General features: G+C 34.7%; 6 protein-coding genes across 8 annotated transcripts; 4 read left to right on the top strand and 2 right to left on the bottom strand.

Annotated features, from left to right (window-relative positions):
• The first annotated feature begins 7,175 nt into the window (after positions 1-7,175).
• LOC102614361 (pentatricopeptide repeat-containing protein At3g25210, mitochondrial) lies at positions 7,176-9,113 on the top strand. The gene has a single exon (XM_006484741.4). The coding sequence runs from the start codon at positions 7,342-7,344 to the stop codon at positions 8,506-8,508; it is 1,167 nt and encodes a 388-aa protein (XP_006484804.1). The 5' UTR covers positions 7,176-7,341; the 3' UTR covers positions 8,509-9,113.
• A 413-nt stretch (positions 9,114-9,526) lies between these two features.
• On the top strand, positions 9,527-11,832 carry LOC102614652 (peptidyl-prolyl cis-trans isomerase FKBP15-1). Its single transcript, XM_006484742.4, has 6 exons — positions 9,527-9,662; positions 9,840-9,889; positions 10,107-10,169; positions 10,435-10,525; positions 10,652-10,756; positions 11,550-11,832. Exons 1-6 carry the CDS (start codon positions 9,596-9,598, stop codon positions 11,633-11,635), a joined length of 462 nt encoding a protein of 153 aa, XP_006484805.1. The 5' UTR covers positions 9,527-9,595; the 3' UTR covers positions 11,636-11,832.
• A 2,596-nt stretch (positions 11,833-14,428) lies between these two features.
• On the top strand, positions 14,429-18,274 carry LOC102614954 (peptidyl-prolyl cis-trans isomerase FKBP62). Of its 2 annotated transcripts, none has more exons than XR_008054166.1 (13): positions 14,429-14,779; positions 14,879-14,965; positions 15,405-15,665; positions 15,762-15,836; positions 15,929-16,009; positions 16,100-16,294; positions 16,371-16,463; positions 16,555-16,730; positions 16,843-16,965; positions 17,064-17,210; positions 17,288-17,415; positions 17,620-17,933; positions 18,041-18,274. XR_008054166.1 is itself a non-coding variant. In XM_052439787.1 (13 exons), exons 1-13 carry the CDS (start codon positions 14,599-14,601, stop codon positions 18,089-18,091), a joined length of 1,719 nt encoding a protein of 572 aa, XP_052295747.1. In that variant the 5' UTR covers positions 14,430-14,598; the 3' UTR covers positions 18,092-18,274. The 2 variants fall into 2 exon arrangements, 1 of the variants encoding a protein (XP_052295747.1); XM_052439787.1 differs by having other exon boundaries at positions 14,430-14,779; positions 17,620-17,740.
• A 30,714-nt stretch (positions 18,275-48,988) lies between these two features.
• Positions 48,989-51,543, top strand: LOC102615250 (40S ribosomal protein S8). Its single transcript, XM_006484744.4, has 5 exons — positions 48,989-49,152; positions 49,274-49,346; positions 50,263-50,593; positions 50,972-51,150; positions 51,241-51,543. Exons 1-5 carry the CDS (start codon positions 49,149-49,151, stop codon positions 51,323-51,325), a joined length of 672 nt encoding a protein of 223 aa, XP_006484807.1. The 5' UTR covers positions 48,989-49,148; the 3' UTR covers positions 51,326-51,543.
• A 465-nt stretch (positions 51,544-52,008) lies between these two features.
• LOC102607757 (probable xyloglucan glycosyltransferase 6) lies at positions 52,009-57,106 on the bottom strand. Its single transcript, XM_006484803.4, has 5 exons — positions 55,819-57,106; positions 55,002-55,310; positions 54,000-54,290; positions 53,805-53,918; positions 52,009-53,090 (listed from the first exon to the last, which is right to left on the bottom strand). Exons 1-5 carry the CDS (start codon positions 56,554-56,556, stop codon positions 52,461-52,463), a joined length of 2,082 nt encoding a protein of 693 aa, XP_006484866.1. The 5' UTR covers positions 56,557-57,106; the 3' UTR covers positions 52,009-52,460.
• A 3,842-nt stretch (positions 57,107-60,948) lies between these two features.
• On the bottom strand, positions 60,949-64,058 carry LOC102615527 (transcription factor bHLH62). Of its 2 annotated transcripts, XM_015532152.3 has the most exons (8): positions 62,756-64,044; positions 62,442-62,657; positions 62,261-62,326; positions 62,087-62,155; positions 61,922-61,993; positions 61,611-61,832; positions 61,427-61,526; positions 60,949-61,336 (listed from the first exon to the last, which is right to left on the bottom strand). In XM_015532152.3, the coding sequence occupies exons 1-8, from the start codon at positions 63,632-63,634 to the stop codon at positions 61,299-61,301; spliced, it is 1,662 nt and encodes a 553-aa protein (XP_015387638.1). In that variant the 5' UTR covers positions 63,635-64,044; the 3' UTR covers positions 60,949-61,298. The 2 variants fall into 2 exon arrangements, with proteins under 2 accessions (XP_015387638.1, XP_015387639.1); XM_015532153.2 differs by lacking the exon at positions 61,611-61,832 and having other exon boundaries at positions 62,756-64,058.
• Positions 64,059-71,435: the final 7,377 nt, after the last annotated feature.

The following is a 71,435-nucleotide window of genomic DNA, read 5'->3' as shown; positions in this document are numbered from 1 at the left end:
TTGCCAAATTTCATAATCTAGTACTGTAGCAATGGAGAGCAAAATCCTGATGGATTTAAGCATAGCAACCGAAGAAAATGTTTCCTCGTAATCGATTCACTTTTTCTGAGTAAACCATTTGGCTACTAATCTTGCTTTAAATGTTTCCACCCTTCTGTCTACTCCTCTTTTTCTCTTGTAGATCCACTTGCATTCTATAGGTTTTACCCCTTTTGGTGCCTTTACAAGTTCTCAGACTTTATTGGAATACATGGATTCCCTTTCTTGATTCATGACATTTTTCCAAAATTCAACATCTCTATCTATTAGAGCTTCGTTGTAGCTAGTGGGATCTTGTACATGTTCATATGAGATAGCCGTATAAATTTCTCTCAATAACATGTATCTCGCAGGTAATCTAGTTACCCTCCCACTACGACGAGGTTCTAAGGTAGCGTTTACATTTTAGATTGGAGTGAGAATCCTAAGAAGTGAGAATCCTGAGATTAGGAGTGTGGAATGAGAGTGGGAGTAGGTTATTTACTTACACTGGAGTGGGAGTATGGAATTATCTTGGATTGGGGGGTAAATGGTATTAAATTACAGTTTTACCCTTATTTAAAGAATTATAATTTTTAATTACAAAATTAATAAAAAATACATTTGAAAAATAATTTTAATTATGTAGATCATAATTTTTTATTAATTTTAATTTGAATTATATAAATAAAAAATTATTAATAATAGCAATACAAATGAAACATTATCATTGATAATATAGTACAAAATTAATATTTCCTTAGAATAATATTTATTATTATAAATTAAATAAATATAATAATATTATATTTTCAAATAAAGATAGAATATAGTAATATTATTAATTCTCTATGAGTATAATAATATTATTTTTAAGTAATTTTAACTTAGAATCAATGTAAATTTTTATTTTTAACTAAATATAATAATATTATGTTTAAATATGTTTAATATTATTATTTTAATAAATTTAATTTATAAAATAACATACTAATATTATTTAAATAAATATAATATTATTTATTTTATTAAATTTAATAAAAATAAGTATGTTTATTATTTTTTTAATAAATGTAATTTATAATATAATATTATTATTTAAATAAATATGATATTATTTATTTTATTTTAAATATAAGGGTAGAAAGGGAAAAGGGGGAGTGAATTCCCACTCCCACCTCCCCCCATGGGAGTGGGAATCCCACTCCCCACTCTAAAATTAGGTGGGGCCCACGGAGTGAAATTTCCACTTCCCCCTTAAAAATTGCAAGTAAACATTGGAGTGGGAGGAATCCACACTCCTCACTCCCACTCCAGAAAGTAAACACTACATAAAAGTGATGGTTGTTCAAGGATAATCCTGTGTTGATCAGTTGGTTGTTGTTGTTCTTCCTATTCTGTAACAGGTGTTGAAAGCTGAGCATCAATTTGATCACCTGATAGTTCTTCAAGTATTTTCTTACTCTTAGGTTTGAAGTTATTCATATAGTCTTTCTCGAGAGAAGTGAAATGTGTGCTCACGATCACTTTCCTATCTTGAGCACTATAAAATAAATCTCCCCTTGTTCCTTTGGGATACCCCACAAACATACAAACCTCAGAACGTGAATCCATTTTGCCTGCATTTGGTTTCAGCACATGTGCTGGTGATCCCAAAATACGGACATGTCGTAAACTTAGTCTGCGGCCTGACCATAATTCTATTAGGATTTTAGGCACTGACTTAGATGGAACTAAGTTCAAGACGTAAATTGCAATTTCCAGTGCTAGTCCCCAAAAAGAGATTGGTAATGATGAATAACTAAGCATATATCTCACCATATCTAAAAGAGTTCTATTTTTTCTTTCAGCTACCCCATTTTGTTGTAGTGTTCCTGGGGCAGTCAACTGAGATATAATCTCATTTTCAACCAGATACTCTTTGAAATCTCCTAAGAGAAATTTACCACCTCAATCAGATCAAAGTTTCTTTATATTCTTATTCAATTGCTTTTCTGTCTCAGCCCTATACTCTTTGAATTTCTCAAGTGCTTCAGACTTATGATGCATCAAATAAACATAACCATATCTCGATTAATCATCAGTGAAAGTGATGAAATACTTATAACCTCCTCGAGCTTGTACATTGATTGATCCACATACATCTATATGTACTAATTCAAGTGGTACTGTTGCACGTACTTCTTTGGCCGAGAATGACCTTTTGGTCATTTTTCCTTCTAAACAGGATTCACAGAATGACAATGATTCATTTTCTAATGGACCCAAGAGCTCATCTTTGATCATTTTCTGTATCCTATTTTGGTTTATATGATCCAAACGTAAATGCCAGAAGTAACATTAGTTGGAAAAAATATTTATTTTCTTAGATAAATGTGTATACTCATCATTATCGATCACTGTGTCATGCATAAAATGAATCATTGGACGTAAATGATATAAATTATATTCCAATGTACTAGAACAAATAAGTTTCTTATTATAAAAAATAGAAACATAAGATCCAAAATTTACAGTGTACCCTTGTTTTGACAAACAAGCTACTGAAATTAAATTCCTCTTAATATCTAGAACATAAAGACAATTATTAAAAATTAAAGTCTCATTATTAAAAGATAATAAAACAGATCCAGTCTTCACTGCTGACACGAACTGTCATGTCCCTAACTGCAGCTTGACAATTCCTTCACTTATTTTCCTAGTTTCCTAAAACCAATAAAGTGAATTACAAATATGATTAGTTGCTCCTAAATCCAACACCCAAGTTTCAATAGGATTCTGAACTAAACATGCATCAATTACAAAAAGATTTCTCATACCTGATTTCACAATCTTAGAGCAATCCTTTTTCCAGTGACCTTTCTATCCACACTTGAAGCATTTGCCTTTTGGCTTGCCATCTTGCTTGGTAGATGGTCTCTTTTTCCCAGCTTTCTTTTTATCTTTGCCTTTCGGCTCAGGTCTAGAAGAGGAACCTTTTTCAACAATATTTTTGCTTCCCAAGGATTTCTCAGCATGATAGATCTCTTCAACAGAATGAAGTTCGTTCATCAATTCAGTTAAGGTCATGTTTTTTTGTTCATGTTATAATTGACCTTAAACTCCTTGAATGTTTCTGGCAGAGATTCTAGCACCTTGTCAATCTTTGAGTTATCATCGATTTGTGCTCCCTGAATCTCAGCCTCATTCAAATAGTCCATCATTTTGAGGACATGATCACGAACTTTTGTGCCCTTCCCTATTTTACTGTTCATAATTCCTTTCAGCGCTGCTTGTCTCGCGGAGAAAGTACTCTGCCCGAATATTTGTTGGAGACTATCGATTATTTCAGTGGCAATCTCCAAGTTTTGATGTTTGGTCTGTAAAATATTAGAAATCGAGGCTAAAATATAGCATTTTGCCATTTCATTAGCCTTTTGTCATTTCTCATAAAGCCTCCTCTGATTTTTATGAGCATCTTCCGCTGGAACTGGAGGGCACGACTGGGTTAAAACATATTTTTAATTTTCAGCAGTGAGGACAATAAATAGATTTCTTTTCCAATCTATATAGTTATCTCTAGTGAGTTTGTTTTGACTCAGAATAATAGTAAGTAGGCTCAGGGAAGACATTTTCTGAAAAATAAAACATTCATGCATGAATAATTTAAAATAATATTCACAATAAATGACAAAAATGCATAAAACCATAAATGCATTTTAATTTACTATAACGATAATCTAGTACCGCTTTGACAAGTTATCCGTTGGGGAAGTCATGTCTATACTTACTAGACCCAATTACCCATTAGATTATTTACTTTCAATCTACGGTTTTTTCATATCAATAGTCACTGTTGAGGTGAACAATTGATTGAAAAATATTTTAATTTTATCTTTAAAGAAGTTCATTAAATAAAATATCTAATAGATATACCCTCCAAAGAGAGCATCACCATATTATGAAGTCAAGGTATATATATAATTTTATTTTTGAACTAACAATAGAGCTCATGGGAAAATTATCTTGAATTTTCCCTCTCCCACTCAATATTTTAAAATTGGTTTTTCCTTTTTAAAACATACATTAATTATATTGTTAATTGCATGCTTCCTATAATATTATCTAGATGATATCCAATATTATTAAGCATATGCAAATTTCAAACAATATAATGAGATTCATAATTAATGAATGACATGTATCATTATACATAGAGTAACACTACCTATTCTATATGACATGTTATCATCCATAACATAACATATAGAAAAATAATTAAATAATCTTAATTCATAGCTTTCCTAAAATGAAAAAAATACATTAACCCTAAGCCTAATCTTCATTGGGCTTCTTGTCAATGGCAATCTTCCATAGGCTTGTCTTTATTAATGGATTAGGAGAAATTAAGCTTTTAAATTTATTATTGGTCCCATTTTAATTTTGAAAGGAAATAAATAAATAATTTTTTTAAATAAAATTTTTTGACCAAAAAATAAATTTAATGTGTTCAATTTCATTTATGTATTTTAATCCATTAAGCCCAATTTCAATTGGGCCTAAAACTATGATTCATTAAGTCCAAAACTATTTTTGGACTTAAATACAAAAAATTAAAAATGTGACTGCCCAAAGGAAGCAATTATGGAACTATAGGGATCTCAATGATAAAAACCATTGAAACCCTAAATCCATCTTTTTCTCCCCTTTTCTTCTCCAACCGCCATCACCAGAAAGACAGCCACCGCTCAGAATTTCCAGCCATCTCCCGCGCCGATTTGATCCCCGCCACCTCACTGGAAAGCTCCCAAACTCACGCACACAACTTGCTGGCCACGTTACTTGCCGCTGCAACTGCTGGCAGCGTTGCTTGCAGCACGCAGCTGGCCACGCGGGCCGCGCATGCTGCTGCACGTGCAGCTCAGCGCGCTGCTGGCCACGCTGGCCGTGCGCGCTGGTTGGTTGCCACTGTAAATTTCCAGCAATTCCTTTGATCAGTCGTCCCATGATTATTCTTCAGCGATTTAGAAATTTCCTAGGCCAATTTTGGCTTACAAATTTTCTATAACAGTAAAATAAATCAAGAGGGAAACATGGTGATAAAAGACCACCCCTCTTGTTACAAATTCAAAGAAAAAATACAGTAGAGAATCTAACCATAAATTAAGACAAACCATAAGTATGTTTTATTCATATATTAAACAAATAATATATATCTGAATAAAATGTGACACTCTAATACATAAATATCAAGATTGATTTCATACGAAATTCTTATATATTAATATGAGATGGCTCTGATACCAATTGTTGGAGAAAAATCAGTTTTTAAAATTTTATAAAAACTTTTAGGATCGCTCTCATACAATATATAAGAATTTGTAATCTAGAAATCGTATACTAAAAATTCAATTTGGCTTTTTCCGCTGAAGTGATTTAGGCTCCCATATCACGATCTATCACCACCACTCCTGTTAGATCACGATCCATCACCATCACTCATGTTAGATCACGATCCGCCACCAAATAATCTTCCAGTCTATGACTCAAGTTTAATCTGCACTTGACGTGTGAGCGCCTTTGTCACCACTAAAACAACTAGCACGAGAACATTTTTCTCTCAACAATAGAGAGAAAAATCTTTTTCTCTGATCTGTATAAAGTTAATGTTCTCTTTCTTTTAGAAGAAAATAAACTCTTTTATATTTCTCTCTAGTGGAAACCATAGGCTCCATTTTTATATAATTTAATTCTATTAAATCAAGTTTGATTTAAATTAAAAATAATAAACCAAAAGTAACGTTACTTCTTTCTTGTCATAGGGGCCCACCTTGTAAAATAACATAAGATCCCTTAGACACAAGTACATTACATGTAGCCTTCCACTAAATAATATATTTAGGCTTTTAACCCAAATACCTAGTTATCTTGCTTATTAATCCAGTAGTGGCGCAATCAATTAAATGAGCTAACTCGGGGATCATTTGGGAACATACAATAGTAGCTATAATAATTAGGCATGTAATTAAACTAGCTCAATTATTTAATTCCAAATCTACTTCACTAAAAGATTGGAACTTACCTCCATAATTGTATGCTCGAATAATAATTCATCACAAGCCACATCGATTTCTTTATTGCATAATCCTTTGTATCACATCGTTAATTAAATCAATATCTCAACTGTCCAATCGATTTAATTACATCTTATTCCTTGATACTTATTGGTTTTCTCTAATGATCATTTTCAACATACTAAATATGTTGACACACTCTGGCCAGAGAATTCTATGATCAAGTGCCGAAAACCCATCAATAGATATGTTGTATAAATTTTATATTGTTAATCTATATCTCCAATACTCATAAATGCTCCCCCCAAGATACCGAGTAATCTTAACCACAATTGTGTCGTGCCCTTGGTAACTCATATGGAATAACAATTACAATAATGAAATCATAACTAACTCAAGATTAAGATTAAAGTAAAATCAATGCCTATGAGATTTAATAAATCTGAAAGTCATTTCAAGGTTAATTAAATCTCATATAGTCATATGTGATCATATTCAATGTAGTCGTACTACATCAATAAATTCATACATAATTAAGATAAATCATTCAATGAATTATTACAGTCTATACCTAAATAAAGTGCCCAACTTTATTTATCAACTGCGAACTAAATTTATTTAATCATAAGATAACTTGTATTTATGTCTTCTGTGAATCTACATGATGATAACATAAATACATATAATATGATTAAATCGACTTTAATCAAAATATTAATGTAATTAAGATATTTGAATAAAATACCTCATTTATTTTATTAATTAAAAATTATTTATTACAATTAAATAAACACATATGCTTTTAAAGAGCATATTTTCCCAACACCATTACCCACCAAGTCTTTTTGCTGTCAAGATGGGTGATGGTCGGGCGATAGTTTACAGCTTAATCATCATCCATTAGAAAAAAAAAAGAAAAGAAATTTGTTAAATTCATTTTAATAGAACCTTATTAAAATGAATTAATCAGATTTTAATTATTATAGGTTTACTTTAAATGCACAAATATTGCCGTGATGAGGTCCGGTGAAAAATGAGCTTAACTAAGTTTTAATGTCTCGTAAAAAATGGGCCTGGACCCGATAAATTTGGGCAGGGGCCCATAAAGTCCTTCGCCGAAGTGAGTCGTGTTGAGTCGTTTCACACACTTTCAGTCTTTCACTTGCAGGCAGTAGCAGAGACCAGAGAAGCATCGAACAACAAACTGCGAAATATTGTTGCTCAAAGCGCATCGCTTCACCATTTACCTTTGTCGCCCTTGCCTGTGATAATGCCTGTCACCTTCCTTCGCCTTCTCACCACGGCTCTCAAAAACTCCAAATTCCCCTCTATCGCGCCTCTCACCTCTCTCCACGTACCCGCAATCCCCTCCACTCCCTCCGCCCACCCGTCACTCTACCAACCCCACCGCCTCAGCTCCAACCCACCCACTCCGAACCCAAACCCCCAAACCCGAACCCGAACCCCACTCGAAAAGCAATTCGAAACCTGGATCCAACACCTCAAACCCGGCTTCACCCCGTCCGACGTCGTTTCCGCCTTGCAGGCCCAATCAGACCCCGATCTCGCCCTCGACATCTTCCGATGGACGTCCCAGCAGCACGGATACAGGCACAACCACGAAAGTTACTGCGCCATAATCCACATTCTAATCAACGGCAGGCGCTACCGCAACGTGGAGACCCTCCTCGAAGAAGTCCTCGCCGGCAACTGTGAGATGTCTGTTCCTTTGTATAACTCGATAATTAAATTCTGCTGCGGCCGCAAGCTTCTGTTTAATCGCGCTTTTGATGCTTACAAAAAAATGCTGAAATCACACAACTGTAAGCCCACACTTGAGACATTCACTTTGTTATTAAATGCATTGCTTAGGAGATTCAACAAGTTGAATGTTTGTTATGTTTATTTACATTCGGTTAGGTCTCTAACGAAGCAAATGAAATCTTTAGGAGTTATACCCGATACATATGCCTTGAATATGATTATTAAGGCTTATTCTAAGTGTCTTCAGGTTGATGAAGCTATTAGGGTTTTTCGTGAAATGGGGTTGTATGGATGTGAGCCGAATGCTTTTACTTATAGTTATATTGCTAGAGGATTGTGTGAGAAGGGGAGAGTGGAGCAGGGTTTTGGGTTTTATAAGGAGATGAAGGAGAAGGGACTCGTGCCGAGTGGAAGTTGCTATATGATTTTGATATGTAGTCTTGCTCTAGAGAGGAGGTTTGAGGATGCTCTTGAGGTTCTGTTTGATATGTTGGGTAATTCAATGGGGCCGGATATGCTGACATATAAGACTTTGTTGGAAGGGTTGTGTAGGGAAGGGAGGGAGAGTGAGGCTTTCGACTTGCTTGAGGAGTTTCGAAAGAGGGATGTGGTGATGGGTGATAGAAACTACAAGACATTGTTGAATGGATTGCATTTTCAAAATCAAGAGTAGATTACACATGCAATTTTCCTTTCTTTGGAGTTATGTAATTTTGATGTCAATTTCAACAGCGAATCAAGTTTGCAACAGCCAGTAAACGACAGTAGGTTTCCAGTCTGGCCTGTTCGTAATGACTTATGAATTCTGGATATTAAGTCTTGATATGGCTCTATCTGGATTTTCCTAAGATTGATTCACATCTTGTTGTGATGTGAATTTCCATGATTATTCTATTCTAGACCATATCTCTACTTTGTGCTTTATAAAATTTTATGCATTTTGGTCTGGAGGCTTGAAGAGAAGAGAATCTTCGATGTGCTACTTGATGCAGGCTGTCAAGTTTATCGCTTGAAATTGCTAAATGGGTTTTCACTGTTGGTTATGAATGCTGGCACATATTGCAGGCAAAGGGTCCAACAGATTCGCCATATCTCATTCTTTATTCTGAAGAGTACAAGAGTGGAAGTGGTGTGCTTCGCTATATGAGGCATGTTGATTGTTGTGACTGTCTCACACAGTGAATGGAAGATGTTGACGGTAATGTAACCTGATAAATATGTTGAAGAATGTATTTCTAAACTAGCTTCTATCAATGAATGCACATCCTTTCTCTGTCTGATCCTAATATAAGGACAATTCTTTGGGTTCCAGTTAAATCGTGGTAAACACATCAGTGTTTTTTTTTTAACTTTATGTACGTATATGTACATACATAAATCTGCAAAGGCTCTCCTTTTCAATTTCTCAATTATACATACACAGTTGATGAAAAAGCAAGACTTCGGTGGAAACAGTGATGAAAACTAGCATTTACAACTAGCATTTACTTCCAGCTCGAATTGGATCACATATAGTAGTAATTAATTAAGTCAACAGAAACTTCATCTTAAGGGAAATCAGAGAACTGAATGCACATTAGTTTTAAAAAATTCCATGGGCCGCGGGGCGATGACGGCTATTTAAGTGGACCCTAGTTTTGAACCCACACATGTTTTATGACTTTAGCCCATTAGATCCAGATCCATATTGATAAAACTTTCTACACAGAGAAGAAAAAGACAGACGCTCAATTTGGAGACAAACAGAGAGAATTGTGAAGATGAGTTTCAACTCAGTATTGAATATCGCCGCTGCAATTTCGTTCCTTTTGGTTCTTTCGACGTTAGGTAATTCACTTATCTACTTTCCTATTCGATCAATATTATCGACACTTAAATGCCCTTCTTTTTAAGTTTTATTTGCTTTAACATTTGTAGATCTGATCACCCTGAGACATTTTTTTTTTTTGTAATTTTCATAAAATTTCAATTCTCAAAACGGGTTCTTTTTGTTTTCTTTTTCAGTTTCTGCTAACAAGTCAGGCGATGTAACAGAGTTACAGATTGGCGTAAAGGTGAATTCTTTTACAGTTTTGTATTTATTGCATTAACCTTGATCACGATTATTCTAGTGAGAAATTAAGGTGTCTCAGGTTTGTAGTGGTTATTTGATGATATTCTTGTGAAGGAATGGGTATTTAGGTTCTGTTGCTTTAGATTTTGTTTTTGGTTTTCGCGATGATGACGGCTTTCTTGCTCACTTATTATTTTTGCTTCTTTATACTTTTACAGTACAAGCCAAAAACCTGTGACATTCAGGCTCACAAAGGTGATAAAATCAAAGTACATTACCGGGTAAGTTGCTTGAATCTCCAATTTGCTTTTAGTTTCATGCTTAATCGCTTGATGGGGGAATTTATTGTTGCGTGAGGGAATAGCAATTTTCCAGCAATCATGGATGCTGTTACTATGTGTTTGTGATTTCAGGATTCTGATTGCTCAAGCGCATATGTATTTCGGTGCTCATGTTATATCTTTTATATAATTGTTCTGACTGAATAAAAAAATCCATTTTGGATTCAATTTCTTGGCTGATATTGTTTTTTAATTATCACTGCAGGGAAAACTGACTGATGGAACTGTTTTTGATTCCAGTTTTGAAAGAGGTGATCCCATTGAATTTGAGCTTGGCAGCGGTCATGTAATCAAAGGTGCGCGTGGATTAATAGTTTTACTTTTGTGAAGTCTTACCTGTTCTGCCTCCATCCTCCACGTTAACCAAAGTCGGCTTGTTTATGTTGCATTGACATTATTTATGATTGAATTACTCTTTGTAGGATGGGACCAAGGACTTTTGGGAATGTGCGTCGGTGAGAAGCGAAAGTTGAAAATTCCTGCAAAGCTTGGTTATGGGGCCCAGGGTTCTCCCCCTACCATCCCAGGTATCGTTTTTCCTTTGGCTTCTTCCTTCTGTGGTCTTACCAGTCACCGTAAATTTGTAAACATGCTGCCAAGCTATCTCTTCTAAGCTCATAATTAGATGATTGGAAACTTATAAACTTGGTCAAGCAGGGAGTGATGCTTTCATCTAAGATTATATGATTTTTGGCTTTAATTTAGAGAACTAGTGTACAGTTGCAATGGTTAGGTAGAACTAATGAGCTCTGATAATATAAAATCTGTAGCCACTTCAGTTGGTGATACCTAGTGACCAATCTGACTCTACTAGATTATTGCTCCTCGGAGTTTAGAATGATGGAATTTTTTTACTTTCCTGTCTCCGTAGATAGCTGAAACAGGATAATGCTGATTCTTTTAGACAGCTGATTATCTTTTACCATATTGATTAATATTTTATAATGTCAGTTTAATTTCACTTGAAAACTTTGACCGTAAAATGGGGTTGGGATGTAAACACCCAAGCATCTATGTATTCTAGTCAATGCTTATAGTTAGTTGCTGAGTTCATAATACCAAATGCTACTGTTTGACATCAATTAACTCCATTTCTTGAAGGTTCGGACTAGGATAGTTGAACTTTAAGAATTCCTACTGTTCTTATGTCAGAATTCCAAGTCACACTATCTCAATTTTGTTATGTATGCTGTAGTTATTAAATGGATATTTTAGAGAGATATTTCATTAGGTAAACTATAGTGTAGAATCACTTGGTTAAATGAGACATCAGAAAATATAGTTGACGAGACGTAATAATTGATTGTTTGAAAATTTCAGGTGGAGCAACATTGATCTTTGACACCGAGCTTGTAACAGTAAATGGGAAACCAGCAAGCGGAGAGAAAACTGAAGATGAGCTATGATTACCTCTCGATTGAGCAGATTTACCTAAGTCATTCCTGTTGCTTTTAATGTATCGGCATAAACCAGGTTTCATAGGCCAGAATAATTTATCTATTTAGTGACCTACAGCTGAACAATTTTTGTTGTTTGGATCAGAAGAAATCTTTTTAAGGGGACAAAATATTAATCTCTGAATATTCGGAAGGTTGGTTGCCTCGCTCTTAAGTGATGCGAACATAGCATTATTAGATTTTTCGCAGATCTCCCAGTACCCTGACATGGAGTATGGATCTTTCTGGTCTCTGATCATATCACCTTTAGTGTGACTGTGACATAGTAACATTTCCCCTTTTGAATGGACGGAATGTTATTGTTCGTTTGGCCGGAGACTTTTGGTGTACTGTTTCTAGAGTTGTGCCTTTGGTTGATTCCATAATAAAAACTTTAAAAATAATGAATTCGAATATTTCGTTTATATAATCCATAAAGCATGCTAAAATTTTGTATATGCTATGATTTGTCGGATCATTCAAGAAAAAATTTGATGAATTATTTAAATTTTTATGATTTACGCATTACTCTTGTACGGAATTTCTCTTGTCAGCCTTACAATTCTTTTTTTTTGGTTTTCCTCAAAAATGTTAAAAAACTGTAATAAAGTACTTAAATAATAATAATAATGTAGAGAGATCTCTGTATCGTAAAATTTTATTAGAAATTATTTAAAATTTTGTAACATTTTTTCTCAAATTTTCCGAACAATTACGGTAATGAGAAATATTAAAAAGAAATTAAAAAATTAAGCTGTTGGTGCTGGTGAATTTTTCTCAAGTTTTCAAAAAGGGATATCAAGATCCCCTTTTGATCATAATATCCTATACTTCTATTATCCCAAAATTGATTCTAATGTTTTATAATAAATAGAAATATAACATTAAAATAAATTTAATAGTTTATACATTTTAAAACAATTTCAATATTTAAAAAATATTTTAATATTTTATTATATTAAAGTAAATTTTATACTAAATAGAATCATAATATTAAATTAAATATATTAACTTTAAATTATTTTAAATATTATGTTAAATAATAATTTTAACCTTATTAGTATGTGGGAATTTTTTTTAATTGTGAAATGTATTTAATGCAAATATTTATTTAAAATCCCACAATAAAAAAATATTATTAAAATAAATATAATAATTTACATATTTAAATTTATTGAAATATTTTAAAATTATTAGTCTACTACATAGATTACATTATTTATATAATATTATTATTTAAAAAATTAAAGTCAATTTTTTGGGGATAATAGAGGTAAATGATATAATGGTCAAAATGGGGTCTTGATACCCCTTTTTGAAAGCCTAAGAGTGTTGGTGATTATTTTACCAAACCCTGGAGGTGTGTATGTCTTTTTTTCTTATTTATCTTATCATTGTTAAAGAGAGTGAAATTTTGTGGAATAAAAAATTTAATTAAAATAATATAAATTTATTTATGTTTTATTTTTCCACCCTTCTATTTACTATATAAATAAATAAATAAATATTTAGAAAATAAAATTAGAAAAGTCTTTAGTAATGCTGCGCTAGTTACTAGCTTTTGCAATTATAAATTCTAAGTATTCTCAATCACTAACAGCTAAGCCTAGATTTTGGTGTCGAACACTTGCAACATATAGACTTACAACACAATAGTTTTAGTTCCAATTATAGTAAATCCAAAATAGTTAAAAAAATTTCATACATTACAAAATTTTCTAATGTAAATTCCCATTTTTCTAATTTTTCTTGGAGACTTAGGTCCTCTTTGATATTAAGGTAGGGATGGCAAATATTCAATTATATAAATATAAATATATAATTATCCATAATAGATATATCTATATCCATATCCAGTATTTAATATTGGACATGAATATAGATTTTATCCATATAACTATGGAGATCCATAGATATCCATGAATATTTTATTTTTATTATAAAAAAATAATAATATAAAATAATTAAAATTTCAATATCAAATTTAGCTATTAAACTATTTATATTAGTAATATATATATATATATATATATATATATATATATAAAATAAAATGGCGGTCCGGTGGTCGGTGGCGGCGGTCCGACGAATTCTGGTGGAGGTCCGGCAACCTTCCGGCAACCTTTCGGCAAAGCCGGCGGTGGTCCGGTGACCTTCCGACAAGATCCGACGGTAATTCCGGCAACATTCCAGCGATATCCGACGGTGGTCCGACGAGGTCTAGTGGTGGTCCAGCGACTTTCCGGTGGAGGTCCATTTATAATATTAAATTAATAAAATAAAATAATAATTATTAATAGTATTAAATAAGTTAAAAAATTAAAGGGTAATTTTGAAAATTTTAGTTTTTAATATAAGAAGAATTTAAATTTTTCACTAGTTAATATAATATTTTTACAATTGTTTGTTTATAATATTTTTAATTTTTAATTTTATAAAATTAAAATTTTTTAAACTTATGTTAAGTTAAACGGATATCTATTGGGTAAAAATAATTATTCATATCCATCCATATTCATCTGGATATAATTTTAAAATATCTATTTTAAAATCTAAAATTTTTTAAATAAATATTATCTAATCTAATTAAATAAATATTATAAAAATTTATTATGGAGCGATCCAATCCTCATCCCAACCGGTGATCGCATCTTAATCGTAAATCTAAATTCCCGAAAAAGGGTGAAGAAAAGTATCTGGAACCATCTGGGCTCGGCGTTTGGCATCGTATTTTTAAAAAGTACAAAAACCCTCGTAGAAGCCTCTAGAACCCAAGGCTTCACCTCGCTCCTACACACAACAATAAAAGAGAGAGCCCAACCCCCTTTGTCTCTCAGCCTATAGCGGATATCACTGTCGCACGCATTTAGCATTTCACATAATCAGCAGCTCTCTCTCTCTCTCTCTCTCTTTCTCTCGTTCGTTAGAAGAAGATGGATGAGGATTTTGATATTCCAGCTGCGAATGAGATGGACGCGGACATGGATCTTCCCGACGATGCTCCCATGATGAAGGTTGGGGAGGAGAAGGAGATCGGTAATCAAGGTTTGAAGAAGAAGCTTGTCAAGGAAGGCGAAGGCTGGGACACTCCTGAAAATGGCGACGAAGTTGAAGGTATCTCTATATTTTTTTCTTCTTTTTTTTTTAATTTCTAATGATTTTTATTTGGCTTTTAAAGTTTTTTTTTCCTTATTTTGTATTGTTTTGTTGCAGTTCATTATACTGGAACGTTGCTGGATGGTACTCAGTTTGATTCCAGTCGTGATAGAAGCACTCCTTTTAAGTTCACGCTTGGTCAAGGTAATTCTTTTTTCTTTTTTTTTTTGAAATTTCTTATTGATGTGTGAATAATTTAGTATTAGGTTATCATAAGTAAGGTATCACTGTATAGGTGTAACTTGTAGCAATTGATGATGACGATGATGTTCTGCATTCTTATTGAACTAATGACATGGAAGATTAATTGTGGAAACTAAATTGTAAGGATTTTTTTTTTCCGAGGAGAAAGAAAGAAATTGTTGAAAATTATTGTATTTTCTGAGATTTTTTTATACTGAAAACTACTGCTATAAATTTTTAATGGGGCCTCATTCTGTTGAAAGAATGAGACCTTCTTAATGCCAGCAAGGCATCAGTTAGAGACGTTATTGAGAAGATAATCTATGTACTGGCAGAGATGTGCTGTTAAAGTAAACATAGAGATGAATTGGAAAAAGTAATACCTCTACTGGATGTGCAGGGAATGTGATTAAAGGATGGGACATAGGTATTAAGACTATGAAGAAAGGTGAAAATGCTGTCTTCACCATTCCTCCTGAGCTTGCTTATGGTGAATCTGGTTCACCACCGACCATTCCTCCAAATGCCACTCTTCAGTTTGATGTTGAATTACTATCTTGGACTAGTGTCAAGGACATTTGCAAGGACGGTGGGATTATTAAGAAGATCCTCAAGGAAGGAGAAAAATGGGAGAATCCCAAGGACCTTGATGAAGTTCTCGGTACTATTATGATTCCTAATCTTATATGATTATTGATCACAGCTTTGTCGAAGAACTTGGTTGAGTAAATACATTTCATGCTTGATGTGACTGCAGTTAACTACGAAGCTAGACTTGAGGATGGTATGGTTGTTGGAAAAGCAGATGGTGTAGAATTCACTGTTAAAGATGGTTAGTATCTAAGTATTGATTGTCAAATTATCTTTGAATATTTGTGCCTCTTTGTTCTCCAGATCATTTCTGATTCTTACCCATGTATTTAGGTCATTTCTGTCCCACGTTAGCGAAGGCTGTAAAGACGATGAAGAAGGGAGAGAAGGTACTTCTTGCAGTGAAGCCACAATGTAAGATTTTAACTAGTGTACCTTGAGTTATTTGAAGTAACATGCTATAGTTACAAATTACTTATCTTTTTGCCTTCTGTTTGGTGGTAGATGGATTTGGGGAGAAAGGGAAGTCTGCCTCAGGCAACGAAGGTGCAGTCCCACCAAATGCAACACTTCAGATTGCTTTGGAGTTAGTTTCATGGAAGACTGTGTCCGAAATCACTGATGACAAGAAGGTTATCAAGAAGATTTTGAAAGAAGGGGATGGGTTTGAGCGCCCTAATGAAGGAGCTTTTGTCAAAGGTTTGTGTTAACTAGTTGGAGCTTATATATGATGTTCAACTGTTGTGTACAGAATTCTGATTATATTTTGTGGCAGTCAAATTGATTGGGAAGCTGCAAGATGGTACCGTGTTTGTGAAAAAGGGTCATAGTGAGGAAGAGCAGCTGTTTGAGTTTAAGACAGATGAAGGTAGTAATAGCCAGGGATATATAATTTCTCTTTACTAAAAATTTTTTCTAGTTGACAGTATCAAAATATGATTGATTTATTTTTTGGACAGAGCAAGTCATTGATGGGCTTGATAGAGCGGTGATTACAATGAAGAAAAATGAGGTTGCACTGCTGACAATAGCACCAGAGTATGCTTTTGGCTCGGCTGAGTCGCAGCAGGAGCTGGCTGTAGTACCTCCTAATTCAACTGTGCATTATGAGGTTGAGCTGGTGTCCTTTGAAAAGGTATGTTGATGGGCTTACCTGGGTTTTGTTGTAGCTTGATTAAAATTTTAGTAGTTGGACTAGGTATGAGAATGTTCGGACGGGCTTCATTTATAATTTTCTCCTCTCTCAGGAGAAGGAATCGTGGGACATGAATACTGAGGAAAAGATTGAAGCCGCGGGGAAGAAGAAGGAACAAGGGAATACATTGTTTAAGGCAGGCAAATATGCAAGAGCCTCAAAGAGATATGAGAAAGTATGTAACGTGTGGAATGTGTATGACACCATATTATATTATTATCTGATCCATTAATCCTAGGATTGATTGAATTTGTTTGATCTACTTGTACGCAGGCTGTCAAGTACATCGAGTATGATACTTCCTTTGGTGACGAAGAGAAAAAACAGGCAAAGGCATTGAAAGTTGCTTGCAATCTCAATAATGCTGCTTGCAAATTGAAACTCAAGGATTACAAGCAGGCAGAAAAATTATGCACCAAGGTCCAACAACAGAAGAAATTTTACTTCTTCCTATTTTTAATATTTATGCGAGGTTATAAACTATTTTAATTGTGCAGGTGCTTGACTTGGATAGTAGAAATGTGAAAGCTCTGTATAGAAGGGCTCAGGCATACATTCAGATGGCAGATTTAGATTTGGCAGAGTTTGATATCAAGAAAGCACTTGAGATTGATCCTGATAACAGGTACATGACCTGTTCTGTCCAGTCATAGCATTGGGCTGAAGAATTTTTGGCTTGGAATGGTTTTGGTTTTGGTTGTAGAAAAACTTGTGTTTGATTTTTCTCTTTTTGTGGAACTGTTTGATATTTAATGTGGACAATGAGATTTGGCTACATTGCTTCTTTCATGTTCTAATCATTCTTTTTTATGCTTTTGTGGTGACTCAGGGATGTCAAGTTGGAGTACAAAACTTTGAAGGAGAAGATGAAGGAATACAACAAGAAAGAGGCTAAGTTTTATGGCAACATGTTTGCGAAGATGAGTATGTTTGGATCTGCTGAATCCAATGTAAATCTCTGATTCTTTTGGAATTGAATGGTTGTAAAATCACAAGATGCTTTTCACATTTACAGATACAGGTTCTGACTTGGACTGTGGGGGTTGACCCCTTTGGTTCTTGTTAAGATATTAAGATTTGAAGCTAGACTAGGACCTTAGCTCGGTTGGGTATTCTCTTAACAGAAAAGTTTGATGAACACAAGTCTCTCTCTTTTTTTTTAATAGTGATTTTTTGGTTTTTTTTTTTTCCCGCCCAGTGCTTATTATTCTTTCTGCAATATTTTAATGTGATGTTTTGCGAATTTGCAGAAAGCAGAGCCCAAGGAGGCAGAGCCCATGAGCGTAGACAGCAAGGCATGACTGAAGTATAATCAATTTGATTTTTAGATATATATTAATTGCTGGTTTTTGTGTTCCAATTCCATGGATTGTAGGACTTGTTGGGTCGTTTGCCTTACAGAATGAGAAGTTGTAATGGACCTTTCTTTTATTTGATTACATTTTCTTGATGAACCGATGACGGTATAAGAAACTTCTTAATAACGTGTTTCTTTCTTTCTCCTCCTCTTCTTCCTTCCCTTCTTCTCAAATAAATGTGACCAAATTTATAGTTTTACACGAGGTCTTCCCGAAATAAATGTGGGGTCCAGCTGTGGTACTACAGTGGTACCATACTACAGCTTCTAACCATTGGATTCAGCTTTGAGGACCACTGTAGGTTGGTTCTAATGACTAGATGTAGCTGTGGTATGGTACTATTATGGTACCATAGTTTTACCCATAAATGTGACCAGGTTTATAATTTTACACGGTGGTTCTATATGGTCGTCCGGTAGTGGAGTCTTTTTTGATAAATTTTTGCAAGTGCATCAGACCTGTTAGATGGCTAGATACTTTCATGATGCTAGTGCTTCAGTCTGCAGCTGAGCTTGACTGTCAACAGTTGAATCTTTGCTGTCAATATACAAGACTAGAAGTAATAGCATGTTAAGCGTGAAACTATTTGACGTGGGATTGTCTATGTGCGCCGAAACTTTAGATATTGAGGTAGAATTACCGAGTGGAATGAGCATCAACTCCAATAAATGAGGTGGCTGTTCTGTTCGTAATTATCTTAGCTTTCGCACAAATTATGTTCAAAACGTTGTATTTTGAACCAATTCAACTCACATGTATAATATATGGGTTTTGCTAAGCTGATTCATAAATCATAATATCTATGTAGTTACTGTACTTATGAGTTAAATTATTGAGATAAATGAAGAAGCCTTAATGCACTTTTTAAGGAATTGGCCGCAGTTGTAGCGTAGTAGTGGTGCAAGCTCCTCCATTTTTGCGAAGAGCACTGTTACATTTTTAAAGTCGGATGTTGCGTAACACGGTGTCCTCGTGTGCGTTGCTCTCAAATGTTTGACTTGAGCTAGGGAAGGGAATAACATCGATTAGCCATTACTTGAACCAACGGGCTCAATAATGTGTCCCTAAATTTCCTATTAATGCATATGAACTGGTCCCTAAATTTCCGATTAATGCATATGAACTGTCAAAAAAGAGAACACCATAGTCTTACTTGAGACTCACTTATGCCCCAAAACCTGCTAAAACAATTCCGAATTATTCTTTTGTTAATGGAGTTGAATTAGTTTGAATGAAGCTAAATGTTTAAGTTCAAATGTTTTTTTTTTTTTTTTCAATTGCTAGAAGCAAATATTCAGCAGTTTTTTTTTTTTCAATTGTCGGAAGCAAATATTAAGCAGCTTTAATATTTGTTTTGGCAAGATATTGTGCTTTGTGTAAGATATCGTCTAATAGAGAAGGGTGATGATGGGTTTTGGCAAGATGTCGTCGTAGAGGGTGTTCCATTATATTGTGCTTTGTGTAAGCATCTTGATCACTCCGCTGATGCTTGTTTTGTCACCAATCCTGGGTTCCAGAAGCCCCAGCAGTCTATTGGTCAGGTGCAGGATACAGTTGCTTATGATAAATGTAAGATGTTTATGCCTGATGTTGTTGTGCAGCATACAGTGGATCGTGCTACGCATGTGGTTGTTGCGGAACATGTTAGATTTATTTCTCACATTATGTGGACTGACATAAATCATTCTAATTATTTTCTATATTTTACCGAATTAATACGTGACTAAAGTCAAATATTGTTGAGCAATTTTGACATACCCTGTACAGTAGTATATTATGGACAAGTATATCCTTAATTGTGTTATTTTCGCCCATAATGGGATGGGCAATTTTGTACTAACACATGAGGGGTCCCTGCACTCAACCGCTGTATTTAAGTAACTTCAGCCCATTGGGAGTTAATTGTTGGAAAAATCAGTGGCATGAGTGCAGTGTATCTCTCTCTCTCCCTCTCCCTCTTTTCTCTCCCGTGAGTGTGTGTACAGCAAATTTTGAAGCAAGCCGATCCTTGAACTGAGGCAAGAGAAAGGAATTCAGAAGCTAGATCAAGCAACTAGCAACTCTCTTGAGGCTCCATAACAAGCTTTCAAGGTCAGATTCATGGGAGATCACGGTAATTTTCGAAATTCCCGAAAATATGTGTTTAATTTGGAAATGCACGATTAAGGGCATAAAGTTTGTGTTTGTTTCATCAGAACAATCTACCACAGGGGCCTACTCTGGCCTAGGTTCAATCATCAAGCTTGGATTTGCAGCCCAATTCTAACAAGAGTACTTGTTTGGATGCTCGATCGCTTGTTCTTGTTGCACAAGATAGTGCAAATGTCGTGTCTGATTCAGTTTTTACTCTGCAAGTTGAGGATGATGATACTTTGTCGGATACTATTTCTCGGAGAGATGTTGTTGGCTGTGTTAAGGTCATTAATTCTCTTGTTTCGGATGATCCGAGTGTTCAAAGGGGTTCTACTTTTTTTTGGACTCGAGTGGATGATATTCGCACCATGGTTGTGGGTTTTCCTTCTCATTCTACAAATATTTCTTTTCAATCAGATGAATAGTTTAGCTACAATGGGAATCTTATGGTTTGTCGCGTCTAAGCCTGAGGGTACTTGGGGGAGGTGTGATCTTGACCCTAACTTCAGTGTCGTTGGTCTAAATGCTTTTGGTTTTAAGAAATTAGAAAGGTTTCAAATTAATCATTGGGCGCAAGTATCGTAAACGGTTCTCTAGGCGTTTGCTCTTATTAGTTATCGATAATTTATTATTTGTTATTTTTATTGCTTGTTATTTTTTCATTTGTTGTTGTGTTTCCCTTATTTAGAGGATTTGATCTATGTTCCCCTTTATATGTAATGTTTTTTAATTTATTAATCTTTTTATTTTTATTTTTATAAACAAAGGGCTCTAAAAGAGAAGAGCTAGAGGGGCACAAAACGGGGGTGTGCCACCCCATACATATCCGAATACAAAATAGATCTCAAACCTGAAGGTACAGAGTGAAAAAAGTGCACTCCAAGAGGCAAACTCAAAGCATGCGTAGAAAGAAAATCAGCCGCCGAATTTGCTTCGCGGTAGATGTGATCAATTTGAATCCTCCAATCCCTCCTTATGAGTTCCTTAATCATCTCGATTATATTCGAAAATTCGGTGACATTAGCATTGTTCTCCTTGATAAGCTGTACCACACTACAGTTGTCTGTTCCAACTTGGATACGTCTATATCCAAGGTCCCATGCCATTCTTAACCCATGCAAGACACCCCAAAGTTCAGCCTTTATAACCGAACAAACTCCAAGATTTGCGCTGAAACCATGAATAAAATTACCATGGAAGTCCCGCAACAGGCCACCTGCACTCGCCTCTCAATTTCCTTTCCTTGCACCATCCGTATTTAAGCATAAGAAAGGCCATGGGGGAGGATCCCAACGAATCCATTTCTGAATCCTTGCATTTCTTCGATAGCCTACGCTGGATAAGGTAGAACAAATACTCTCAGTCCTTGCCTTAATATCCCGAACGATCAAGTCACCATTCCAGCTCTTGTTGTTGAACATCACCTGATTCCTCCAATACCAAATTCTTCAAGTGGCAATACCAAACATAACCGGCCAAAATAAGCTCCCCATATCACAGGCTCTTCTCCTAAGATTTGTCATGATCCATTGTCGAAGAGGATAACTAAAGAAATCATGTTGTCTAGGCGCGGGAACAAGCTTCCTCCAAATACCTCTCGAATAAACACAATCTCGGATTGCATGCAAAAAACTCTCAACATCTGCATGGCATCTCCCACATAAAGGATCAATATCCAAATGCCTTCTAGCAAGCTCTTATGCTTTGAGGCCCCTTCCATTGCCACAAATGCCACCAGTCTTGACAGTCTTCAGCGGGGCCGAAATTCGTAAGCACTCGATAAGCGGAATGGACTGTAAAAATGCCAGTATTTGATGCACCCCAATACACCCTATCATCGCCTCGCATTGCCGACGGAGGAGCCATGGAAGCAATCTTTAAAACAGCATGGTTATTCAAGCAAAAGCTGAATTTGTTCCACAACCAATTCCTATTTTGATCCACACAATTTGCTACCAACATATTTCGCATGCTATTAGGAATTGAAGTCACCGTATAGTTGGTTAAGGGATCGCCATTCGTAGCCCAAATATCATCCCAAAACTTCACCCGTTGGCCATTTCCAATACTCCATTGCAAACCCCTCTGGAAGTCTTTCCAAATCTAACCCACAGAACGCCATAAATAGGAGCCATTTTTAGATGGAACATCAGTAATAGGCATATCACAAGGCGCAACATATTTAGAGATTAAAACCTGGGAGCACAACCTGCTAGGATTTATGAATAAATCCCAGGCCACTTTCATTAATAGTGCTTTGTTCATAAGATCCATGTCCTTAAACCCAAGCCCTCCATTACTCTTAGGCCTATAAATGTTGTCCTAGCTAACCAGACTTAACTTGCGTTGGGAACCAGCCCCACTCCAAATGAATCTTCTACATAGTTGATCAATTTTAATTCTAACACTAGACGGGAGATACGTGGTCTGCATAGCGTAAATCAGGATTGCCTGAAGCACCGATTGAGCAAGAGTAACTCTCCCTGCCAGAGACAAATGCTTTGCTGCCCATCCTGAAAGCCGCTGATCAATTTTGTCAATAATACTTTGATACGTTTCTTAGAAACCCGATCATGTAGAAGAGGCATGCCAAGATATCTTCCCAAATTATTTGTAACCGAGAAGCCTAAAGCCTTGCCAATTCCACTAGTTAAAGTGACCGGGACAATTTTGGAGAAGAAACCTTGGGTCTTTTGATTACTAACTTTAGCGCCTGAGCTCCTACAGAAATTCTCCACTACGTCATTTAATATATCAACTTGGCCGTAACTTGCTTCCAAAAAGAGAAGCAGATCATCCGCAAAAAATAAATGGCTTAGAGGAGTGCCAATTCTAGTCAGCCGAATGGGCTTCCATCTACCTTGATTAACCGCCTGAATAATCCCATGGCTTAATCTTTCAATACAAAGTACAAAAATATAAGGCGAAAGGGGGTCTCTTTGTCGAATTCCTCTCCCTGGCCGAAAAACTTCAGTCATTTCTCCGTTCCACAAAACATTCATTTGGGCTGTGGACAAACACCCCATTATGAGCTGAATAAATTGCTCCGGGAGCCCAACTTCTTGTAAAGTTTCCTGAACAAAACGCCAACTCAACCGGTCATAAGCCTTTTCCAAATCCACTTTAACCGCCATCATTCTTTTACCCCCACATTTTTCTTCATTGTATGGATTACCTCTTGAGCGATAACAATATTCTCTGTAATATGCCGACCCGGTACAAAACTGGTTTGTTGGGGTCCAATGAGATTTGGAAGAAAAGCCTGTAGCCGATTTGTAATAATTTTTGTCACCGTCTTGTACGGAACCGTGCAAAGGCTGATCGGCCGAAACATCTTGAGGCTTGTTGGATGATCAACTTTAGGGATAAGCCAGCAAGGTTCTGTTGATCTCTGCAGGGATATGATTAGAAGTAAAAATATTTTTAATGGAAGAACTCAACGACATACCAACTGTATTCCATTGCGCTTGGTAAAAACCAGCATGAAAGCCATCTACTCCGGGAGCTTTGAAAGGACTCATACTGAAAACAGTCCGTCTGATTTCCTCATCTGTTACCGGAGACATCAAGCTTAAACAAAAATCATCTGACATCACAGGGAAATACCCCCTGACATTATAAGTGTTATGCACCCCTTGTTCAGGAGTGTATAGATCAAAAAAAATATGACTGCAAGTTGCTTAATGATCTCGACGTCGTGTATCCACTGCCCATCATCATTTTGAATCACAGTAATCCGATTCTGACGACGCCTAGTTAGAGTTTTTTTTTTTATAGAAATAGGCAGTGTTGCGGTCCCCATACAAAGTCCAATCTCTCCTAGATTTCTGAAGCCACAATAATTCTTCCTGAGTGAGAACCTCTTCGAGCTCCTTCTGAAGTTTAACTTCAAGTCTAGTAAGGCTATGATTAGGCTTAGTTTCCAAAATTCGTTGGATCGCACCTATTCTAGCCAACAATTTCCGCTTCCGATAAATAATATTTTCAAAAATGTCCTTGTTCCACCGCCTAGTTTGTTGAGTAAAATCAGCCACAGCCTCAAGAAAATTCCAGCTTCCATTCACAAAACTCCCAAACCTCTCATTCGTGAGCCATGCAGCCAAAAATTGAAACGGCCTCGGGCCCCCATGCCTGGAATCCATGTTATGGAACTTGACTAGAATAGGCCGATGATCTGAATCAATTTTTGGAAGATGCATGACACTACTATTTGCATGTTTTATTAGCCATCCATCATTGCAGACCGCTCTGTCCAGTCGTTTAGAAAGGTTTCCCCTAGACTAAGTGAAATGAGGGCCTGAAAAATTTAGATCAAGCATCCTGCAAGAATGAAACCAATGATTAAATAAATTACAAATGCCACTTGTTCGGTTAGAGCCACCTTTCTTCTCATGTGCGTATAATATAGCATTGAAATCCCCGCCCACCAACCATGGATCCGACATTTGAGAAGCAATGCTTGCAAGGTGATACTATAATTCACGCCGGATTGTTGGAATAGGGCTAGCATACACGGCAGTAACCCAACTCTCTAATCCATTGCTAGAAACAATCTTGAAGTGGACAAATTGCCTATGGTTTAAGGCTACCTCTACTGTGATAAAATCCTTCCATAAAATCCAAATGCCTCTAGAAAACCCACCGCCTCTATCTTGTGGGATCTCTCAAAGCCACAGCCCCGAATGAAATTGTCAGCTTTTTTACCACTAATTCTTGGTTCAAAAATCACCACCATAGATGGATTATAGCATTGAATAATTGTAGCAAAAGAAAGTCAAAAGTCTGAGGCTCTCGCCCCTTGAACGTTCCAAAACATAACTGAAATCGACATAACCATAAATAAAAACCAAAAAGGTAGAGCTTTCTTACTGGCTGGATCCATGGATCCTATCCTCCGTATTCATCTGCGTATCCTCCACAAAGGAATCCTCACCAGCTGTTGTCTTTGCATCATCCTCATCCTCCACATAATTCGGATCAGCCTCCATTTCAAGATTCGTATCACCACCATGTAAATCTGGAGGGTCTCCCAAAAAAGGTAAGGAACGACCCTTAATCTCCCGGCTCATTTGTATTGTGTCACCATCCAGCTCATGTGTATCTATAAGTTTATTATTTGGGTTATGGACGCTAATTGACGTATGCATGAGAGGGTTAAGGGTTGTAGGTGCATGATGAGGAATCATCATGGGGCTAGGTTGGGTATCGAGTGGCATGGCTGACGTTGTAGCCACGTTAGGATTCACCACATGGTTTTGTGTATTGGTTTTGGGATGCATGGCTATCTTACTATTTCTGGTGTCTTTGGCTGCAATAAGAGACTTTCCCTTATCTGTAAACTTTTATGGAAATCTTGTGGAGTGTCTACGTTTGAATTCAGATGCATGAGGTTGCAAGACATAATTTTTATGTGGCTGTTTTGGGTCTGCATGGCTGGTCTCTTTTCCCTGAGTGTCAGTAGCCACATATTCATGTTCATTGTCCCCTGGATCTTGCGATGCAAGCACAGCAAAACGAGAGTTACTTGGCTGCCCATTCGGCTGCTCCTCGACGGTGCCATGTGAAAAATTCTTGCCAGCATAATTTCCTGTTTTGCCTATGCGCGATACAACCATCCAAGGGCCAAACTTGTTTCCTCCCATTTCAGCTGCTCTAATATTCTTCTCGTTGGCTACCACTGGTGCGTTATTTGCCACTGACTTAACTATACCAGTCCCCATCATATCCTTCTCCCCACAATCCTCCGTAAAATGTCCATATTTTCCACAGGAGAAACATATCATGGGCAGCCCCTCATACTGCACCAGTTGGATTTGCCCATTTACCTTAATTTGCGAGACTAACGGTTTCACAAGTGAAATCCTTATTGCTAACCATGCAAATTTCCCTCTCTTAGAGTCCTCTGTATTATAGTCAATCTTAATAACGTCTCCAATTTTATTGCCAAGTCTTCGCAGGTTGCATTTGTCATAATATTGGATTGCCATGCCGGGCAATCGCACCCACACCATAGTCGATGTGAGTTCATTAGAGAAGCAATCAAAATTCGGCGTCCAAGGTTGAACAAAAAGGTTTCTACCCATAACAGTCCATGGTCCTTCAGTTAGGGCACGTTCTGCATCAACTGCAGTTTGAAACTTGACTAAAAAATAATTATTTTCTAGATCAATGATGGAGAAACCAGCTACCATCGACCGCCATAGGATCTCCAATCTATTGCATAAAACCCAATAGCCTATCTGCCTTCCCAACAATTTGACTATGACAGAGTAACGCCATGGCTGCTGCAGTTTCTCTTGCACCCTGTTGGAGAAGTATATCGCAGGAATCCCTTCCTCTATTCGCTCAACCACATCTTCATCTTCAATATCCCAATCTTCTTCTTCACTTCCTGTCTGACCTGCCATCACCGTGACTGCCTTCATAGCCTTATCTCTCCAAGAGGGTTTCTGAGGATTATCAGCATCAGTTCCCTCAGCCCGAAACCGGGCCTTCTTAGTCGTCATGTCCTCTTGCAGTGGTGGCGGGTTAGGGTTCTCAAAACCCTAGCCCTAGGTTTTCGTCGCTTCCAAAATTTTCGGAGCTCATAATTAACTAATTTATTAATCTTTATGCAAGGAAGTACCTCCTAACCGCCTCCAACCCTTAGGTAATTTTTAATTAAAAAGATATATTAAGCTATTTTTTAATTAAAAGAATTTTTTGTATTTTTTTATTTGTGTCTTTACACATTATAAATGTTAAATAAATGATAAACATCTTAAAGAAATTAAATAAGTAACATATTTTTATAATATAAAATATGTTTAATTAAATACAACCTTTTATATTCTAAATTAGTATATATTAATCAATTTATTGAAATTCATGATGTTTTATACGAAAAAATATCCATAAAAAATTATGAAGATGAATAATACTACTTTGAAGAAAAAAGAAGATAAAAATAATAATAGTCTACCCCATATTATCATAATTTATAAGAATGGATAATAGTGCTAATTATTACATTTTTATTTAGCTAAAACATAATTAATTAGATAGGGATATTTTGGAGTTTTTTTTATATCATTTAGATTTAGATTAAGCAAAAAGGTAAACAAATTAGCTTAATAACTTAATGACTTAATTGATTGAAATTAAGTCAATTAAGTCATTGAGTAAAAAAAAAAAAAAAAGCCCTTATGTTTTCTTAAACCTTAATATTAATCCTTTGTTTGGGATTGCTTTTGAGAGATTTAAAAGTGATTTTGAAAAGTTGAAAGCAATTGATAAATTTTTGTAGGAATCACTTTTTGCAAAATTACCCCATTTTATGCAAATTTTGAAAAGTAGTGAGTAGTAGTTTTTCAAAATATAATTTTGAGAATTATTTTTTATACTTAACACAATTTCTCAGACATCCTCATATATATTATAAAAATAAAAAATATCCTTATTAATTAGGAAATAAAATCATTAACTTTAAAGAAATTGTTATTATTTATTATATTAAGATAACAAAATAAAAACATAAAATTAATAATGTAAAATATTTATTTTAGTTATCAATTATTCTATATACTCAATTAAAAATATTTTATATACATTTTTATAAATGTGTTAATAAATTTTATTCAATATTATGTCTAATTCGATCATTTACATTCTTATTGCGGTTAATTAGTAAAATTTACCAAAATACACACAACTGTTTTTAATAGGGTTGGCAATTTAAGGGCTTGGGCCTGAGCTAGTAAAAATGTAAGGACTGGGCTTGGGGCGAGCTTGGGCTTTTGCTTATTTTTTTCAATTTTTTTAAAATTGTTGTAAAGTTGAAAGGGAAATTATCATTCATATACCCTATATTTGTTCTGTTATTAAAAATACTACAACACTTTGAGGGTGTATCAATCATCCACCCTTAATTGACAAAATGTATCAGCCGACCACCAAACTGTTAGTTGCCGTTTGAAAGTTAACAGAGTTACAATGAATTGACGATTTTACCCTTAAAAATTATCACGTGTATACCCTTAAATTCTCTTTTTTATCACTTGTATACCCTTAAATTATCACTTGTATCATATGAAAATACCAAATTACCATTCTGACGTCATCATACTTAAACGGCAACTAACGGTTTGGTGGTCAGCTGATACATTTTGTCAACTTAGGGTGGACGATTGATACACCCTCAAAGTGTTGTAGTATTTTTGATAATAGAGTAAACTAAGGGTATACAAATGATAATTTCCCAAGTTAAAATGAGTTAATAATAATCAAGTTGTTATAATCAATAATGAATTAAAGAAAATAAATATTTCAAAAATTAAATAATAAATAAAGAAAATGAAGCAAATAAAAGTTTAGATATTTGTTTTTTTTGTACTGGATTTTCTAATTCACAGACTCTCTTAATTAATTAATACTTCAAAGAGAGTTTAATATTATAATTTTAAGTATTTTGATTCATTATTGATATATAAATTAGGAATTCAGGGTTTTTTCTATTATTTTTTTAAATTTAAATTTATTATTCTAATTTATAAATTTATTTTTTTAAAAAAAACAGAGGGCTTGGACCTGGTCTAGGCCTTTTTTCATGAGCCCTTGTCCAAGCTCTCCTCGAGAGGCCTAGGCCAAAGCTCGTAGGAATGGACAGGGTCGGCCCATATTTTTTTGCCATTCATAGTTTTTAAAACTCATACTACTTTTAAAAATATATTTTATCAAATGTTTAATTAATTCTCTTTATAACTGATTATTTTTACAATACAACTAACATAAATTATTTTAAAAGTTATAGTATCACCAAACTAGCTCTTAATATCAAAATGGGCATATGCAACTTATTGTTGGTGCTCATTTCGCCTAATAGTTCTCATTGTGTGTGTAATTTAGGAAATATCTATGTGTTGACTTGCTACCTCGACAAGAGATAGGTGTTGACAACATAGGTTATACGGTGTTTTCATTCAATCATACTATTAAGTCGCATTCATCTGAACAAAATAATTTGTAGAATAAATTTTTAGATCCAATATTATTATTAATTAAAAAATGAATTACTTACGAGAAAGAACAAATATGATTAGGGATATTATCATTTTCCCACCAAAGTTATTATGACACATCATGTCAGTATTACAGTTTGGTAAAACCATCATTTTCCCATCATTCCATTAACTGAATAAAAATTATGCTGACGTCATAAGGGCATTTTGGACATCTCACGTGAAGCCAAAACGTTGCGTTTTGCAATGGTAAAGAAAATAAGCAATTTGGACATAGGAGCCCTAGAAATCGAAATCAACCCCCCTCCCTCTCGTTTCTTGTTCCATCTCCGCCCTCTCTCGCTCATTGTAATTGACCTATATCTCTTTCACTCTCGCAGCAGTGTTGTTGCCATCTCTACTGTCTTCTACTCTATCCATTGTAAGTTGTTGACTTCTTTTTTTCTTTTTCTTTTTTGCTTATTGTTCAATAGATTAGGATTACTACTTGCTTATTGTTAATGAATTTTTGCCATTTTATTTGTAATCATCATGCTTACATACATTTGCCATTTTGCTGTAATTTTGGTTATTGGGCATAATTTTGGTTATTGTTCGTTACTTTTTACCTAATTAAATTGCTTTGAGTTATGCTATAATTTTGGTTATTCATATTTTTTCCTCGTTTTTAATCTTGTAGATGATGTTACCATTACAACTACATTTACTGTACAAAGGTGAAAGACATCGTATAGGGTTGATTGAACCTGATGAATATACCCTACAGTAGATAAAGAATGAAGCATTGAAGATTACCAGCGAGCATGGGTTGACGACTTCTGAAAGTGTGCAGTTATCGGTTACCAACCCAAGGAACAAGCTTTCGATTATTATAGATTCTAAGGTAGCCTTGCAGGTTCAGTTCGTTGCACGTGATTCAATGGAAGTGGCAGTGTTTGAAGCTATAGTTTTGCCGACCCTACGTTCTGATTTACCACTTTGTGGAGTGTTACAAGCGATGTTACATAATTTTGGAGTGCAGTTATCTACAGAGCAAATTACATGGGTGAATGATGGTGGAAATGAACCACCACCTAGGACTGGAGGCATACAAAGGCCTCCAACAGAGCTAAATAAGAATGATGGGCATGAGACTGATGATGATGATGATGTAGTATATTCAACTGATGGGAGTCGTATAGATGATGTTGTGCAAATTTTAATGTACTCACAAGCACACGAATCTATTGTAGTATAGACTAATGGTAACGAGTGTCGATCCCACGAGGAGGTGGATTTTAATTGTGTGTAAAATTAATTTTGTAAATGGTTGATTGGATTTGTGGTGGAAATGATTTGGAATATGCTAAAACTTAAATTAAAATGGCGAGAATAAATTCTAAAGTTGGAATTGAAATGGCGAGAATAAATTGAAGAGAATTCTATTAAAATGACGTATTTGGGTATCTGGATTCGTATCAACATGCATCATGGGCTAAATAATCCTTATTAATGCCAATTAAATCATGAGGGGGGAATCCACACCTCATGAACCACGCTCTAATCAATATGGTGCTAAGGGCTTATCGTGCTAAATAATAATAACCTTATACTAGAGAGCCGGTGTAACCAAGGCGGTATCTAGACAAGATTATTATTATTTGTCGACGAGAAATCAAAACATCTACAAAAACTAGAGGGGAAGAGAAAATAAATTTACCAAATTAAGCCCATAACACATGTTGAGACTTCACCTTCAACCCAAGCTTGAAAGAAAATTAGTCACTCATAATTGAACTAGGGGCAAAATGGGAATTTATTAAAATACGAAGAAAATACAAGATGGAGAAGGAATTACAGAAAATGGATCCCAAAAATGGATTCAGAGATATCAAATTAGGGGGGGATGCCCCCTTTTTATAGATACATTGAGTAAATTGTGGCCATCAGATTAAAAACAGTTTGGACGCTCAGGATTTCACCACGTCATCAGTCAACAGTACGCGTGAACAGTACGCGGTTTGACCACGCGGATGAACAGTAACACGGTTTGACCCGGGTGAATTGTGACGCGGTTTGGTTGAAAATAATCTTGTGTGATGCATGTACCGTACGCGAGATTTTTGGTCCACTGATATGCTGCCACGTCACCATCAACAGTACATAAGAATTTTAGTCCAACAGGATCGTGACACCTCATCAGTCAATGCCACATCATCGGTCAATGGCACGTCATCGATCCGTCTATGTGAACAGTACCGTGAACAGTAACGTATACAGTACCGTACATGTGAACAGTGCCATTTTTCCTTTTATGCTCCTCCTAAGGTTTTCGACCGTCCTGAGTTCAAAGGTGATATCCGTTTTGCCATCTGATCTCTCGTTTATTGTGAAATGACTACGATGCCCCTAAAATGCATAAAATACTTAATTAAAATAAAACACACAGAATGAAATCAAAAGAAGGTTAAATTCATAAAAGTAAAGGTGTTAGTAAAACTTGTAGTGTAAAATGATGATTTTCTCCTTTATAAATATACATTTTCTAGCACTCAACACACCCTCCAACCAGCTTATTGCTAGTCCCTAACAAATAAAGCGAAAACAAAATTCAAAACCAAAATGATTTTTTTTTTATATAGAAACACTCGTGTTTATTCAATCAAATTAATGATAGCAATCAAATAAAAGTATAAGCATTATCTCCAGTCTAAAGCAACATCACACCCACATCAACCATCCACATGAATCAGCCCAGTAGACTTTGTTATAGTTACTTTCAAGAATGACATGCTAAACCCCAAAATCTCACTGGAAGTAGTGACACTCTCACAAAGAAATTAAACTCAATAAAAATAGTTACTCCAATGAATGGTAATTGAGAGAAAATAATAAAGAAGTGATATCACATGCTCTCACCAAGATGAAATAAATATGCCCTCAGCTTAGAAATAATACAATCTCAAGTCAAACAAAAATGCTAGTCAACCCAATTTATTTATCTTTTTTTTATTTATTTATTTATTTATTTTTTCTTATGCACCACTACATCTTTTTAGCCCATATAACTAGCTTCTACTTCAGAATATAGTTCCCTAAAATCAAGGACTTTTATTATGACGTAACGTAGGCTATGGACATGTCTAACAAAGAAAGGAAATAAGGAAAACAAAGTGTATGTTTGAGAAAAATGCAGAGAATTTTTTTTTTTTTTGGAAGTTGCAAGGTGGATTTCACCTATTATTTTTATTTTTATTCTTTTGAAACAACAATTTTTTTTTCTCTTTTTTTTTGGCATAACTTCACTGAATAAATTAATTATTTACATTTTGCTCAAACATAAATAGGTGATGGAACTTATAAGACATCGGGTAATACTCTAAATCGGAGTGGGTCAAGATGATAAGTTGACAAAGAAAAGGTTTTTTTTTTTTAAAGGCTCAAAAGGGTTAACTATGGATATTTAATAAAAGGGATGGCTAGAAAGGCTCAAACGGATCAAAGATTGTCTTTCCATCGTCTTTTAGGGCTCTAAATAATCATCCATATCTACTAGTTAGATGGGTCTCCCAATGTAACAACACACATTTTTTTCTTTTTTTTCTTTCTTTTTTTTTATATTTTATTTTACAATTTTTTTTAAGGGTTAACTCAAAAGCAATTTAGAGATCGTGTGTAAAATAATAAACTGCTTAGCTGTATAAAGAGTGGGCAAAGGGTTATTCTCCAAGAAAAATAATAGGCTCAAAAACTCACTTGGTACTTATTATGACATGTTCATTCCTTCAAGCAACTCACATTTGTCTCTGACATCAACATGTAAAGTAGCAAACATAGCATAACATCACTTAAGACCAAAGATAATACAAATACTAAATTTTGAAATTAATCATGTCATCCAATATTAAAACAAATCACACAATTTTTTTTTTAAAACAACATTCTACCCCCCAACCTATTCTAAATATGAAAGGAAAATATGCATGCAGAAATGTGAAAATGATGCATAAAAACTAATTAGAAAAGTTACACGTAAAATGATAGAAAACGAAAATAATTTTATTTTTTTAAAAAGATGTGTTTCTAGGGGCACTACACTCCATATTCAGCCATCTTCGACTTAAAAGTTGGAAAATGGATATTTATAGATGAGAAATTAAAAAGAAGAAGAAAAATGAACATCAAAACTTAATAAAGAAAAAGAAAATTTTGTTTTTATTATTATTTTTTTTTAGTTTTTTTTTTAAATTTTTTTTTAAACGATGAAGATGCGTTTCTAGAGTCACTACCCTCCATATTCAGCCATCTTTAACACAAAAAGTTAGCAACAGTTAGTTTCTACAACAAAAAATTAGTAAAAACTTAACCAAAATTTCACAATTGTCGACTATTCCCTCCCCCCAACCAGAACGAAACATTGTCCTCAATGTTTGAAAGGAAAGAAGTAGAGTTTAGAAGACATCACCTGGATAGTGCAACACAGAAGAAAATATTTACAAGCGGAGAGTTAAATCTAATTTGTACTTTTTACTGCGGCCACTGTTACCATCATTATTTGGGCGCTCCAACACAAAGGTCCAGGGGTCTGGCTCCGGTTTATAAGCTTGTAACAGATCAAATAGCTCATTAGCAGTGTGAGCACAAATAAAAAGTTTTTTCACATTAGAATGAATGAAATAGTTTTTTATTGCATGGTTAAGAAATGTGATAAAGCCATCATAAAAGTTATTGACATTTAACAAACCGATGGGTTTCTGGTGGATATGCAGATGGGCCCAAAATGCTGAATAAGCATTTCAGTTATTCTTTCTTGCATACCGGAGACGACTAACTCTTCTCCAGTTGATAAGTCAGACGAACTGCCCAAAGGTTTTAGGGCTCTTGGGATGATGCCTAACACTTGGCTGCCTTTGATAAAAGCTGCTTCTGAGACCATTTTGGATAACCCTCGATTACCTCCTCCATACACCAAGTGTAATTTTCTTGTTGTTATGCTTCGACCAAGATCAATGGCTGCCTCAACGAACTCTTTATGTTTGCCATAGGTAAATCCAAAAAGCACACAAATGTTCTTGAATTGTCTATTTGGAGTAGCTGCCATTGTGATACTTCTCAAAAAATAATTTGTGAGTGCTGGACAAAAAAAAAAATTACATTTAAGAGCCTTGGTGACAGTGGGACACAGTTGTGTATGAGGTAACATGTCAGTGTCAAATAACGCGTAAAGCACGTGGCTCGCGAGTCAAAAAGGAAACAGTAAAAAGGAAAAAACAAACAGTAATAAAATTATTAAAGACAATAATGCACACAATAAAACAATAGTGAAATAAAATAACAGTAAAGTAAAAGGATATTTACAGGTAGTTGCGACTGTGGCTCACATCTTCCTCTGGTTTTACGTCCAGAAACGGCTTGAACGCCCTCTATGGGTCGAGGATAGGCTTCCTATCCAGTTTTCTTATAAACTGGCAAACAGGGTCGTTTATAGTCAGATTCCCGAGACTATATCGTGCATGCTCTTTCAGAAATAATGGTCATAACTGGAGAATCGCTCCTTGCACATATCCACTGGGATGCGTTTCAAGAGACAAAAGGATATCATCCAATGACTCCTTATTCAAGCCATCCCTAATGAATTGAATTTTATCTTCCCTGTTATCAGACACCATTCCTAAAGAACATGGGTTTTTATTGCAACTCATTCTGGCACACTTATGACAAGCAACAGAAATTTGTCGAGCTCGTCGTTTTCTTGCATAATTTCCTTTACCACAACCAGGCATGTATGCAATAAATTTTGGAGGTAACTCACCTGCCGATCGTACTTTAGCCTTGATTAACCAACGGATGTCAGCAGGTATGTTATTTCTCATGAGCAATCGCATGCGTTCGGACCGAGCTTTATAGATCGTAAGAAGGACATTCTGAGAAAGTAAAGGAAATCGCTTGTGAAGCTTCGCTAGAGTCTCGTTTCTGTCCATATCTTCGCTTCAGAATATCAGTTATTATGGAAAACTGAAGTAACCGACTTGATTGTCACGGAGTACCGTTATCCGCCACTTCACCGGGGTAACAAACTAAAGCACACAAACAGAAAAACAAATTAAAACACACAAAGAAAATTAAAATCGTCCTTTTATTGAATTTACCTCAAGCTCCAACTGGATGTCGTAAACACTTCTCTCAATGTCTCGGAGTTGGCGTTCTAAACCCTCAACATAGGCTACTAACTTTGGTAGTTGTAGAGCTCAAATGCGATGTGTTTTACAAAATTGAATCTGCCTTTTGAGATGAGTTTTGACATGTTGAAGTGGTTTAAGAATGTTCAGGAAGAACGGTCTAAGTAATGTACTCATGATTAAAAATGATAAAAGAAAACTTAATAGTTAAACAAACACACTTATGCAAAAATAATTTCAATTAGCAAAAGAATAATATAAAGAAAAAAAAATCAAATCACCGAAAAGAAAAAAGAAAAAAAAATCAATTAAAATCTGGTGGGTCACTCAAATTTATTTCGATGTCTTTTTCATGTGGTTGGTACTCTAGATATGGCTTTAATCTTTGACCATTAACTTTAAACGTGACACCGTTTTTTGGGTCCTTAATTTCAATTGCTCTATGTGGAAAAACAGTATGAACAATAAAGGAACCAGACCATCAAGAGCGTAACTTACCTGGGAATAAGTGCAAGCGAGAATTGAATAAAAGCACTTTCTGACCTGGAGTGAACGATTTTCTCATAATTTGCTTATCATGGAAGACTTTCATTCGTTGCTTGTAAATCTTGGCATTTTCGTATGCGTCATTGCGAATTTCTTCAAGTTCTGCCAGTTGTAATCTTCTTTCTGAGCTGGCTTGCTGCATGTCAAAGTTGAATTTCTTGATGGCCCAATACGCATGATGCTCGAGTTCCACAGGTAGGTGGCAAGCTTTTCCATACACCAGCCTGTAGGGTGACATCCCAATCGGGGTCTTGAAAGCCGTTCTATATGCCCATAATGCATCATCAAATCTTAATGACCAATATTTTTTGTTTGGCCTCACCGTCTTTTCTAATATGTGCTTTATTTCTCGATTGGAGATCTCAACTTGGCCACTGGTTTGCGGATGATACGGGGTCGCCACTTTGTGTGTGATTGAATACTTTGTCAAAAGAGCTTTGAATGCTTTGTTACAAAAGTGGGCACCACCATCACTGATTATTGCTCGAGAGAATCCAAATCGTGAAACAATGTTGTTTTTTAAAAATCCTATCACCACCTTGTGATCATTGGTTCTACATGGAATTGCTTCTATCCATTTCGATACATAGTCAACAACAACCAATATGTATTGATGGCCAAAAGATGGGGGAAAGGGTCCCATGAAGTCGATACCCCATACGTCAAAAATCTCAACCACTAAAATTGGATTTAGTGGCATCATGTTCCTTCTTGTAATGCTTCACATTCGTTGACACCTATCACATGAAGAACAAAAAGTGTAAGCATCTCGAAATATAGATGGCCAATAGAAACCACATTGTAAAACTTTAGTCGCTGTTTTCTTAGCATTGAAATGGCCTCCACAAGCTTGTTCATGGCAAAATGAAAGGATATTCTGAATTTCACTTTTTGGGACACATCGTCTAACAATTTGGTCTGCACAATACTTGAACAAATACAGGTCATCCCAAAAGAAATTCTTTATCTCTGCAAAGAATTTAGCCTTGTCTTGCTTTGTCCAATGCTCTGAAAGTTTACCTGTAACAAGATAATTAACTATATCAGCATACCAAGGTAATACTTCCACATTCATTAATTGTTCATCTGGAAATGACTCATTCAATGGTAATGATTCTGTAATTGTGTCAAAATGGAGACGAGAGAGGTGGTCCGCCACAACATTCTCTGGGCCTTTCTTATCTTTGAATTCCAAGTCAAACTCCTGCAAAAGTAACACCCAACGAATTAGTTTAGCTTTTGCATCTTTTTTTGTGAGAAGATATTTAAGAGCAGCATGATTTGTGAATATAATTATTTTACAACCAATGAGATAAGATCGAAATTTTTTCAATGCAAACACTACTGCTAGCATTTCTTTTTCAGTAGTTGAATAGTTCAACTGTGCATCATTTAATGTCATACTAGCATAATAAATAACATGGGGAATTCGATCAACTCTTTGTCCTAATATTGCTTCTACTGCATAATCAGATGCATCGCACATGAGTTCAAATGGTAAGCTCCAGTTTGAGGGCTGAATGATGGGTGATGATGTCAACAACTGCTTTAGTTTTTCAAATGCCACAAGACATGAATCATCAAAGATAAAAGGTACATCCTTAGCAAGTAAATTGCATAAGGGTCTAGAAACTTTGCTAAAATCTTTAATGAAACGTCTATAAAAACCAGCATGCCCAAGGAAAGATTTTACTTCTCTGACTGTTTTAGGTGGAGGAAGATTAGAAATAAGATCCACTTTGGCTTTGTCAACCTCAATACCTTTGCTCGAAATGATGTGACCGAGAACAATACCTTATTTTACCATAAAATGGCACTTCTCCCAATTTAAGACCAAGTTCTTCTCGATACATCTCTGCAGAACTAGTGTTAGATGATGTAAACTTTGATCAAACGAGTCACCAAAGACAGAAAAATCATCCATAAAGACTTCAAGGAATCGTTCAACCATATTAGAAAAAATGCTCAACATGCATCGTTGAAATGTCGCAGGTGTATTACATAATCCAAATGGCATTCTCATATATGCAAATGTGCCAAAAGGGCAAGTGAAAGTAGTTTTCTCCTGATCTTTTGGTGCTATGGGGATTTGATTGTGTCCTGAGTAGCCATCTAGAAAGCAATAAAATGCATGGCCTGCTAATCTATCAAGCATTTGATCGATAAATGGTAAAGGAAAATGGTCTTTACGTGTGACAGAATTCAACTTTCTATAATCAATGCATACACGTCATCCTATAGTTACTCTAGTGGGTATCAATTCATTATCAGCATTGGTAACTACTGTGACTCCTGACTTTTTAGGGACAACTTGTATAGGACTGACCTATGAACTATCAGAAATTGGATAAATGATACCTGCATCTAATAGCTTAAGGACTTCAATTCTAACAACTTCTTTCATATTAGGATTTAACCGACGTTGCATTTCCCTAGTAGATTTAGCATTTTCATCAAGGTGAATGTAATGCATGCAGTCTACTAAGTTTATACCTTTTATGTCCGCTATGGTCCATCCTAATGCTCCTTTGTGCTCTTTTAAAACATCCAACAACTTACTTTTTTGTTCGTCATTTAGGGATGATGAGATGATTACCGGCAGATTGCTTTCTTCTCCTAAAAACGCATATTCTAATGTGTTGGGCAATGGTTTGAGCTCGAGTTTCGGTGGTGATTCTGATGATGGGATGAGTTTCTTCTCTGATAGTGCTAGTTGTTCAACTCTTGACTTCCATTTATTAGTGTCCATGGATGGTGCTGAGTCAAGTAGGGCGTTGACCTCATCGACTGATCTGTCAATATCAAAATCCAAACCAAAGTGAGTTAAACATGTTTGTAAAGGATCATCACTAAGGTTTGAAATAAAAGTATCATCAACTAATGCTTCAATTAAATCCACATCAACAATTCCATCATCTGCATTATGAGGTTGTTCGGCAATGTTGAAGATGTTAAGCTCCATAGTCATGTTGCCGAAGGACAACTGTATATTTCCAGTCCTGCATTGAATGTGAGCATCCGCAGTTGCCAAGAAAGGTCGGCCTAGAATAATGGGGATGTGCTTCCTTGAATCCTGTATTGGTTGAGTGTCAATTACAATGAAATCAACAGGAAAATAAAACTTGTCTACCTGGATAAGCACGTCCTCCACAATGCCACGAGGTATTTTCATGGACCGATCTGCAAGCTGTAACACCATTGGAGTTGGGTGTAATTCTCCAAGTCCAAGTTTCACAAATACTGAATAAGGCAACAAATTTACACTAGCTCCTAAATCCAACAAAGCATTTTCAATTGTGTGGTTCCCTATGCTACATGAAATAGTGGGGGAGCCTGGGTCTTTGCATTTTAGAGGAATTTTATGTTAGAGGATAGAACTAACGTTTTCTGTTAAAAATGACTTCTTTTGAACATGCATATTTCTCTTTTTAGTACAAAGGTCTTTAAGAAACTTAGCATAAGATGTAACTTGCTTTATAGCATCAAGTAAAGGGATGTTAACACTTACCTGTTTGAAGATTTCAAGAATCTCACCTGTGGATTTTCCCTTTTTTCCTTTAGCTAACCTCTGAGGAAATGGAGCTTGCGGAACATATTCTCGTGGGTTGGTTTCTTCTTTCTCCTCCGGTGATGAGTCTTCAACACTCACAAGTACAATTTGATTTTCTTTTGTCACCGGCATCTCCACTTTGTTGTCGACTTCTTTTCCTTTTCGCAAGGTCATGACTGCTTTGACCTCTCCATGCTGCTGTGGTGAACTAGTACTTGCTTCATGTACTCCTTTAGGATTAGGCACTGGTTGACTTGAAAATTTACCTTTCTCAACAGTCATTGCCAAAGTCTGGACTGAAGAAGCAAGCTGTCCCACCATCTTCTCGAGGCTTGAAACTGATTGGGCTTGTGAGTTGAAGCCTGCTCTCAACTCATTTCGTAGTCCATCAATGGTGCGGTTCTATTGCTCAATCGTGAAGTGAGTAACATTCTTGAAATTCTGGAATGCATCATCCCATGGTCTGGGTTGAGAGTAGTTCTGGTTCTGATTGTATGGTCTAAATAGGGGCTGAGAGGCTTGAGGATTTTGAGGAATTGGTGGAGCTGGAGCTGCTGGTCTATTCTATTGGAATCCTTGAGACCATGAAAAATTGGGGTGGTCTCTCCATCCAGGGTTATATGTGTTGGAGTATGGGTTGTAATTCGATGGCTTTCTCATTACACCTATGGTATTGGCTTGATCTGAGTATGAGTCATGGTCATGTGCCTCTGTTGATTTAGCAGTTGATAACGATGCTATTTGTCGAGCAAGACCTTCAACCATCTCCTTGACTTATTTGATTCCCGAAGTTGACTCGCCAATTTGAACCTCATTTACTCCCTTAATTCTTCTAGTATTCCTGAGTGATCGACTCCGTTGTTGAGAATTATCCGCTTGTCGCTGGAAGAATTCCCAAATCTCTGATGCACTTTTTGACATTAGCTCTCCTACACTTGTTGCCATTAGCTATTCTTGCACATTTGGTAGTAATCCCTCCAAAAAGTATTGGCATTGGTGTCATTTCTCGTACCCATGATGTGGACACTTCAAGAGTAGCCCATTGAATTGCTCCCAAGTTTCAAAAAATTGCTCGTCTTCTCTCTGAGTAAACTCTGAGATTTCCCTACGAATAGCATTGGTTTTATGCACTGGGAAATATTTATTCAAAAATTTCGTTACCATTTGTTCCCATGATGAAATGCTATTAGCAGGTAAAGTATTTAACCATGAACGAGCTCTATCCTTTAAAGAAAATGGGAATAATCTGAGTTTTACATCATCATCTGAAAAATTCTCATATTTAAAAGTTTGACAAATGGCATGAAAATCATTCAGATGATTATATAGGTCCTCATTTTCTAGGCCATAAAATGTGGGGAGACAATTTAGCACACTAGGTTTTAATTCAAAGCTCCTAGCAGCTACATTTGGGTATCTTATACATGATGTGCTCAAATTTGCTAAAGGACTGAAATAATCCTTAAATGACCTCTCTTGTGGTTGCAAATCCATTTTATTTTTTACTTGTTTGTGTGTGCGAAGTATTTTCTCAAGTTCAAGGTCTATAGGTTCAAGATTGGGTAATAATGACCTTCGACCATGCATGCAAAACAAATAAAATAAAAAATAAAGATGGGAACAAAATAAATAAAAATAAAGAAGAGGGAGAAATTACAATACTAACCTTATTGCGCTATTACAAACTTTCTATAAAAATACACAAAAACAAATACGTGAAATAAATTAACTAAAAAGAATTAGTAAGATAAACAAAAATTACAAAGAAAAAAAAAATAACTTGAAAATTAAATTACAGAAATTTAAAGAAGAGAAAAAGAAAAGAAATTACTAACCTCTAAATGCGGATTCACTTTTTTTTTAATAAAAAATACAAGAAAATAAATAAAAGAAATTATTCACAAAAATTAATTTTACGAATTAAAATTACTTACCTCCCCGGCAACGGCACCAAAAACTTGTTGTGCAAATTTTAATGTACTCGCAAGCACACGAATCTATTGTAGTATAGACTAATGGTGACGAGTGTCGATCCCACGAGTAGGTGGATTTTAATTGTGTGTAGAATTAATTTTGTAAATGGGTGATTGGATTTGTGGTGGAAATGATTTGGAATATGCTAAAACTTAAATTAAAATGGCGAGAATAAATTCTAAAGTTGGAATTGAAATGGCAAGAATAAATTGAAGAGAATTCTATTAAAATGACGTACTTGGGTATCTGGATCCGTATCAACATGCATCATGGGCTAAATAATCCTTATTAATTCCAATTAAATCATGAGGGAGGAATCCACACCTCATGAACCACGCTCTAATCAATATGGTGTTAAGGGCTTATCGTGCAAAATAATAATAACCTTATACTAGAGAGCCGGTGTAACCAAGACGGTATCTAGACAAGATTATTATTATTTGTCGACGAGAAGTCAAAACATCCACAAAAACTAGAGGGGAAGAGAAAATAAATTTACCAAATTAAGCCCATGACATATGTTGAGACTTCACCTTCAACTCAAGCTTGAAAGAAAATTAGCCACTCATAATTGAACTAGGGGCAAAATGGGAATTTATTAAAATACGAAGAAAATACAAGATGGAGAAGGAATTACAGAAAATGAATCCCAAAAATGGATTCAGAGATATCAAATTAGGGGGGGATGCCCTCTTTTTATAGATACATTGAGTAAATTGTGGCCATCGGATTAAAAACAGTTTGGACGCTCAGGATTTCGCCACGTCATCAGTCAACAGTACGCGTGAACAGTACGTGATTTGACCACGCAGATGAACAGTAACACGGTTTGACTCGGGTGAACAGTGATGTGGTTTGGTTGAAAATAATCCTGTGTGATGCATGTACCGTACGCGAGATTTTTGGTCCACTGATATGCTGCCACGTCACCACAACAGTACATAAGAATTTTAGTCCAACAGGATCGTGACACCTCATCAGTCAATGCCACGTCATCGATCCGTCTATGTGAACAGTACCGTGAACAGTAACGTATATAGTACCGTACATGTGAATAGTACCGTACATGTGAACAGTGCCATTTTTCCTTTTATGCTCCCTAAGGTTTTCGACCGTCCTGAGTTCAAAAGTGATATCCGTTTTGCCATCTGATCTCTCGTTTATTGTGAAATGACTACGATGCCCCTAAAATTCATAAAATACTTAATTAAAATAAAACACACAGAATTAAATCAAAAGAATGTTAAATTCATAAAAGTAAAGGTGTTAGTAAAACTTGTAGTGTAAAATGACGATTTTCTCCTTTATAAATATACATTTTCTAGCACTCAACAGATGACACTGATGATGATGATGACAATGACCAAAATGTAGCTAAGGGTGCATATATTATGGATGATGCTAAGGGTTCTAGTTCTGATGATGAAACAGCTGAAGTAGATCCTGAGCTATTAGCAGACACATCCAATTCAGATAATGATTTGGGTACCACTCAGCTAAAAGATTATATTGAAGTGCATGCATATAAGCCAAGGTGTAATGGTAAATATAGGCTGAGGTTAGGAGATGTATTTGATGATGTGGAGCATTTTAGATTAGGTGAAGTGATGGTGGATAAAGGCTTTGAAATTACAAAGGTGTACAATGAGCCTAGGAGATTTTACAGGAAATGCAAGATTAATGATTGTCCATGGTATGTGATGGGAGGTAAAATAAGGGGTAAGAGTGGATCTGCAATCAAAGGGTTGCAAAGAAACATGAATGTAGACAAATTGGAAAGTTAGTGGCTGTGAGCAGTAAATAGATAGCAAAGAAAATTAAGAGTAAAGTTGTTGTAGATCCTCGTGTGAAGATTTCCGTTCTTCACGAGTTTATACAGGAGACTTATAGTGTGTGGATAAGGGATTTAAAACTATATAGGGCTAGAGAGAGGGCAAGAAAAGACATTAATGGAGACCATGTGAGGGGATATGAAGATTTGTTTCAATATGCTGCAGTGATTCACAAGTATGATCCTGGTGCAATTTGTAAAGTGTTTTGTGATGTTGTAACTAGGCCTGAGAAAGTGCTCTTTCAGAGATTCTTTATGGCATTTCCAGCTCAAAAAAATGCCCTTAGCAATGGTTGTAGGCCATATATCGAGTTGGATGGGTGTCACTTGAAATCAAAATATGGTGGAGTTCTATTAGCTGCTGTAAGTATGGATGCTAATAATGAAATAGTCCCATTAGCATTAGTAGTGTGTGAGAGAGAATATTGAAACCTGGACGTGGTTTTTAGAAATTCTGCATTCGTATTTTGATAATGGATTAGACTAGATTACATTTTGCATAGATAGGCAAAAGGGTTTATTGGGGGTCATTGAGATGACATGGCCTACTGCACATCACAGACCATTTGCTAGGAACGTATATGCTAACTTCTGCAAAGAACATCCTAGTATTAGTTTAAGAAATCTGTTTTGGAGGGCTATCAGTAGCACTAACAAGCAGGGCCGGCTTTAGAGTCTGAGGGGCCTTAGGCGAAATTTTCTTATGAGGCCTCTATTTATTTTACAATTTCAATATTCAAAGACATATAAAAAGAATTAAAATTTATTTCATCTTTAAGTTTTGAATTTCAATAATAAAAAAAAGATCAAAAATTTTAAAAATAAAACCTAAAAAATAGTCAAGAAGATATATTTTTTTATTCCATTAAAACCGTTAAAAACAAACAGACAAATAAATAAAAACAATATTTTTTCAAATAGAATATTTAAAATGATAGAGTACAAAATTTTGAAATGATGAATTGATGTTCAAAAACAAAATTGGACTTTATATTTTAAGAAACTAATTATTTTACATGAACCAATGAATATAATAATTTTCTTTGTAGAGAAAAGAACAAGAAATTTTTTTCATTTACTAATTCTTGAGATTATAAGGTTTTTAATAGAAATTAAAAGAAATACTAAAAATCAAAGATTCTAACATTGAATAATTAAAAAGGTAAATATTTTTTTGGAAATAATAATAATGAATCAACTAATGGTTAAATATTATTATTAATTATATTTCTTTAAAATTAAGGTTTCCAAAAATAGATTTTTTTTAATAAAAAATAACTCTTAATTTCTTAAAATACGTATTAAAAAATTTATTAATTAGAAAATTATTAAGGAAATACTCAAAAAATGAGACATTCTTAAAATATGAGGCCTTAGGCGACTGCCTTGTTTGCCTATACCTAAAGTCACCCATGCTAACAAGTATGATTACGCGATTGCAATGGAAAAGCTCAAAAAAGAGAAGTTAGAGGCATGACAGTGGCTGGAGACTGTGCTTGCTAGGTTTACTTGGTCAAGACATGAGTATGACAAGAATTACAAGGTAGACCGTACAACTAACAACACTTCAGAGTATTTTAATAGTTGGATATTACCCCACAGAAAGAAGCCTTGCTTGACCATGCTTGAAGAAATTAGATGCATGTTTATGACACTCTTCACAGAAAGGAAAAAAAAAAAGCACAATCTTAGACCAACATTCCACCTAGAGTGAAAAAAGAATTGGATGTTGCATATGAAGGTGGAAGCAAGATGAATGTAATGGCTTCTAGGGATCTTCACTTTCAAGTATAATTCTAACTCATTTTCCTTATAATTATTTTTTTTCCTGAACCTGAATGTTTGTTAGGTTAATCAAATTTTTTTTCCTAAACCTTGTAATTAATTATTTTTTTCCTAAACTTGAATGTTTGTTAGGTTAATCAAATTTTTTTCTGAACCTTATAATTAATTATTTTTTTCCTAAACCTGCATGTTTGTTAGGTTAATCAAAATTTTTTCCTGAACCTTATAGTTATTATTTAATCATTATGCTAATTTTTGTCAGCTTAAAGATAAGGGTTATTATCCAGGAAGGAGGTTCATTGTCGATCTCATGAGCAGGTCCTGTGATTGTGGTTATTAGGACCTAGCTGGAATCCCCTGTACTCATACTATGGCTGCAATTAATCATGCTAGACATACAGCAACAAAGTATCTACCAAAATACTTCACCAAAGAAGCGTACTTGAACACATATGCAGTGATGTTCAAGTCAATTCCTGACAAAGTTACATGGGACCCTTGTGATAGGCCCAAGCTCTCTCCACCTGAGATTACCAAGAAAATTGGAAGACCAAAAAAGTCAAGGAAAAAGGCAACCATTGAGCCAATAAAAAAAAAGATCATTTTATATATGTTGTTCCTTTTGTGATGGGATGAACCACAATGTCAGGAAATATGCATTAAGGCCATCGATAGCAAGAGAATTAAAAGCCCAAAAGCAGGTAACAGTATAGTATATTGAACCTAATGTTTTAATTGCTTTTACGTGTATTGAACTTAATTTTTTATTGTTATCTATGTAATTTTAAATAGGGAGTTAGCGGACCGGGAGAAAGTTCTAATGCAGTAAGTACTTTGAAGAGGACAAAGAAAATGGTAATTCGTTTATTGTTATTCATTGAATAATTTTTATTTTGTTGTAAATATTGATGATTCGATTATTTATATATTTCAATTTAAATAGTTTGTAGGTGGTTCACAAGAGTGGTTTATTAATCATAGAGGAAGATGAGGTACTGGTAATAAAGGAAAAAGAGGGAATAGAAGCCGAAGGGGCCAAAGGGGTAATAGAGCAAGAGCAAGAGATGATGAAGTAAGAGAAGGTAACAGAGGAATGACAACTAGAGGTACAAGAGGTATTGTTATTATTTCAAATTAATGTTTGATGTCTGCAAATAGCTATTGCTGGTCTTAGATAATGAGGTAATATTTTTTTTTCTAGGCCAATATGAAGCTGATAATGTTTCCCAGAATCCAACTCAAGGCTCACAAGCTTCATAGATATTAAATGCTTTATGAAATATTACCATTAGGGTGCTGTTATGTATTTTGGATGCACAAACTTTATATTAGTGCATTAAGTTGCTGTTATGTTTTTGGAATCCACAAACTATTTTTATTGTATTCACTGCTGTTCTATTATGTATTTTAAATGCACAAACTGTTTTGATTACTTTCGATTTTCATTACATCTTAAACTATAATGCTTCATTACATCTTCAACTACAATTATTGATTGCTACAATATTTTTTCATGTTTATTACATTACTTCTTCATAAATAAGCCTATCACAAGGCCACAAATAAAAACTATGACCAATTTCAGTTTTGCTTCAATACATCGTAACCGTTCACTTATCTTCATCACATCTTCATTTAGGTTCATGCCATGACCGGATGTAATTTTACGCATTTCCATATCTTCTTTTGCTGCTCATTGCCAAAAATTATACTTTTTAAACCTACATGTCCAAAAGAGCTTATTAGGATTTTCCTAGGTAGTAGATACCATCGCACATGCCTGCACTCCACAATTGCAGTATTTAAGGTAGCAGATAACTTCAGCATGTTTCTTAACTCGAACCTTGGTATTAACACTTAAGTTACTATTGGAGGCCATTGTTTTGTTTGAATTTATGTGTACGAAGGCTGCAACTATGTTTGGTTTTGAATGAAGATTGAGAAGAACTGGATTTTTTGAGCTTGGATGAAATGTAGTGTTTACAGTGGCTTATTGTTGTTGTCTTTGAATGATAAAGTATGTTTGGTTTTGCTGTCTTTGAGCTGGGCATGTCATTTTCTAACTTTTGAAATGGGGTTGCCACTGTTGAAATGGTCTGATTGTTAGTATTAAAATGAGCTTGCTGGTGTTTAAAAATGGATTGGGCTTGCTGGTGCAATGGTGGCTTGTAGTTGTGGGTTAAAATTTGAGTTGCTGGGTTGCCATTTTCTTTCTTTTTCATCTGGGTTGTTGGTGCTCAAATGGGGTTACTAATCTTTAAATTAGGGTTGTTGGTTGCTAGTTGAAATGGCTTAAGCCAATAGCAGCTCTTATAAGCATAAAAGTAGCCGTTATTTGAATGTAACAGCTACTTGTGGGGGTAATTTTGTAATTAAATCATCTTTCGATGTTCTTCCTTTTTAAAGGGTAAAATCGTCTTTTATGTTTCTGGGGTAAAATTGATTTTTTATGAATTTTTCGTTACATATTAACTGAGTTTTAACGGAATGGTGGGAAAATACTAATAGTTTAAATATTTGGTGGTAAAATAATGGTTTTACCAAACCGTGGTACTGACATGATGTGTCAAAATAATTTTGGTGGAAAAATGATAATATCCTATATGATTATTTCCGCTAAGGATAAAAGGTAGAGTCATGACAAATAATAATATGTAAATATTATATTAATGAAATATAAGAAATATTAAATTTTCCTATTCATGTTTTTCATTTTTTTAAGTTAAATAATTATATTAAAAATATAAACATATTGCAATTGAAAATAGAATATATAGTAGTCAATATAAATATGGGTTACCCTAATATAAATTTAGAGTGAGACTATTGGCACCCCTTTAAATATCTCTCAACACCTCTTTTCTTTATTTACCTCATTAAAATATTTAAAAATATTTTAAAAAAAAATTTAACACCCTTTTAATGACAAAAATATCCTTAATTTAAATTTATTAATATAAACCCCTTATTTAATTTTTGACCCCTTAATTGTGGATTTTGAGACAATTAATCATCTATTAAAAAAGAGAGAGAAGGAAAAAAATAAAAAGGAAAAGGGAACTTACTCCACCAAACTTCTACCTTATTGTGGCAAATCATTGAAACACCACATGGTCAGCACTTTAATATATGACAACTCATTGTAATTGATAATGACACCTCACAAACACTTGGCTACCATGAGTGTAATTCTAAGGCCAAGTGCTAATTTGGTTTACTGATGAAAATGTTGAGCACAAGCTTCTAAAATGCAGAATTACATATTCTTCGAAAGACTACGTGCCTTTGTGGAGAAAGACAACTGAGGCACTGGAAAATATGTCGGTGGGAAAATAATTCTGATGATCGTTCAGCTCGTCCTTTGCTTTATAATTACCGTCTTCTTTCTTAATTTCCCTCGTGAATCTCGGTTTCTTCTTTGAAGCTTGTTGATAATGAGTTGTTGATGCCGATAATTCCTCACCAAAAAATAAGATAAAAAAGTAACTTTTTTAATTTTTAAAATGCTAAATTTCAATTTCAGGTACTATTCATTTTGTCTCTTAATCAAGTTATTTTTTATTTTTCTGCTGATATTTTAATATTTACAATCACTTATAGCATTACTTAAATTTATAATATATATATCATAATTCATAAATTAGTTTGCAGTTGGAGTAAACTCGGAAATGTTAAAAAAATAAAATAAAAACAAGAAGTTTATATTAATTTAAGTAAGGGGTTTATAATTGTCTTATTATGTAATTTTAATAAAAATTAAAATTATAATATAACTAATGAGATTTTAAAAGGTATTTTGAGGAGTGTCAATTATCTCACTCATAAATTTATCGTGCCCGTGGCCCGCGGCCCGCTGCCTACTTTAAGGTTGATGCGGAAAAGGCAGAATGACTATTATACCCTCAGGCCTGTTAGGTTATTAAAACTCTCTGGTAAATAATAGAGACTGCTAGGGTTTTAGAGTGGGAGCAAGGCGAGAGTACGTTACAGTCAGCAGCGCCGCAGCAGCAGCTACAGCTCAACCAAGATGGGTACGTATTACCCTTTCAATCAAACAGATCTCAATTTTATTTTCCTCCATTTTCTAAGAATCGAATGAGAGCACAACACAATCATAGTGTTCCTAACATGGAATTTCGTTTGATATTTCAGGTATTTCCAGAGATTCAATGCATAAGAGGCGCGCCACTGGTGGCAAGAAGAAAGCTTGGAGGAAGAAGCGCAAGTAAAAGTTTCTCTCATCTTTAGTTGATTTTCGTTGTAGCATTCTGTTTAGTTGTTTTGATGAGCGGGACTCATTGTTCGCGTTTGGGTTTGTTAATTTTTGGTATGACTATGAGCTATGTAGCAGATAAGATCATGTAAAGATGCACCAACTTTGATTAGTGTTGCTCAAAAAGTTGTCCTATGTATTTAAGCAATCCAAAAACTAATGTTACTGAAATAATTTTTCCTTATAGATTGCTAGTTATATGTTCTTGGAGGAGAGCTCTTTTCGGCCATCAAGTTGCCCTATCTCGCGCAATTTTAAGGGTCATACAGTCTTTAGCTAATCTTGCAACTATCTGTTTTTTGGTATTCCCTCACTGTATTGTTACTGATAAGAGCCCAATAATATGATCGTTGTCTAGTTCTGAATGTGCTGTATGACTATGTTTGTCATATTGGAAGGTTTTCGTTCTATTTGTTTATAGGTTGATTTTATAGTAATCATGAATACTTAGGCTAGTTATTCTGGCCCTGGGACGAGCTGTCTTTGAACTTGGGCTGAGAAGAAAAAGAAAGCTTAATAGAGATTCTCCTCTTCGGATGGAGTAAGAGGCTCCTACTACAATATTACATATTGCCTACTTTACGGGTACTTTACGGGTTACAGGTGAAGTGAGAGTTGTTGGTACTGATCCATGTAAGACATTTCTCAATTAGAATAATTCTATGTATGAATATTCAAAACATACCCATCTGTATTACTGACACCAAAAAGGGATTGTATGCCTGATATTTTGGAATGTATGGTGTATACAAGTGGCCTTTCCAGGGAATTGACTGATCTTTCCTTGTGGCCTTTGTTCATTGTTGATAGATACAATTTGCACTGTTGGTGCTTGCTTTATAATCTCATTTTTTTATTGTCTATTAAGGTACGAACTTGGTCGTCAGCCTGCAAATACCAAGCTCTCTAGCAACAAGACTGTACGGAGAATTCGTGTCAGAGGAGGCAATGTGAAGTGGAGGGCCCTGAGACTGGACACTGGGAACTATTCCTGGGGTAGCGAGGCTGTCACCCGCAAGACTCGTATCCTGGATGTTGTTTACAATGCCTCTAATAATGAGCTCGTCAGGACTCAAACTCTGGTGAAGAGTGCTATTGTGCAGGTGGATGCAGCGCCTTTTAAGCAATGGTACCTTCAGCACTATGGCGTTGACATTGGTAGGAAGAAGAAGGCAGTTACCAAGAAGGAAACCACAGAGGTGAATGACTTTCATTTTCTTTTTACGAAGCCAATTCTTAAGCTAGATTTCTGGATGTACTGGCTTGTGTTATCGGCAATTCATTTTTGTAATGGGTGGTTATATCTGCTCATCTCACATATAAAAAGTGAAAGATACACATGGTTGTTTTTACTGATTATTTATTGCATAGTTTGAGTGCCTATTTAACCTCAGTGGGACATGCATAAAGAATGGGAGGGCAGTATTTTTTATTTTCTTATTTTTTAAATATTCAGAATTATTGAACTTCTTCAAGTTTAGAATCAGAACTTGTGTCTAAGTCCCTCAAACTTGTTAGAAATTCTCATTTTGGACTTTGAAATTAACTGTGGCACTTCTGTCGGTTAAAAATGCCAGGAGGGAGAAGGTGCAGCAGCAGCAGCAGAAGAAACTAAGAAGAGCAACCATGTTGTTAGGAAGCTTGAAAAGCGCCAGAAGGACCGCACACTCGATCCTCACATTGAAGAGCAATTTGGTGCTGGCAGGTTGTTGGCCTGCATTTCTTCACGCCCAGGTCAATGTGGCAGAGCTGATGGGTAAGCTTGCTTTGATAAGAAAGTTTTTACTGCCTGCCATTGTCATACGAGTTTGTTTTGCCTGACGATTACATGTATGCATGTGTATAGGTACATACTAGAAGGTAAGGAGCTGGAATTTTACATGAAGAAGCTCCAGAGAAAGAAGGGCAAGGGTGCGGGAGCCGCTGCTTAGAATCATTATTGCCCATGCATCTGTTTTGATCTTTAGTTGATTTTGTTTGTTTTATGTATGGGACCTTGACGGGCTACAATTAAAGAGCACAAGGGTGATATGTTTAGTGTTTTTTTTTTTTTAATAAGAACATTCTTTACCATTGTTATGTTTTCTATATGATAACCGGCAATTTGACAATTTCTTGTTCAACCTATGAAGGACAATTTGAAGTTAAATGTGTGGGATTGATGAGAAATTGACTCTCTATATGAAGACAGGACTACAGGCCCGTTTTACTTGCTGGCATTCGGCTTATGAACTGCTAAAGTGATTTTTTCCATTTAACCTTGAACACTCGTTGATTAGTGGCACCTTGGAGATTATGAAAGTATATAGCCCTTCCCAGCATTCGGTTTCTGTAATATTGAAAAATCACCTGGATGTCAATGGATAACTCAATGACCAACTCAAGAATTGTACATTCGATGGGGTAAAACAGACGGGGATTCTTTCTAGTTTTTTTTCTCTCCTAATCTTTCTTAGTGAAATAAGTGGCTAAGATTGAATTTTAAAATTTAATGTTGATAATTAAATCAGTTTTATTTTATTTTATTTATAATTAAACTAATTTTTTCTAATAAATTTGAAAATTTTGGAGAGACTATGAGAAAAAAACATTCGGAGAGGATTCTAATAAAAAAAAGCGAATGAAATTAACATTGATATTTAATCCGTTAAGTATTCAGTAGTGCAATGCACTCGATCTGTCTAACAAAAATAACAAAGAATGAAAAATGTTATAATTTGACAAGAAATTGCCTCAATTCACATTGGCAAACAAGTTTACATTTGTGATATTTGCCTACACGAACTGGCTGCACAGAAGAGAATCGAGTCTTTGGCATTAAAGTCTGAACGTAATTTCCTAATCTTCAGCATTTCTGAATTTTGAGTCGGCTTGACCTAACCACAGGCCAACAAAAATGATACGACAGTCGACAAAGTAAGTAAAACCAATACACTAAACATACAAGCCAAGCACAGGTGAATAGATTGCTTTGAGTAAGAGCCAAGAACTTCAATGGCTTAATTGTGTTGGAGGCCATCGAAGGACATTGCCAGTGGTCACCGTTCCAGTTTCCAGAAAAGAGCTCTAAGAACTCGTCGTATTCACCTGTTCTCCAATCAAATCGAGACCAACAAGAAGGAAAGAGATTCCCTGAAATAACAGGAAGTAGAAGTGCATCCCCTGTGCGGACAACAAACTTCTCACTGAGGCAGTTAACAAGATAAAAGCAAGAGCAAGTTCCTTTCTATACAGTTTGTTTCTTCTTTCGGTTTTTCTGGTTACACCTAGTCTATTCATCTGAGCGATGCCTGACTCTGAGGTAGACCTAGGAAAAGTAGAGTCCGATTCCTTTTCAGCAAAAGCAACAAGATCTGCTTCTGATGATCTTCCCAACTTTTTTGTAACTATCCACTCATAGGAACTTCCAAAACGGAACAATCCCGATATCATGGCATTAAACTTGGTCACTGACATGGTGTTTTCAAACAGAAGGTAAGGGACGATGAAAGGGAATGACCGTGGTGCTGGAAGAATATTCAAGATAGACATGAATCCAGGGACATATGAAACAACCCAAGCTGGTAATTCAGCTTCTGGGATGAACATGGTCAGAGGAAGAATGATGCAGAAGAGAGTAAATGAGTAGAAGGGCAAGACAAGCTTCCTTAGGAGAAAGAAAAGAAAGATCAGATTGGCTTTCTTGGCCCAACTCACCTGCAAGTGGTAAAAGTATCATTATCAGAATCCCATGCGTCAAACTTAAAACTACAGAGTGAAAGGCCACACAAAACATGTTAATAGTTTTATTACGACTTTAAATAATTTCAAACAGTTGCAACAAAATGTCAAGTTTCAGTATCAATGACCACAGGTAAACACAATTTGAAACATTGAAAAAAGAGGAAGTCCTATTGACCAGCATTCATATACCCATATGAGCTGGGAACTCAAATTCCTTGGTTCTCATATAGTGCTGTCACTGAGAATTGTTTACTGTTTTATTAATTCAAAAACAGACAAGCAGAAAAAGATTTAGAATTTTTTTGAAGTACTAAAGTTATGCAAGTAGAAATCAGGTTTTGAAAAGCACAAAATTCTTTCTCTAAATTAAAAAAAGAAAAACCTATTTCTCATATGAACTTATAAAAAATCTCTCAGAAACGATTTTCAAAATCAGACCCTGAACCGAACTTTAAAAATTGTACTTGATTTTTCCTTTTCGTTTTAGGAAAGTTCAAAACTTTTGCTTCACTTCTCTTAGCCAATGGAGGATCAAATATTCTCAGTTTCTTTCTCACAGAGAAAACAGTAAATCCTTGCCTACCTGTTTGTTCCATAAACGTTTTTCATTTTCAGGTCATCAAGGTTTCCTAGACTGCGGTGAATTGATTAACTCTCACATGTCTAAAATTATATTCAACTTCTTACCTTTGAACGGATAATGTCTATAAAGCACATTCGGAACAACTGCATGGGACCAGAATGCCAGCGATGCTGCTGTTTCTTGTATGCCTCGTATGATTCCGGAAGTTCACAAAGGCACTGCAAGGGGAAAAAAAAAGTCAAGGTAATTTTACCATCTAGTTTCACATAGAACTCCCCAAATGGTGATAAATTGCATACCTTTACATCATTCACATATACAAACTTCCATCCACAAAGGTGAGCACGGACAGCAATATCCATGTCCTCCACAGTTGTCCTATCCAACCAGCCACCACATTCCTCCAGGGCTTTAATTCTCCACACTCCAGCAGTCCCATTGAAACCAAAGAAATTGATGAATACTCCATTGACCTGTTGTTCAACCTCAAAGTGGAACGATAAGTTTATGTTCTGCAACCTTGTAAGCAAGTTCTCGTCCTTGTTTACAAAAGACCACCTTGTTTGGACCAATGCTAGATCATCATTCCCCTTCAATAAAGAAAAGGGAAAATATAAGATTCAGAAAGGTAAAACAGCGACAAATAAATCAACTTGTAAACTATTCAGTTTAGATAAAAGCAAAAATGAAACCAGGACAAATAGCTGATAGCTAAATAAACCTGAATTCTACAATACACAACTTGAATCTAGGACCATATTTTATACAGCTGGTGAAGTTAGTCAACTACTGGAACCAAAAACCTTCCATGACCAGAAGAATCATCAAGTTAATATATGAAATATAGTGGCCAAAGAACACAATAAGCATTGCGACAAGAACCAAGTCACAAACTGGCACCCTTGTCTGAATGCAATGTCTAAAACCAACATTAAATAACTAAACTTTGAACAAATTTTCATAAATTACCACAAAACCGCAATTTGATTGCCTTCCTGAAACACAGCATCAGCAGAGTCAAATTGGCAAACAAAGCTTTTGGAGTATTAGGCCTAATATTAGATGCACCAAGAAGTCAAAAAGACATTTATAAACACAATTAAAAAACTGCGAGCCTACCAACAAAATCACATGAATAAAGCGTAATCAGCACAAAGTGCCATATAGCAGAGTATGTTAATTATAACTCAAAAACATTTAACAAGTTCCAAGTCATAAAATATACATGAACCCTCAAAGTCCAAATGTTAAAACATTAATTAGTAAATAAACAGCAACATAGACATGGATTATAGAGTTACCTTGAAGTACGGAATTGTTTTCTTCAAGAAATCTGGTGTTGGCTGAAAATCTGCATCAAAGATTGCCACAAACTCGTAATCCTTCACATAATCACAGCCCATTGCAGAATTGAGATTCCCTGCCTTATAGCCTGATCGTATAAGACGATGCCTGTATATTATGTGAACCCCTCTTTGTTGCCATTTTAGAACTTCTGCCTTGATTAGGAGCTGCACATCTAAATCATCGGAATCATCAAGAATCTGTACAAGCATTCTCTCCTTTGGCCAGTCCTGTATACAAACAGCTGCAATAGATTGTCCATAAACCTGTGCGGCACCAATGAGCGCCACCATTGAGAGTTAGCAAAGGGAAAAATAAGAATTCATAAGAAAAGTATTCCTCACGTAGAAGAATTGCAAAATCTATGTACTATTACTCGAACGAGAAGCAGGCACGAAGCACATTCACGGCTAATCGAGCTACACTGGATCCAAGATAGCTTTCTATTCGGAAGAACTTAAGTTAGCAAAAAATTAAAGCATTAAACAACTGCACATGGGTTCCTATTTCTCCGATTGAGGCTCACACAATTAAAAAGAATCCCATGAGCATGCATTATATTATATTAATAAGTGCAGTGATATTCATATTAAAAAAAAAAAAAGGCAAAGCTCTAACGGAAACAATTGTTAATCACTTGATACGTTGTTTTGTCTCAGTAGTATTTTTCTATATATAATTAAATGGAGAATTATATTATAATATCAATTTAATTTTGACTAACTTAATCTAATTTACTCTCACGCTAAGGATTTGAAACCTACGTCTGCTTACCTCCCTCTCATTGCACATAGGGATCTGCACCAATACCATGGGATAATCCTCTAGATCTTCGTCATCCCCCTTTCCAACGGGATACGCCATCGCAGCCTTTGGTTTCACTTTCTTAAATTTGATCCACGCGCATCCGATCACCAACACCAGTCGATCCAGCGACTGTATCAGGAACAACACGATGCACGTGTGCCCCAAACTCTTCAACGGTGGGGCCAAGTAATCGGCCCTAACCTGCAACCACGTCGCGTACACGAACTCCACCATCAGCTCCGCGGTCTCCGCCGTCGGCGGGCTGAAATGCCATCCCTTGAAATATGCCGCCAGCTCGAAGCACAACAGCGAAATCACCAGAATCAGCATCCATTTTATGGCGCGGTAAAATCTCGAGTGCGACGAATCGGACGCCGACCGCGACTGGATTGTACGGACGACGTAGATTACTGCGTACACGACAGAATATGCTATTTGCTGTAATTTGAGCAGATAGATCCCGGAGAGTTGCCTCACGCTCCGTGCCCGCATTTCCTTGTCGACCGCTGGATCCGAACTCGGGTTCCGGATCTCAACGGTCAGGAAGGGGCTGTTTGGATGATGATGATTACTATTATTATTATTATTGTTATTTATATTGTCACTATTGGTGGTACATTCGTATTTCTCGGGAACGACGTCGTGGCCATTCTCTCTTTGTTTGTTCCACCAGTCCTGAAATTCATAGTTTGGTGGTCGCGGCATAGAAGTCAGAAGAAGAAATTGCGCTTCGAATTTGAGAATTGCTGTTATTGTTTATTCTGGCGCAACACAAGCGAAACAAGAAAATTCTTTTTATTTTAATGGAAAAAGATTTGATTTCATTTGGATTTTTCTTTTATTTTTTTTTTTTGTTCTGTTTTATTTGTTTGTTTTTTTAGGTTTTGTGTTGTGAGGTCTTCGTTTGTGAGTATGAGAGAGTGATCCGGAGGACGAGAGGCTCCGCTAAATTTAGAAAGAGAGCAACCAAATTTAGCGGAGCCATGCTACGCTTCAATTCGCGCGCTTTTTGTTTTTGTTGCGAGTGTTTTATTTTGTTGTCGTCATGGCAAGCAGGCCATTTGGCGCCTGATTTGGCATGAAGTAGTTAATACAGTTAATTATTTTTTTGGTTTGCTCTGTGGATAGGTCGTTGACGCTGAAACTGGGCCATTTTGTTTTAAATAAAGACTAACTGGGGTCACATTCTAATAAATCATATTTTAACTGTTAAATTTGTAAATAATTTTTGGATGTACGTAATCAAATCGTGAAGGTGCACTGCTCTTAAGCGAACAAGTCACACGAATATATGTGCAATTATGGACAGGATATCGTATAGCACAGTGCCACAGTCATGCAACGTGGGGAGATTGATGGGCAATTGGGCATAATGGTTAAGGATGCATTTGATATTGATATTGAACAACTGTAATTTAAAAGTTATAATATTAAAGTGTTTGATAAACACTAATTACTGTAACTTGAAAGTTATGTTGATATGATTTTTCACTTGTATAATAAAAAATATATTATTTTCTAATAAGTTTGTCAAAGTTATTATTTAAATTTTATATTTATTACATATTATTAATTTTTATTTTATACTTACAATTTTTTCCACAGCAGCTGTAACTTAAAAATTACAGTACCTCAATTCCAAACATGACCTAAGTAGTTTTTAGTTTAAAATTGGGTTATACAATATAGTATAAATTTACAGATGAATACGCGAGAAAAAGCCTATACAAAATTTATATTACAGTCCAAAGGTTAATCGCATTGACTTACCTTGATGTATTAAAATTAAAATCCAACCTCAACTTCCAATAAAAGAAAAATTATGTTTTCATGAATTAATATAAAATGCTCAAATCCTCAACCTAAAAATAAAGTGTTAGGCTTCCACAATTCAATTAAACAACTTTATTTATATTGTTCAACAATGTTCTGTGGGTACCAACTAATTTAATTGGTAAGATCTCGTACTTTGGTACTTTGAAATTAAGAGGTTTGATGTTCGAAACTTATAAGGATAGGAAGAGATTGAATTGCATTGGATATAAATAGCGAAAAATAAACTTTAGTATATGAGGCTTTATTGGATCATTTGTAGTTGACGCTCTGGACCAATATATGCTTGACCAATATGTATACTGAGGGGTGCAATCAGATTACAGGTGGAGGTACACAGACTGTAACCCATTTGTGATTTGTTCCGTTTCTGGTCAACTCATTGGCACTTGTCATTTATCAATTTTAGACTTTTCCCGTCAAAAAGATCTGTTGACAATTTCTAGACCATGTTCAATCGAACGGTGAGATCGCCATTCGAATACATCAAATTGATTACAAACAGCCAGATTCAAGCAAATATTTGATTGAAATCACTTTTCACAGAATTAGTTATTTTTCAAGATGATTTGATACAGCGGGATACACTGCTTATCTAAAGTCTGATTTTCATAATCAATACAAGAGAGAATTCTTTGAGGGCTATAAAGTCATTTAACTTCACTTTTCGTGAACATTTTTTTAGGCAGCTGCCAATTCACTAGCAGCAAACGTAATAGCTGTATGCTTTTTAGACCGTTTATAAAAATGAATGAGAGTGAGACTTTAGAACACAATTGCCCACGGTTTGATGTGATTCGGTGCACTAGTTAGACCATGGGCAATTAATTGAGTTTTGAAAAAATAAAATATAAATTAATTTGCCCACAGAAAACCTCTGTGCATTTCACACATAAAATTAAATTCGCAAATATCTTTGCTAGAAACCCAAGTGATGAAAGAAAATCTAGACATGATGGTGACATAAATAATAAAAAATAATAATAAAGAAAAATCATGACAAATTTTTATTGGAATTAGATGTGGAGAGAAGCTTTGAAATGCAGAAGATCACAAAACACGCTTACAGTTGGAGAGCATGAAATTAATAATGCATGGTTGGTGAAACAAATGATGGTTTTTTCTTTCTCAATTGCAAAGGAAAACACCAACCAAAGTTAAAAATTGGGACAAAAAGAAAGGTTACTAAGGGTGAAAGAAAGACAGACGCCCCCCCACAAGAAACGAAAAAGGGTGTGTTAGTAGAAATGGGAGACCTTTGTTGATAGGACACCTACCCTAATCATCATCGCCTATAATAACCCTGAAGATAATCATAGTTGTTAAGATCTATAATCCTAACCGTTCTTTCTTTCCTTTCATTTTTTAATTTTTGAAAGGGGACCTTGTTTTCGTGTCGTTTTGGTGGCATGATCTTGCTGCTGATTCGCGGAGACTCGAAGCTTTTCATTCCATGAAGGACGTGGATTTCAGGATTTGATAATGACAACTTAACCACAAAATTCCCTACCATAAGTAGTTTCTTCGAAGCATCATGCTAGCTTGATACATCATGTATTGTTGTAGTGTTCATATTTCTTCACTAAAAGTTGATACTAGAGCAGTGCAAAAGATTTTCTTGGTGTAGTTTAATAAATCTATTTTAAATTGCTATTGATTACGATGTTTACATTTCATTTATCTTATTTTTTTGTCCAATTCGAATAAAATTTCAACAAAAATTAGAGAATGACTATAATACAATCATTATATAATACACAATTCTCTGTTGTATAATACGACAGTTATATAATGCACAACTGTTAAGTTTTTAGTTGACCTCTCAAATTTTTGTTCTCGATTCTTAATTTATGATATATTATATAAGATATATGAAAACACGAAAATAATCAATAAAATTCTTACAGAATTATAAGGAAAAACTTAAAATTTTTAATAAGAATAAAGAATATTGTGACTATTATATATACCCTAAAAATAAATATACAATGAATTAACTTTGTATTCAAATGGAAGAATTTTTTTAACATTTTATATCACTAAATTATTTCTATTCATGTGAATGAGTTTCGGACCACACCACACACACACACACACATACATACATACATACATACATATATATATATATATATATATATATATATATATATATATATATATATAATAAGATTATAAGCACTACAAATCACTATACAATATAATGGGAAAAGTTTTTCCCAAAAACCAATCCAATAATAAATCATTAAACAGAAATAAAGACACCCTAAACCGTCATGGATAAGTTAAAAAAGAAAAAAAAAAAACAAGGGGAAAGCTTAAAAAATCAATCCCTAGACACGTCGCAAAATGATTGGGCCTTTTTAAACTTTCTCTACGACGGGACTGTCACATGAACATTTTCAATTCCACTAGTATTTAATTATATGTTAATGTATGTAACTACTCTAAATACAACTCCCACATTCAAAGAATCTTTCTGATGATTAAACTAACAATAATTTGCAGAGCAATAATACACAAACCAGAATTAAAAAATAACTAAGGCTGCAATGCAGAAATCTTTTTTTGAACCCCAGAAACTGGATTTTTTTACCAACCACCTCTCATATCATGAAAAAGATTAATTTTTTAATTTTTTTTAAAAGGGTATCTTTCCATACCTGAACTCCACTACAATAACCCTTTTTTTTTTTAACAATTGAAAAATGTATTTAAAAAGTAATGATAAAGCTCAATGATTCATTGGGTCTAGTCAGAATCTCACCACTGCCAACCTGGGATTCTTTTGTTGCTGCTTAATATATTTTGTAGTGCAAAAAAGAAAATTAAAAAAAAAAATTGTTTAAAAGTAGTAGTTACAACTTCTAACTTATGATTGATTGATTTTTAATCCTGTACAGTGAAAAGGAACAGAAGGTTCTGTTTCTGGTTAAATTTTATCAAAATTACAGGAAGCCAAGATCTGGCAGAAATCATTTTGTTGACCCCAGCTGAAGATAATCTATGTCTGAATCACCCAAAACCAATGTCATAATCACTCAAAATTACTGACTTTTGACATATCTGAAAGGTCCAGCAAATACAGCTGGTTAACACTAGTAAGAATCAAATCCGCTAGATTACGCGATCTAACAATGCTTAATTGATGTGACACATACAAAAAGATTAGCAAGAAAAATATTGTTGTGAAATTTGTAATTGATTTGATGATGATAATGTTGTTGCTGAACATTGAAGTGAAATATATCCAACAAAGTGGAAAGCAGAAGATAGTGAAAGCTTTGTTTCTAATTAGCATTATATCTTACATTCAGTAGTAGAAGCGGAGCTATAAGAATTTGCAGTGAAAGTTACAGAATTTCTTTTCTAGGATTTGACAGTGGATACTTGTAAGAAAATACTCCACAAAAAAAGTGGGAAAAAAATTAGAATACAAAGTCATTGCAGAAACTAAAAGCTGAAAGAAATGACCAAAAAACGAAACATAAAAAATGCCCTCTTCATTAGACCTAGAGATAAATTGGTTCCGTGGTTCTTGTGCTGGTCCAAATTAGATATCTTGTATATACAGCTGCCTTTTTTAATTCCTTATGGACCCAAAAGAATTGTGATTAAAGCTCAGCTTTCATGTGGGGCGCTTGATTTGAACCTGCACTTAAAATAAGCGCTTATCATCAATCAAATCTGATGCTTGAAAAGAACTATCAAGGATTTGATTTTCTAGTGAATAGTCCCTTACCATGAAAGCTCTGCGACTGTAATGACGTTTCGCTGTTCGGATTTTGTCCAAAACCCATCTGAACAATGCTTTGCAGATCATCCTCACCGAAATTTTGGAACTGTAGAAAGAAAAATTCGGTCAAAAATTTGTTACTTCTAATGACATATTTCCTATTTTCTGGTTGGTGTGAACACTAATTTACCTGAGGAATAGTTTCGGTAAATTGTTCGAGTTGAGGTAATTGCATGCTAAGGTTTCGGCATAGTGCATTATCTAATGGGTCCACTGGGCATTGGGTCATTGTCCCATTAGAAATATTGCCATGTAGTGCTGGATTTTGCTGGGGCTGGTGGCTGAAAAAGGCTGACGCCGAGGAATCTATTTGGAATATTGAATGTGGCAAAGGTTTGTTTGGCTGGTATATCTAAAAAAATACAAACAAAAATTCAACCATTGGAAGAAATAAAATAAATGTTAGAAAAGAAAGCTACTGCCGCAAGATAATAAACTTACATCCTTTGACATTAAAGCATCCACATTTAATTCCAGCCTGGTATTCACGGAAGCCAACTTCATAGACAGAAACTGCCGTTGAAAAAACTAAACTTACTAAGCAAGGTGGCTTAAATTTGAATACAAGATCATTAAAAAAAAAAGAAAAGATAAAAGCTTAATTACCTCAACTTGTCGTTGCAATGACTGGACATAGTTAATAATCTCGTCAAGCATAAGGGCTTTTCCGGTCACCTGAATTAAAAAAATCCGATGTCAAATTAGTGACAAAAAAAATCTCACATGCTGTTAAACTTCTTAAAGTTCAAATTTACAATTTTTTTTTCCTTTTACACTCACCTTATTGCAACCGGGCACGAGGTCTTGGAGAAGCTTCATTCTTTCGCTAATCTTCTCTCTTCGGACCTGACAATTAGTGACATGATATATGCAACATCAATATCAATTAATGCAAAGGCCTTTAACGGGCACGCTAATTAAATGTTGTGTTGAGAGAGAATTGGCATTTTGTGATTCTCACTCTTTCAGCTAGGCTGTGACTGTCAGTAGCTTGACCTCTTCTTGCTCTAACATGAATGTAATCCTTCGGAGGCTCCGGTGGCTTTGCGTTATTAGCCTTGGCTTGTTTGTCATCCCCCTCATCCTCTGCTTTAACGGCGCCGTTTCCATTTGCCTTCCCTTCATTCGGCTTACATCTCTTGTTCTTTGAACTTTCACTAGCATTAGCTTCAGCCTCCTGGAAATTAAGACAAAGTTCCCAGTTATACACATGAAACAAGACAACGGAAATTGGGATGATTTTGACTTTTTGTGGTACCACTAATTAGCACTTGCCTTTGTTGTATTATTGACTGATGGAGATGCTGCAGTTTCTTTTCCTTTTCCTTTGGAGACAGCTTTTCTTTTCCTGGAATTGAAGTCATTTGGAACTTGTTCAGAAACAGAGGATTCTTCCTGAGAATTGGCCAATTCAGATCTGTCCTGAGGACTCTTGTTCCCAGTAGCTTGAGCTTGAGATCCAAGTACCTTGAGAGAAGGGCTACTCGAAACACGCGGCAGCTTCTCATTGGCCGTCATTGGATTTGGATTATTGTTAGATCTACTGAGACCAAACTGATCAGGGTTGTGATTTGGAACGAACTGGCCGGTGCTTCTGCCGTTGAAACTCCTGCTGCCAAACCGAGAAAACCTGGCTGCCCTTTCAGCAAATCCGGGATCAGCTGAGAATTCAGCCACGCTGGAATTCAAAGGCATTGAATTTCCCAAACTCATTGGCAAATTTAGCTTAGGTGGGGAATTCAAAGGAGTCGTGTAACATGAAGCGTTGGTGCTGCTACTGCCATTATTGTTGTTACTATTGTTGTTAATATAAGGAGCCAAAGAATTTGGTGTGATCTCACCGGCGCCGGAGTTATTACCAATGTTACCCAACTTCCCTATCAGTTCCCTGATCACAGAGCTCTCATTAGAAATGTTTGAATTTGATGCCGCCGGTGAAGATACTATTGAACTCAGAGCTGAGTCAAATTGGAGACTGTGATCCGTTGACTTTTCCCAGTTGTTTGGATTGAAAAAGCAATCCGAGGACTGCTCTGATGAGCAATTCATCATCTCATTTGTTGCTTGAATTTGAATTTCCATGGCAGCTGAAGGCCAAATGGGCATTGCTACCGGCGCAGGGATTCCTGCATTTAGAAAGAACTCGTTCTCCATGAAACAAGAAAAAAAACGAACAGATAAACAATTGCTTCAAAATGAGGTTTTAGCTTAGCTTAGATTATAGAAAAGATATAGGACTCAATTTAATGATAATGATTTATATAGTGAAATGAATAAGAAGCAAAGAAAGTGAAGGGGGTGATTGATGTTTTGGGTGAATTGTGCGATCAATATGATTGCATTTGATTGAAAAAAAAAAAAAAGGAAAATGAAAATAAGTTTGGTGAAGAAAAAATGCTACGCAAAAGCAAAGAGAAAGAGGGAAAGGGGAAAGAGTTGGGAGTTGTGATGGAGTTAAATAGAAGAGAAAACACAAAAGAAAAGGTGTTGTTTGACCTTTTTTTATTTTATTAAAAAGAAAAAAAAATTAGTAATTTCGTTCTCTTCTCATCTCTGTCTTTCTCCGTAAAAAGCGGAGAGAGAGCTGTTAATGTTGCCGGCACGTTAAAGCACCTACTAATATCTATATCTCATTTCCGTCTCTTGAAATACTCAAGTCTCTTCTCTTCGTCACCATCAAACCTTTGAAAAAATTGAAGGCATGTTTACCATTCATAGTCTTCGGTTAAAAAAAATTATTGTAGTGGTTAAAGATCCAATGAGAAAATTTTTTAAATGTAAAGTAATTGGTCATATTAGTCTCATTCGGAACATAACTAGTAACTTTAGAGACACAATCTCTTTTGCATATATTTGATAATTTTACGAAATAAGAGTTATAATAATATTTTTAAACTTAAATTAGTAATATTTAGAGAGTAAATAATATGCTTCTATTATATTTTAGTTATATTTTGTATGAACATCCATTTTAATTTATTTTTAATAAATTAATTTGTTTTAGAATTATTTGTGATTAGATTATATGCATAATTGTAGGTGATCGAAAACTCAAGTTTTAAGAAAAGAATGCTGTTGCAACAAATTTGCAGAGACTGGTCAATAAGAATTGTTACTCCTGCTACACTTCCAATAGGATAAATGGCACTTGCTGTAAAAAACTCCAGGGCCTCCCTTACTTCTGTCTATCATATCGGGTACTCGAGCCGTTAACAATCCATAGGTCAATTTCGGGCATTGAGCTCATTTATCATAAGTATAGAGTTGGGAGAGCAAGATAGAGACAAATACCCAATGGGCGGTGAAAAAGCCTACCTAACTAAGTTGATGTATTTGCAGAGTTCTAATTGAAACAAGTCTGGATCAGTGAAAATGTTGTAGCCCTTGCTTTAGCAATCATGGAGTGATGACAGACTAGATTTTGCACAAGATAAATAACATATTACGATCTAAAGTTTCCTAAAATGGAGGAGACGCGTCACATACTTTTGGTTGCCCTAATTCTAAGTTATAAAAGAAACACACATTAAAAGAAAGAAAGAGAGTCGTCACTCAAAAGGATAAAACCGCAAAGAAACAACAAGAAAACAGAAATCAAGAGATAGATTGGAGGCTGTAATAGGGGAGAAATTGCAGAGGTCAATCGAAAATCAGTTCTTTTTCTTATCTTCTTGTTTTCTATTTATTTATGGAGATGTATTTGATGATTGAACTAATTTTATTTACTATTTTTATCGCAAAGTATGAACTAAATTATATTATGGTTGAGTGATAAATGATCTTAATGGATACTTGACTTACATATGAGTGTTGCTCTGTATTTGCTATAGCATTTTGTCTTAATTGTATTTATTTTAATTTCCTATTTCGGCTGACCATCCATTTAGTGGATACTAATTAAGAAAGAGCCTCAGAAAAGTCTAATTTAGTGGATCTCATTAAGACAATACTTGGTTTTATATTGAGTTTCCCAAGTTGAGTAAATCTCAATTTGAATAGGGTCATATTTGATCTAAAATTAGTGATGAACTAAACATAAAAATTCACCTTGTAGGGTAAATGAAACTTAGATCATGTAATGTTATACTTAATGTTGGCGTAACAATTGGTCACTGTTATGTTGCATTAGATATAAGATATTTAACATGTGACAGCTGATGATGCATGATGGATTCTGCCCAGTGTTGCAGTAGATGTTGTAGCAACGATACTATAATTGAAAAATAGTCAATGCCATTAAGTGAGTTTATTTACTCAAATACTTCATTTCCATTGGTTACATCCTTATGTTTGACGTGAGAATTTTTTTATTGCATTTTTATTTTAATTAATTTATTAGTTTCATAAATTGTCTTATTTAATTTATAACAAATTGCATTGTTAAGGTTGTTGTCGTAAATTTGATAACATCAATCCAAGTGGAGACGATCTGAACATTTATTAATATATTACTTGTTGTGTACACTTGCATATTATATCGATGTTGATTGGATCAAATACTACATGAAGAATTTATTCGATGTCTATTTATCAATGTGTCTAATTCCCAACCATTTATTTGTAAGTCACTTATAAGATAAGATGGGAGCTAAGGACCTAGTTAAGTGATTTTTTAACAGTTTTATTTAACTGACAACCGAATTTAAATCTAAAAGAAGGTAAGGGCTTAAAAAATTGATTTGTGCTTTGCCATCCTTTTGACATATAAGATAATTATCTTATAGTAATGCTACAACTCAAAAACTTCGTGGGGAATTTCTCGCTAGTTTTTAAAATTTAACATTATAAAGTATTTTCATCAGGAGACAAATTGGACTTGCTACAGACACCTGAGAGACCTCTACAAGGCAGGCTAAAAGAGTAAGAGGACAAGAAGCAAAGAGTCATACTTTCGTTTCTTTGTTGATATTCGTTCCCCATAAATTACCTTCAATTATCAGAATTAAAACAATTAAGGACAAAAAAAAAAAAGACTATACTTGTTTGCCCCAAGAGATTTTGAATAAGAATTTGTAATCTTCAAAGAATTCCACAAATCGAATCCAAATGTGTACCTACAAAAGGTACTTCGATTCTCAAACTAGTGTTTGTTAAGGAGAATTTATGATTTGAAAATTTACGGTGATTATTCATGAAATTAGTTAAAGAACCCCTCTCGATTCTTTAGGCCTCTATTTATAGATCGAGGTACGCTAAGTTGGCAGAAGATTTCGTTTTGGATCTAAATCTCCATCATTCGTCTCTTTCGTTTAATGTGCACAATTAGATCTAATAATTGTTTTTATCTGTATGTGAGTTTCTCACGTGTGATTTTTTTTTTCGACATTCTTTCATTTGTTTTATTTTTTAAAAAAATTCAATGACGGTGGTGACTCCTACATATCCAAGTCAATTTTTTTAGCTTGAAAGCTTTGGTCTAATTTCTAAGTCCAACGTGTGCAGAAAGAACCATACCGGCATCGGCAGAAGCAAGCAGCTGCAGGGTAAATTGAATTGTATGAGCACAAATTTCATCTCTTCGGGCTTCGGCATTGGCTTCAGAATAAAGATCTGGGTACCACTGAAATTGCTTCGGGGTCATTCGCTAAGGGACCAACATTATTTAACCTCATATATATATATATTTGTATTTGTATTTATTTTATTTTGAATACATGGATTTTGTTCATTTTTGGCAATGGCCATTTTTCCCATTCCTTGGCACAATCAAATGATCAGCTTACAAATTCAACCCACTTCTCTGTTCCTTGCTCTTTAGGCAACATTTACTAGCCATTTGCCAGCCGCTATCTCGGGCTTTGTACTCTTGTCTTATTGGCCTTCAATAAAGATTGGTAGTCCCTCTTAATTTTTATTGTTATTTTTAATAGGTTTATACAAGACGGTTATTATATTATTTTCTTATGCACTTTTTTTTTTTCAAAAGCATCCTAAAATGTTTGTTTGATTCCCAAAGCCAATGTATATTTTTATCTCAATTCTGGACAAAATTAACTAAGCAAATATGCACATTACAATAAGATATTTTTAACCATCAGAAAATGATATAGTGGGCCATTTGCCACACCATTTGAGAGCGTCGAGTCCAACAAATGTTTGAACTCTTTTTTTTTCTCTAAATTTATCGGGTAGGAGTACATATTCCACCTACTGATGTGAGTAAAATAAGATATCCCCTAATATTAGAATTAGAATATAAATCTAAACTGTGAAATAAAAGACTTGATCTAAAATAGTCTAAGGTGACGTTTGTTTTTTAGTTTAAATACATTTGAATTAGTCTGAATTATTAATATAAATAAAATTTTGCATATGAATTATGTGTTCTTTTTTGGCCTGAATTACTAAAAATAAATATTAAGCTGTTTTTTAACTTAAAAATCTGAAAATTAATACTTTTACATTTGTGCCCTTACAAATTATAAATGTTAAAAAAATAATAAATATCTCAAAGAACTTAAATAATAAATTATATAATATATTATCATAATATATAATAGAGCCCTTTATATTCTACAATAGTATGTTAATCAATTTTATTGTATTTGATGTTGTTTTTAGATGAAAAATATTCATAAAAAATTATGAAAATAGATCATGCTAATTTGAAGATGATGATGATGATAATAATAATAATAATAATAATAATAATAATAATAATAACCTACCACTATATTATCACAAGTTTTAGAGATAGGTAATAATGCTAATTATTAAATTTTATTTAGGTAAAGATGAAAATTAATTAATTAGACAAGGATATTTTGGAAGATTTCTTTTAATGGCATTATTTAGACTTCTTAGATTAAGTAAAAAGCTAAAAAAAGTTGGTTTAATAACTTGATAACTATAATGATTGAAAATTTTTACTATGTTGACAAAACAAATGGATTTGATGACTTCATTGATTAAAATTAAGTTAATTAAGTCATCAAGTAAAAAAAAAACCCTCAATAAATTTCTAATTGTGAATATCAATACATTTATGATTGTAATAGAAGTATAACAAAAACAAAAACAAAAAAACCATTAGAAAACAAGTTTGATGACATCAAAATGGTCTCAAAAAAACAAATTTAATCTTAAAAGCTATCATAACACCTTATTATTAGTTGGGTCTTCCTAATTATGTTTAATTTAATTTACGTACATCCATCCACTGACCCACCTGATTTTACTGTTTTGATACTTATTTTTGTAAAAAAAAAAACATTCTAATTGTAAGTTACAATAAGTATATCTTAGAAAACCCCATTAACTCCAACTTGAATTTTGATAGGAATATTAACTACATTGGTCCTACAAAGCTACCCTAATCTATTAGTCAAGGTAAAATCTACCAAGAATATCACGTAGGGTTTTTGTTCCTTCTTTCTGTTTTTTTCTTACTAGATTTAAAAAAAAAAAAAAAGTTTCACAAGATTCGATGTAATGTAGGAAAGTTAGCATCCAAGTGGGATGGGTGGTTAATTCCATTGTAAAAATTCATTCTCCCCCTTCTACTTACATTATCTTATCTTTTAATCTCCCCTTATTCGGATAATTAATAATCAAGAAAGGCCTAATTAATTTAAATTAAATGTGGCAATCACTGGAGTCAACAATTGACGTTGCTTGGTTACAAGTCAAAGTAAAATTAAATACAAAGTTGTATGATCTTTGATTGGTCGGTTAATTTTTTATCTGATTCTTAACCAAAAAAAAAAAATTTAAAATTAATTAATTAATTAATGATATTCTTGAACGTGTTTGGGCTCAGTCAATCATTGCATTAAATTCCCATCTCGCCAGTTTGCTCGGGTTTGGTCGGGTTCACACACCAGGCCGACTTAATTTTTTTAAAAAACTTAAAAATTAAAATTGTCTTGGCTCACTTTCTCATAAGCTCCAAAGACTATTGCCAATTCATAGCAGTATTTACAATTGCAGCGGGCTAAGTTACAGATGTAACTTACAGATCCAGCTTTAGCCAACCCCCATTACTTGCATTTGCATGGTTTTTCTCACTCCTCAGGACACTTGTGCTCTTCCCATTGGGGTGTATGTTAATTAACATAGCAACCTCCCAATTGTATTTTACACGATGTTCAGCATGCACGAATCAAAGGTGCAAAAGAGTCGAATAAATAAGTTGTCTAATCATGACTAGCTTCCAAATTTTAAATACTCTTCCTAATTTATTTAATTCCTCATTAGCAATGATTATATATATAATCTTTATCAAATGCATATGTTTGTATTTCTAAAATACGAGATAGAACAGACTGCTTGTTAGCGACTAATTATACAAAAGTAATTGCAGGTAGGAGCAGAAGCTAGAAACTCTAGTTGCAAGGGCTGCAAGAAAAATGTAAAATAATAATAATAATAATAATAATAATAATAATAATAATAACAATTTATTAACATAATTTAAAAATAATATATTTCAAAAAAAGAAATTATGTTAATATGTTCATCTTTCAATCAACTTATTCATATTCTATGAAAGTATTTAGTCAAATAAGATTTAGAAATATAAAAAAAAAAACAACAACAAATCTATAAAACTTCATTTGGATGTTCTTTTAAGAAAAAAAAATTATTCATTATTGACTTCTTAAAGGATAAAATAAAATATTACTTGCCTCTTTGGTGTTGTTTAGTGTTGAATGTTAGAAAATGTATATTTATAAAGGAGAAAATCGTCATTTTACATTACAAGTCTTACTAACACCCTTATTTTTATGTATTTAAGTCTCTTGTGATTTAATTATGTGTGTTTTATTTTAATTAAGTATTTTATATATTTTAGGGGCATCAAGGTTATTTCATAATAAACGAGAGATCAGACAGCAAAATGGACATCACTTTTGAACTCAGGACAATCGAAAACCTTAGGAGGAGCATAAAAGGAAAAATGACACTGTTCACATGTACGGTACTGTCTCATGTTACTGCTCACGACATTGTTCACATACACGAAACGATGACGTGGCATTAACTGGTGATGTGGCATTGACTGATGAGGTGTCACGATTCTATTGGACTAAAACTCTTATGTATTGTTGATTGGTGACATGCTAGCATGTTAGTGGACTAAAAATCGTGCGTACGGTACATGCATATACATAGAATTATTTTCAACCAAACCGCGTCACTATTCAAGCCCCCTCATTGTTCATACCGCGTCACTATTCAAGCCGCCTCATTGTTCATACTGCGTCACTATTCAAACCGCGTGGTTAAACCGCATACTATTGACCGATGACGTGGCGAAATCCTGAGCGTCTAAATTATTTTTAATCCGATGGCCATGATTTACTCAATGTATCTATAAAAAGGGGGCTCCCCCCCTTAATTTGATATTCCTGAATTCATTTTTGAGTTTCAATTTTCTGTAATTCCTTTTCCATTTTGTATTTTCTATGTATTTTAATAAATTCTCATTTTGCCTTTAGTTCAATTATGAGTGGCTAATTTTTTTTTAAGCTTGGGCTGAAGGTGAAGTCTCAACATGTGCCATGGGCTTTATTTGGTAAATTTATTTTCTCTTCCCCTCTAATTATTATGGATGTTTTGACTTTTCGTCGATAAATTGTAATAATGTTGTCTAGATACTGCACTGGTTTAGCCAGCTCCCTAGTACAAGCTTATTATTATTTAGCACGATAAGCCTTTAGCACCATATTGATTAGAGTGTGGTTCATGAGGAGTGAAAATCCCCTCATGATTTAATTGACATTAATAAAGAATATTTAGTCCATGATGCATGTTGATACAGATACCCAAGTGCTTATTTCAATAGATTTCGCTTTAATTTATTCCTGCCATTTTAATTTAAATTTTTGGATAATCTAAATCATTTCCACTACAAATCCAATCACCCACTTAGAAAATTAATTCTATACTTAATTAAAATTCACCTCCTCGTGGGATCGACACTAGTCACCTTTAATATATTCTATAATAGATT

This window comes from Citrus sinensis, chromosome 4 (genome assembly GCF_022201045.2).
Source record: "Citrus sinensis cultivar Valencia sweet orange chromosome 4, DVS_A1.0, whole genome shotgun sequence".
NCBI lineage: Eukaryota > Viridiplantae > Streptophyta > Magnoliopsida > Sapindales > Rutaceae > Citrus > Citrus sinensis.
The sequence above is the reverse complement of the archived record's forward strand: the minus strand, read 5'-3'. Positions and strand labels throughout refer to the sequence as shown.

What these genes read in the sequence shown, in the direction of transcription:
- LOC102614361 (XM_006484741.4), top strand. Translation starts at nt 7,342, where the DNA reads ATGCCTGTCACCTTCCTTCGCCTTCTCACCACGGCTCTCAAAAACTCC.
- LOC102607757 (XM_006484803.4), bottom strand. Translation starts at nt 56,556, where the DNA reads ATGCCGCGACCACCAAACTATGAATTTCAGGACTGGTGGAACAAACAA. An exon ending in AAACAATTCCGTACTTCAAG is followed by an intron (nt 54,291 to 55,001) that starts GTAACTCTATAA and finishes TCTTTATTGAAG; the next exon opens with GGGAATGATGATCTAGCATT. An exon ending in TATATGTGAATGATGTAAAG is followed by an intron (nt 53,919 to 53,999) that starts GTATGCAATTTA and finishes TTCCCCTTGCAG; the next exon opens with TGCCTTTGTGAACTTCCGGA.
- LOC102614954 (XM_052439787.1), top strand. Translation starts at nt 14,599, where the DNA reads ATGGATGAGGATTTTGATATTCCAGCTGCGAATGAGATGGACGCGGAC. An exon ending in AGAATTCACTGTTAAAGATG is followed by an intron (nt 15,837 to 15,928) that starts GTTAGTATCTAA and finishes CCATGTATTTAG; the next exon opens with GTCATTTCTGTCCCACGTTA. An exon ending in TCTTGCAGTGAAGCCACAAT is followed by an intron (nt 16,010 to 16,099) that starts GTAAGATTTTAA and finishes GTTTGGTGGTAG; the next exon opens with ATGGATTTGGGGAGAAAGGG.
- LOC102615250 (XM_006484744.4), top strand. An exon ending in GCTTGGAGGAAGAAGCGCAA is followed by an intron (nt 49,347 to 50,262) that starts GTAAAAGTTTCT and finishes TTGTCTATTAAG; the next exon opens with GTACGAACTTGGTCGTCAGC. An exon ending in CCAAGAAGGAAACCACAGAG is followed by an intron (nt 50,594 to 50,971) that starts GTGAATGACTTT and finishes TAAAAATGCCAG; the next exon opens with GAGGGAGAAGGTGCAGCAGC.
- LOC102614652 (XM_006484742.4), top strand. Translation starts at nt 9,596, where the DNA reads ATGAGTTTCAACTCAGTATTGAATATCGCCGCTGCAATTTCGTTCCTT. An exon ending in CAGCGGTCATGTAATCAAAG is followed by an intron (nt 10,526 to 10,651) that starts GTGCGCGTGGAT and finishes TACTCTTTGTAG; the next exon opens with GATGGGACCAAGGACTTTTG. An exon ending in TTCTCCCCCTACCATCCCAG is followed by an intron (nt 10,757 to 11,549) that starts GTATCGTTTTTC and finishes TGAAAATTTCAG; the next exon opens with GTGGAGCAACATTGATCTTT.
- LOC102615527 (XM_015532152.3), bottom strand. Translation starts at nt 63,634, where the DNA reads ATGGAGAACGAGTTCTTTCTAAATGCAGGAATCCCTGCGCCGGTAGCA. An exon ending in CAGTCAATAATACAACAAAG is followed by an intron (nt 62,658 to 62,755) that starts GCAAGTGCTAAT and finishes CTTAATTTCCAG; the next exon opens with GAGGCTGAAGCTAATGCTAG. An exon ending in GTCACAGCCTAGCTGAAAGA is followed by an intron (nt 62,327 to 62,441) that starts GTGAGAATCACA and finishes ACTAATTGTCAG; the next exon opens with GTCCGAAGAGAGAAGATTAG.